General features: G+C 34.0%; 1 protein-coding gene across 2 annotated transcripts; it reads right to left on the bottom strand.

Annotated features, from left to right (window-relative positions):
* Positions 1 to 18,069: 18,069 nt before the first annotated feature.
* On the bottom strand, positions 18,070 to 43,115 carry TWD1 (FKBP-type peptidyl-prolyl cis-trans isomerase family protein). 2 transcript variants are annotated; one of them, XM_089793175.1, is made up of 8 exons: positions 42,798 to 43,115; positions 42,624 to 42,656; positions 35,154 to 35,330; positions 32,267 to 32,356; positions 19,807 to 19,991; positions 19,241 to 19,363; positions 18,979 to 19,131; positions 18,070 to 18,794 (listed from the first exon to the last, which is right to left on the bottom strand). In XM_089793175.1, exons 1-8 carry the CDS (start codon positions 42,817 to 42,819, stop codon positions 18,468 to 18,470), a joined length of 1,110 nt encoding a protein of 369 aa, XP_089649301.1. In that variant the 5' UTR covers positions 42,820 to 43,115; the 3' UTR covers positions 18,070 to 18,467. The 2 variants fall into 2 exon arrangements, with proteins under 2 accessions (XP_089649301.1, XP_089649300.1); XM_089793174.1 differs by having other exon boundaries at positions 42,979 to 43,076.
* Positions 43,116 to 72,089: the final 28,974 nt, after the last annotated feature.

A 72,089-nucleotide genomic window follows, 5' to 3' on the forward strand; every position in this document is an offset into this window, starting at 1 on the left:
TTAAAAAATAATAATCTTTGCTAAGGCAGGCAGGCCCAAGAAAGTGAAGTTTCGGAAAAAGGGGGTTAATCATTGGAAACCGTTGGACTAATAAATGAAAATTATTATTAAAATATGTTTCATTAACCTCTCTTGGACGTGAGTTACAGTTATTCCCTCTTTTAAGGGGTTTGGAGGCATTTTGGGCGGATGCCAGAACTTAATTTTTGCTCATTCTTTGTTATTCTTCAGAGGCTGCCAAACCTGTGGAGAAGGAGACCCAAGAACGGGAGTTTGCAGGTTTCCAGGGAGACCCAAGAATGGGAGTTTGCAGGTTTCTAGGAAGGCTAAGGATGGGAGTTTGAAGCCATTCCATGTGCATGCTCATACAGAGTTTGCCTTTGTGCTGAACAGTGCAGATTTGTGAGTTTTCGGGTGTGTTTTTGTATGAGTTTGGTGTTTACAGTTGAGTATTTCATATCAGTTTGGGTTGCTGCTGTATATCAGACTTTTAAATGTTAAAATAGAGCTGAATATATATATTGGGACGTGATTAAACTTCTGAGATAGATTATTAGTGTTTTTGTGGTGTTTCCAGGCATATTTTGTGCTATTTCGGGAGCCCGATGAGCATAGTTTTGGTCCTACATTTTCGAGCTGTTGTGTAAAGGCTATACGGATCTGGAAATGTCAATTTGTAGGCTTTTATGCTGCTTAAAGTTCTGTAAAAAATTCCATTTTCGGATTTATTAATAATTTGTGAAGTTGTGAAGCTTTTAGCACTATTTTCAGCATACCCGATTTGGGGTTTCTTGAGAAATTTGGTGGATCTTTGTGATATTATTTGTTTGATCTTGAAGATCTGATTAGAGGATTGAAATATCATAAAAAATCAGAAAAGGGGACATTTCAGTGGTATCAGAGCCATGATCTTGCCAACCTGAGGGTTTGTAGAAGTTTGCAGGTCAGTTTTGACAACTACCCAGATCTTGCATTTCAGTTTTGAGAACTACCCAAATCTTGCATGTCATAATTTATGATTGCATGTTGCTTCTAATCATTTGCATGTCAAAATGTATGGTTGCATGCTACTTCTAATCATTTTCATGTTAGTTCTTGGTGAATTTGGTGGTTGTAGAAGTTTGCATTTCAGTTTTGACAAGTACCCAGATCTTGCATGTCAGTTTTGACAACTACCCAGATCTTGCATGTCATAATTTGGTGGTTGCATGTTGCTTCTAATCAGTTGTATATCCAAATATATGGTTTCATGCTACTTCTAATCATTTTCATGTTAGTTCTTGTTGAATTTGGTGGTTGTAGAAGTTTGCATGTCAGTTTTGACAACTACCCAGATCTTGCATGTTAGTTTTGACAACTACCCAGATCTTGCATGTTGCTTCTAATCAGTTGCATGTCCAAATATATGGTTGCATGCTACTTCTAATCATTTGCATGTTAGTTCTTGGTGTTTGAAGAAGTTATATCCTATTGGGGTTACACTCTACTTTATCCAGAATGGACAGGTATAGTACAGAGTCTCAGAGGAAATGATCTTGGACAATTGATAGCCAGAGTCAAAATAGTAGAAAGGATGGTTATTTAGACATTCGAGATAAACTTATGAAAATAAGCCATGACATGTCTAAACAGTTGGTTGAGCACCACCGTATAATGAATGACATGTTATCTGACCCAGCTAAGGTGGATAAGTTGACTGGATTTCTATTTGGCAGATTTTCTCACAGGACAGATGACACAATTCCCAAGAACTTGCATGGGGAGTTTGAGAAACTAGCTGATAGCCAGGTAGAGATCTTGGATTCTACTCTACCATAGGAGGTGGTGGGAAAGGATATTACACAGATTGATAGTAACGGTCAACTTGATACTCAAATTGAGACAATTGTTTACAGGTTGTCAAAGGGTGATGCCACAGGTATTCAGGATGGTATAGTTACAACAGGTAGTGACTACAGTGTAGTGGGTTCAGATGATGATTATGAGGATGTTGTTGTGTAGGATGGTGAGATACCTGGTAGAGATGAGCAAACATTGAGCATTCATGACTTTGCTGAGAAAGAGTACCAGGCACAGTTAGATGCTTCATCACATGAGGTTGAGGCAGGTAGTACTTCACATGATTTATCCCGCCAGCTGAAGGTGAGTGAAGATAGTATTTTGACTTCATTATCTCATCATGATAGGTATGTGGAGTTAGTTGGTATTGGTCATATTACTCAAGTGAGGATTTTGCTTGAGTTACCAGCTGATTCTAGTTTATAGATATGGACTCAAGATTGTTATATTGGCATTTGGGATTCAGTTGACAGGAGATCTTTAACACTTTTTGGTAGCAGTGTTTGTTTGGATGCTATCATGGATTTGATTAGCAGATTGCACGGTGTTGTCTTTTCTTGTGCTAGCAGATTGTCCAATGTTGGTATTATTTTTTTTTTTAATACACCGATGTTGGGCTTTGTTCATATATCCAGTCGACCATACTTGCTAGAATGTGTTGATGATATTTCATATTTGGCAGTGTGTATAGATGAGTCCCAAGATCATATTGGCATTGATGACATCCAGGAGGATGCAGTGGGCAATTTTGAAGACTTAGTTTCCTTGGGTATAGAGGAGTTGGATAGCAATGCTAATGTTTTTGATACTCCGTATGTTGATATGAGTTTTAGATTTGATTCGTAGCATATGGATGGTAATACTCTAGAGACTAGTAACTTTGAGGATACTCCTTTAGACAGTGCATCAGAGGAGGTTTGTAGGAGACAGTCAAGCCAGTGCCATCATGTGTCTAATCAGTTGAGAGTTAGTGACCAAGACATTGCTATCACTTGCCAGCATTTCGATGCTGCTCGTCAGTTGTTAGCAGTTTATGGATGGGGTTCTCCTACTAGTAATGAGCAGGGAGGCAGTTATCTTTCCTTGACAGAGTTCCACTCTTTATGGGAGGCTATCCAGATTCTGAGACAGGATTATATGCAGTTGGTAGCCGACAGAGATTATCTTATGAAGTGGGGCAGTACAGCATATGATGCATTGTTGGCCAAGGAAGATGAGGTGAGTGAGCTTACTGAGCAGCTTGTGGTGACTTCTGAGATTCTTGAGAGTACACAGTTGGCTTTCAAGGAGTCACAGTTTCATTTGGCTAAGGTGACCATGGAGTTAGAGCGACTACAGTCTTCACCTGATTCTATACAGTCACAAGCAGTGGTGTTTGGTGATCCGAGGATGTCCATGGCCGAGATTGTCAGAGACAGTGGAGATGGGGATGCATCCATTCTTGATACTAACATTGGAATATCAGGTTCATTCCCACTAGAGTTAGGTTCAGTTGAGTTGGGTGTTGTAGCAGATTGTTGTATGCCTGACATGGTGGTGGCCTCTAGTATTGATGGCACAGAGACTAGAGATTTATCAAAGATCATGTGTGATGTTGGTGAGTCGGCAGTTGGCATGGTTCCTACTAGTAACACTACTCCCTTGGTGATATCTTCGAAGGTAGTAGTTAGTTCCAACATGGTTAATGATCAATTGCTGTTAGTTTCATCTGGATTACAGTCTGAGCCACTGACTGAGATTAGTGCATTCTATCAGCATTACACTGTGAGGTATGCTCATCAATTTACCTTTGATGACCATGTTGATGAGATAATGATACAGAGATGTACTTTGGTTCCTAGTGCTTATCATCAGTTATGGGACAATTTGATGCCTCAAGATGAGAGTTGTGATGGGCATGACATGGTGATAGGTTCTACAGTTGACAACTTGATAATACATGACTTAGAGCAGGAGTTTCAGAGTGATGCTTCAGCGGGTGTTGTTATTGGTTCTACTCCTTTGGCTATGACATCTCCTGACTTAGCTGGTGATCAGTCACAGTGGGTTGTATCACTTTTTCATGGTGAGTTGTTGACTAAGGTTGGTTTTTTTTATCAACATTATATTGCAACGTATGTACATCAGTTAGCATTTGAACCTTGTGTTGAGGAGTTGATGGCAGGAAGATTTGGTTTGGGTTCCAATTCTTGCTATTTATCTTGTGATGGCTTTTCACCATCAGGGGTGCATGGTAGTTATGGTTATGAGATAGTGGCTGGTGATTTGCAAAGTTGTGTTGACTGCAGGAGTTGTACAGTGTGTGGATTCTCCATACTTGGTACAGTTTCATTCGAGAGCATTCACCATTGTTGCAGAGTTGGATTGTGCATTCCGTATAGGCCAGTGGGATGCGTTGATGGTATTTACTGTGTTGGTAGTTTGATTTGTCCACTTTGCTTGGGTTCTGATGTTCTAAGAGTTTGTGCCTCATGGGTTTTTGATTGTGGTAGTGATGATTTCGGAGTTTGGTTGAGCTATAATTGTCAGTTTGATTATGGATTCCTCTTGGTCATATTGCAGAGGATATTGCAGGAGCCTGTGTTAATTGGTAGTAGTATAGTTCATGACTACATTTGGGATCTAGGTGGATTGATTGGTTTATTGTTCAACCATTGCTTGAGGACAAGAAACGTTTGGGAGGGGAGGACTTGTCATGTCCCCTTTTCAAATAATTAAAAAATAATAATCTTTGCTAAGGCAGGCAGGCCCAAGAAAGTGAAGTTTCGGAAAAAGGGGGTTAATCATTGGAAACCGTTGGACTAATAAATGAAAATTATTATTAAAATATGTTTCATTAACCTCTCTTGGACGTGAGTTACAGTTATTCCCTCTTTTAAGGGGTTTGGAGGCATTTTGGGCGGATGCCAGAACTTGATTTTTGTTCATTCTTTGTTATTCTTCAGAGGCTGCCAAACCTGTGGAGAAGGAGACCCAAGAACGGGAGTTTGCAGGTTTCCAGGGAGACCCAAGAATGGGAGTTTGCAGGTTTCCAGGAAGGCTAAGGACGGGATTTTGAAGCCATTCCATGTGCATGCTCATACAGAGTTTGCCTTTGTGCTGAACAGTGCAGATTTGTGAGTTTTCGGGTGTGTTTTTGTATGAGTTTGGTGTTTACAGTTGAGTATTTCATATCAGTTTGGGTTGCTGCTGTATATCAGACTTTTAAATGTTAAAATAGAGCTGAATATATATATTGGGACGTGATTAAACTTCTGAGATAGATTATTAGTGTTTTTGTGGTGTTTCCGGGCATATTTTGTGCTATTTCGGGAGCCCGATGAGCATAGTTTTGGCCCTACATTTTCGAGCTGTTGTGTAAAGGCTATACGGATCTGGAAATGTCAATTTGTAGGCTTTTATGCTGTTGAAAGTTCTATAAAAATTTCCATTTTCAGATTTATTAATAATTTGTGAAGTTGTGAAGCTTTTAGCACTATTTTCAGCATACCCGATTTGGGGTTTCTTGAGGAATTTGGTGGATCTTTGGGATATTAGTTGTTTGATTTTAAAGATCTGATTTGAGGCTTGAAATACCATGAAAAATTAGAAAAGGGACATTTCACCCATCTACACCCAACAATTCATAAAAAGCATTTGAGGTGAACCTAGAAATTGTTGAATATTTTTCTTAAGGGATTCCTATTATGTGTTTTGACTCTACTTGTCATTCACCAATCTAACTATAACTAGGATGCAATCATAATACTTGGTCCTAGAGGAAAGATTACTCCCTTTCTACAGATGGAATGAACCATTTAGAAAAGAATTCGTTAATATTAAACAAGCTTATATGTTTATTTGACCTAGGGTAATAAAATTGCTTCATTAATATTCTATTCACAATACTTATCCAATATTTTTCTACCCTCGCCCCAATACATCCTTCAAAGTAAGAGACTAGAGGGTTCGAAACATTAATAGAAAATAGAGCTAACTTCTCAATTGATATATCCTACCAAAATATTTATATTATCTCCATTTTCTAATCTTTATCTAACATAAAACTAGATTGTGATATTGCTATCAGGATTTAATTGTGTAGTTTTTTATTCAAACTCATTGACCCATGTTTCATGACTAGTGATTCAACACGAATCCATATCTCGTGAGAATAAATGAAACACTTGGCACTCATTGGATCTAGGTGTTGCTCACAAAGGTGAAGCACCGGGACTTCTCAAAAGGTCACCCATCCTAGTACTACTCTGTTTTGAGCACGCTTAACTGTTGAGTTTCCTCCATGGTTAAACTCACTCTATTTGCAACCCATTTGCAAAACCTTCAACAAGTATTGTGCCTTATGAACCATTTTTTAGATAGCCCCTTAAGTTCATGAATTGATAAGTAGGATTATCAAACTAGATATCTAACAAGAAGACATCATGAACTTTATCTGACATCAAACTATATATTTATCAAAGAGATCACGAAATTTTGTATTATTGATTCTAGGAGTGGTATTATCTCCTCCATAAAAATGTTCATTCCATTCCCCATAAAGTTTTCCTAAATAATACGATGCCATAATTTTTTCTTTTTCTTGTGAATTTTTCATGCCACCTTTTCCCTTCGATCTTTATTTATCCATCTATAATCTCTAAATCGCACCCCCCCCCTCTTGTTCACCGTGCCTACATCATCCCACTTCACGATATTTTATAGCAAAACTAAAGAGAGCATCTATATGCACATTCTCAATTATCTTGTCCGCTTTGTTAAAAAATTAGACCATAGACATGATTAGCCGATAGGCTTTTCCACTGGAGTTCACTCCAGCCGGAAGTTGTCTCACACCACATAATCCTTGCCGATAAATGGTTTTGAATTGCCAATAAATGGTTTGGTTTCAATTAGAAAAAGGTATGGGCGGAACAGTGGGCGAATGCATATCTGTTTCAATCTTGTTCACTGACAATATTTATTTCAAGATCTTAGATATATCTTCAATAGATTTGTAAGATCTGAAAATTAATTCATTGCAAAAATTAATTCACTGCAGATGTTTCTATAAATATTATCGTCGGAACCGGGCGAAGTAAGGACATGCTCCACTCCAACCCCAAGGTGAGCTCATTCATCTCTTCACAAGTGATGAAATTCTCAGAGTCGAAGGACACATAAACTACTGAACCCATCAGCCGGCCATCTAGCCAATCTAATTCGGGACAATCAAAAGAATGGCCCTTGCCAAAAAGAGGGATCAACGGCCACAGTGCCCTAACGGGCCCAGCGCAGTGGCTCTAAAATTGGTGTATATGATCTGATTCGAGCTCCTTGAATGTGTACAAGATTGTCGCCCAACTGCCCTTTTGTTTTATGGGGAACATATTTTTGAAAAAGAGGTACTTTGGGTGCGAGGCATCCACGTCAGTAAGCCTCGGAGTCATTTCAGAGGCAGAGAGGAATGTGGGATTTTTCCCCTATTCTGGCACAATGTATCGGCCTGAACCAGAGCGAGCCTGCAGGGGAGGATTTTCCAGAGGGATTTGACGAGATTCATGGTGAATGGGGGAGAACATTCGATGTTGATTCTAGGTATGCCAAATTTGGCAATGATTTCGACTATCCAAGGGAGGAAAAAGTCGGTGATCATGCAGAGAGGAGGGGGTAATCCGTCCAGGCCGCGGTCTTACAATTTTTCACATTGAGCAACTTGAGGACTCTGCTCTCTTAGGTTACAAGGCCCTAGAATGCATCAATTCTAGCAAGAAGATGGGACCCAAATCGAAATAACTCTCATTTTAGACAAACCCCTTCTAGGGACTCTCAATCATTTATTGCACCTTAATTAGCTAATAACAGTTTGTTAAGGAGCCCAAGATAATGCATGGCTTCAACATAATATTTGTGCTAGTACAGGGTAGGAGTCCAAAGCATTTTATAGATTGCGTTAAGAGGGGCGTTTAGTATTATGTCGTACCAAACCAAAGATTGGCTAGTGATATAAAGACCAGTAGCTCATGGGTAGAACACTCCATCAGCAAATGAAAGGTTTTAAATTTGAGACCAGTTAGCTCACAAGCAGAACAATCCAGTACCATAGTCTTGAGTAACATCTGACCTGTAATTCCTTCTTTTATTTCAATCCATTTTGTAATCAATTTAGTGAATAATTATAAAGCTTTTTTTATTTCAAAGACTTCAAGAAACTTTATTACATGTATTGTGCCAGTGTAATCAGTTCTTCTGGTCTGGCAAGATATAAAACAAAGTTCATTACACAGTCCATGAAATCAAGAACCATACTTGTATAGATGATGATTTTTCACATCGCTAGCTATTGGTGCTTTCATTAGTAGATCTTCATGAATTAATACTAAGTAGTGATTAGTTGAGGAGGAAAGAAGAAACAAGAGGTAATTCACTGGTAGTAGAAGCATGCTCTTATCCTAGAAGAGCTCCAACCAAACAGTCAGGATTGCTTTCTAAGACGTGTTAGATTTTTATTGAAATTTTTAAATAAGGTAAAGCTAATATTCTAGGTTATCACAAACCCAACTACCATTCAAACATTTTACAATTGAATGCATTAAAGCTTTCTTGAATAATTAAATTTGTGTTCCCATTGCTACATTTTAGTAGAGAATTAGATCGTCTCTGAGTCTTACGTTTCAATGTAGAGTTTTGCATTTCATGTGATACTTTCATGATGGCTTGCAAGTGTAATTTCAAACGTGAAATTTCTTCTCCATTTCATTTTCATCGGTAATAATTACAGGCCTTTAAATTTACGCAATGTTTTAGACGCTGAAGCCTTTTAAACTTGATTTAGCTTTGAAGAATTGTACATCTTAGATTTAAAGAACTATATATATTAGGTTTTTATCATTCTACATTATAGATATCTTAAATAAATCTATTTAAACAAATAGAATAGATATATTTATAAAATATTTGAAATTTAATTTATTACGTTCAAAACTATTTATATTTCATTCTATTTTTATTTTTATTTTAACCCATTTTAATTTTTTATTTAATTTTTTTATAAATAGTTGTTAAATTCAAGATAAAGATGTAACTATTAACATTAACACACATGCTCTACCCTTTCTTTATTGTAGAATGCTAACTATGTAATATAATACTATGTTAAATTTGAAAAGAGCATTTGATTACTAATATTATAATGAGTTATATATTATGAAATTTAGAGAATATAATAATAATATGAAGGAAAAGATATTTTATCATTTGTTTTAATTATTGGGGATATATTTTTCATGAAATGTACATCTTTAATCTTTTACATTAGGGAGTTAATTGTATTTTTTTTTAACACTACTATATAGTTTTATTTATTTATATTAATAAAGAGTTTTTCGTTGTATTAATAGAGAGTATAGTTGGGGTATAAAATATATCAAATTTACTTACCTCTTTTTTCATTTATTCAATAAATGATAAGAATAAGATTTTTAATAGTTTCTTTTTTCTTTCTTCATTTCCTCAATAAATACTTTTGCAAATATGGGGATAGGATTGTCTCTCTTTTTTCATTTATTCAATAAATGATAATAATAAGATTTTTAATAGTTTCTTTTCTCTTTCTTCATCTCCTCAATAAATACTTTTGCAAATATAGGGATAGGTTTGTCTTTGCACCCACTCACTCACAAATTGTGGTCCTTTTCGTGCATTAATGTGTATGTTTTTCACTTATTGAGATTTTTCTTATTGAAATACTATTATAAATGAAAATGGAATATTGTATGATTTAAACTTCTAAACTAAGGAAGATGAGTCATTAATTTTGATGGATGTGAGTGAAAATGGAATTATATAATCACAAATTTATCGAAGAAAGTAACAATAACATATATTTTGGAAGTTTTAAGATAACTTTTAATGAGATAAATTTTTAATTTGAAATAATATCATAAATGAAAATGTAATATTGTATGATTTAAACTTCTCAACTAAGGAAGATGAGTCATTAATTTTGATGAATGTGAATGAAAATGGAATTATATAATCATAAATTTATGGAAGAAAGTAACAATAAAATATATTTTGGAAGTTTTAAGATAACTTTTAATGAGATAGATTTTAAAATTAGTAATGTTTAATGAAGTCTCTGAATGCATAGAAAATTCAATCAATTTATCTTTAACAAAAAATATTTATGTAAATAATAATATACATTCAATAAACTTAAACAAACTTTTTTACTTTATGAATTTTCAAATATACAGAATTCCTCTATACTCATTTTTTCTTAGATGCTACTATTATGGTACACTACTAGACCTTTTCATTTTATGGTATTTTAATAGAATAAGATGATTTAAACTATGATACATTCTAAGAAGAAAGTTCTAATTGTTATAATTTTGAGCTACAAAACTTAAATTACAATGTTATGCTTCAAATTTTAAAATTTGTAATTGTTGGTTTTGTTTAGCATGTGTATTGGTTTATGACATTCTTAACTTCTATTTTTTGAGCCATGTACATAATACATACATACATACATATATTGTATATACTATTTTATTTTTCGTATGAATGAAAGATTTGGACCAAATTTGATCCTATTTTAATTTTTCTTTATTTACACTTATCTTACATTAAAAAGGATACTCATGCAAATTACTTATAATATATGGATAAAATTAACTACCATTAAATACTATCAATGTTCCTATTGGTTCTCTTTTTCATATTTAACATTTGTTTTGGTTTTTTAGGTCATGGCTAATCTTCCCCAACCTCACCACATAATAGACATGTCAAGCACTACATTAGAGGTCAATACTCCACAACCATCTATAGGATCTAATGGTTCTATCAATTGGAATGGGTATCCCCAAATTGAAATACAAAGTCTTGCAAATTGTGCTTCTCAAAATTGTGCTCAACTATATGCACAAATGAAAGTGGCAAGCACAAATACACGTGATGTTCAAGAATTTGAGATCATTAGGGTTGAGGAATTTTTGCAAGAAATCAATTTACAACAACTTGATTACTATCATTATTGCAATTATCTAAGGGAGATTCATGCTGACAAGTATTATAGACAAGGGAATGCACCTATTATTCGTCGTGCTTTTCAAGACTATCTTAATCATCCATAGAGCACGCTTCACTTGTGTTATCCCTTTTGGTGATTATTAGTGGTTACTCTAAAACAACTCTCCAAAAAATAGGGGTTTTTTATACTTCTCCTATTACTATAATACATGAGTCGGCCTTATGTTCCTCCTCTACTATGTCCTATGTTGATTGAAGTTTAATTTATACACACTCAGTTCTATTTTGAATACAACTATGCATTACATTTATCTCCAACAACTATTCACTTTTCTTCTTCCTTTATCCTTAACAGTTTACTTTTCTTAAAGAGATCCCACACTTGTTTGATAATAAAAAGTGAGTTATAATGTCTACGAAATAACTCATATATATTAAACTAGAATGATTTTTTTCATGGCACCATTGCTATGCGTGGACTACCCATTGGTGCCAATACGAAGTGGGAACAAAGTCGTAGTCACTTGTGAGATCCACACGGTGTCTTGTTCTCCTTCATGCAAATATGTGTCTTTGTGTGCTTCAGCTATTATATATTGAGCATATGCACTTGATTTTGCTTGCTTACTAAATAGGGACCACAAATATTCACCCTGAGTTCAAGATTTGAAAATGAGCAAAAGGTGAGAAATCTAAATATTGTTAGACATTTACTTGGCTTATCCACAAGGCAAAAATTGCATTTAGTTTCATGTTTAAGGAATTGTATGTTTTATTTTTTGATTCCTCTAATTAGTTTTCCCTTTTGCATTACATTTACTCAGTTTAATTCGCTCAAATTGATGCTCCTATGAGAGCAGCTTCAGCTAAATTTAAAATATAGCACTTATCATACATAAATCCCAAGGATTGACCAAATTCTACCATAACCTGATATCGACTTTAATAACCCCTATTTCTTTGCAAAATTTCTTGAACATGTGAAATGGCAAGCACTATGCCCATTCTCTGGAATACTATGATTCCACACCCCTTTTTTGTCATCTGACGAGTGACTGGGACAATGAGTTAGCCGTACAATGGGAGCCAAGCTATGAGGACAAGTAGAGAGAAGATTGAGAAGGAACTTGTCGGAATCTCAAAATTGTTGGACCCTAGCTTTTGGTTCATTGTTAAGGCTTGTTAGCCAATAGGCTTTCCTTCTGGAGTTGCCTCCAGTCAGAATTTGTCTCATGATGGAAAGTTATTATCGGTAAATGGTTACACAGTGTTGGTTACAAATCGTCAGTAAATGATTTCTGGATCTTACATATAGGTAAATGGTTTTGGCTTTATTGAAATGGATGTTTCTCAGCCGGCACTGGCCATGAAATACGACATTGATTAAATTGTTGCTGCCATGTTACAAGTCATATCTAGATTGTCGTTGAAAACTTGTGTGGTTGTTAACTTATTTATATGATCCTATTATGGATTAGGCTTGCAAGTTGTTCCGTAATTGCTTGTTGCTTTGGTTTTTGGCATTTCTCAATTTCTTGCAGTTTGTGCGAAGGTAGCAAAGGGGGTTTGAAATGGCAGGTGGAGGATTGCAAGGGTCATTCTATTTTGTGTAGATTTGAAGGTTCTTTGCATTCATTCTAAAGTGGGGGAGATTTAGGCTTGGCATTGGATTTGGAGTTGAATTTGTACCACTTGTGCAGAAGGGGGCAATGTCTTTTAGTTCTCATTTGAAGCTTGGATCACATTTGAATCAAGATGGCTTCCCTGCCACGCCGGGAAAGGTGAAGATAGACAAAAATGGTTATTTTGGCTGGTGAGCAACCACTAGAAATTTGCAAAATTATAAAATGAAAGAAATCAAAATTCTGCATTGACAGTGTCATGCGTAGCTGCTTAGATTTAGTGTTTGGAACATTTTTTAAAATTATAAATGTAGCTAAATTGTATAACATCAAATATAAGTAATTTATTATGTCCATACTAGTATAGATACTCATATTTCTAATATTTACCTTAAGATATGCAAGTTTGCACATCCCAAGATGCTTGAGTATGTTCCTAGACTGATTGGGATTTCCAAGAAAAGACTTTCAAACTCAATTCCTAACTCTATGCCATTTGCTTCTATTGGTGGAAGCCAACTTGATGCAAATTTATATGACATGTTCCTAAATTTATATATTTTAATACGTCCATTTTCTCAATTAATTAATTATAAATATTTGATTGAAGGAAAATAAAAAAATAATGGTTAAATTGAAAGAGTTCACTATGAAAAAAATTTTAGAAATTTACAAAAATTGTTATAAATGGATAAAGATTCCAATCACTCCAAATTTGCCAACTAAAATTTTGAATTTAAGCCCAAATGAAAGAATCTACATCAAGAATGTGTTCACATTAAGAATGATTCAGTATGCATTATAAAATTTTACATGCTTTTGTTAATTAGTTTGGAGTAAAGAACAATAAATTCTTAATTTAGAATGTATTAGTAAAAGATTTTTTAATTATTTTTGTTGAATTAATATGAATGACCTTAAAATAACACCAATTAAACCTTATTGTCAATTTATTTATATTCATAGATAAAACAATTTGTAAGATTCTTTTCTTTGTGAGGATGATTGATGTTTTTAGTATGCATCAGATTTAAGTAGTGCTCACATTAATTTAATTCAAAAAGTATTCATTTGATACATTTCTAAAATATCTCTCATAAAAAAGTTTACTATTAGAAATTGATGACAAAAGTTTGAATAACTATTTTTACCATTTAAATATTTGATTGGAGGAAAATAAATATACATATTACATAAATTAACAAATTTAATAAATTGAAAAAAAATGTTAGAAATAGAAGAAAGATTTCAATCATTCTCCAAACTTGATAACTAAAATTTTAAATTTAAGCTCAAAAGAGATAAGACTATGTTCCTTTTATAGATAAAAGTATGATTGATAGCCACAACAACAAAGACTAAGGCTCATCTCATTTTAGTGATGCTAGTGGGATGTATATTATATTCGATGGGAATAGTTATTAGTAATGAACATAGCATGGATATTACACAACTCTCAACCAAGATGAATCTTGTCAGTATTCTATTCAAGTTAAAAAGAATAACAAAAAAATAATATTCCTAGCTTTTAATAGGTCTTGTATTAATGCGAGAAGATCAATAAACTATTTTTAAAATACCATTTTTTTCCAACAAGATCTTAATTATATAATTTAGTGGAATATATGCTATCTCAATATCATACAACTAACATGTTTCAATGTGCATGTAAATCTTATTTGACTTTTATCTATGACATTCTCATGCTCATGGTTACATGTTACATACTCAACTTTATGTATTATTGAATATGTGACCTCATGGGAAGATTTGGCTTTGTTAGAATCACCTAAACTTTGAATAATTGCTTAAGTGTTCCATTCATTTTGATGATATATGGGTTCTTGTGAGGCACTACTCATGAAACATGGGTCAATCAACTCGACTCAAAAACTACATAGTTGAATCATATCTTTGAAGCTACTTCACAAAAATGCTATGGAAAAAATATCCTAATTATCAATTGAAAGAATATCCTATTTATTAGTTGATGAGATCAAGGAGCTTTATAATGAATCATTCCTAAGGAACAAAATTTGCTGAAGACCTTTCCTTTTATACACTTCCTTATGTAATATGAAGCTTCATTTATAATTTTCAATCTTTTTGTATATACAATTGAAAAATATTTCAACAAATGTACAATGTCTGAACCTTTAAAGAGGTTACTCGTGTATATACATCTCTATTTTATATAAAATATTAATTCAATGCTAACAATTTAAAAAAATCCCTTGAATTTGACATCTCTTCAATTTTTCTTTTCTAATAAAACCTATTGGCGTACCCCTTGCACCTCTTTCTGGTGCAAGTGCTAGTATATTGATGCACGGGCATTTGAGCTCATGCGCAAATCTGACATAAACCGAAAGGATACGGAGTTTTTCAATTTTGTTTACCTTTTTTATTTGTTCGCTTAGTTTTCTGAAATTTGCTTCCAAAATAATTTGAGATTAAAATTTGGCTATTTGAAAGCACTATACTGTATAGAAGCCTAATGGATCCATACGATTTCAATTAATCCCCGCAAAGTATAAACCGAACAAAACCATAAATAGATTAATAATTATTATAAAGCACCCACAAAATATTGAAGTTATAAGATACAGAGCGGAAGGAAAGGTAAACAAAGGCAGACAAGCACCCACTATATGCATATGGTTCATTGCCTCAATGAGGTGAGAAAACCTCAACTGGGTCAAAAACTACTTGGTGAGGACAAAATAAACCTTACAACAGGTTATCCAATCAACGGACTAAAACCTACAAACAAAAGCCAAATGGGGAGCATTTAACAATGCCAAGATCTGGACAATGAAATAGATAACAACACATCGATGAACAAGCGAACAACCTTCAAATTACATTATCACACAGTTCCGGTGAAGAGGTTGTGAATCTGATGTGTAGCCAAATATTCATTCGCGTCTAACGAAACAAACACCCTATAAGATGTGTAGACATTGTTGTGGGATGGTGAGATATGCGAGGTAGTGAATCATTCAGTGCTCGAATGCTTCGAAGGATGCTGCCAATCAAAACACGAGAAACTGGTAAGGATACATAATTAACGTGGTTGGCTAGGTGGAAAAGACCATATAGCACACACAAAATATGAAGAAGTGGATGTTGTGGGTGTCAGGATGTTGCTTGCCATGTGGTAAGTACCTGTGGCATGTCATGCAATGACCAAGAGTGGTCCAAACCCATGAGCAGTTGGCCGTTTATCTGTCACCACTTCCATGAAGCAACTTTGTACATATGGAAAATGCCAAATAGATTATTTTGGGAGGGTCCATTAAATATTTTGTTGAGGCAAATAATTTTTTTATAATTTTCAGTTGATGTGGCCCTCGAAGTTAAGCCCACTTCACTATGGGCCTCTCTCCCCTGTATATGGTTGAATGTGTCAAAGCGTGGTGTGTTTCTATTTCTGAAAATATTAAATGTGAACAAGTTTTACAAATAAGCCAATGTAGAATGACATTGTTTTTTATATTAATAGCAGCACGGGTGTTGTCCCTTGCAAAACTACAATCCGAGGGCATAAAATCCATAGACCAAAAGTCCACTTACAACGTCAATAGCAGACCATTAACAATACACTAGCAGCACAGCTAATAACCTACATTAAAAGCAGGTAGACAGCTCACCCAGAGAATGAAGAGAAGTGACAAAAGAGCAATTTTTTCTTCGCCAGCAAACAACCGTCCAGGTGATACTATCAGTAGGGTCCCTGCTGCATTTTTTTAGAATAACATTGTTTTGATTATGAACATTTGCATGTTTTCTTGCCTTCACTATCTGCTCTGATAAGCTGAGAGGTGGTTCATTCAACCCTCAATCACACCATCACAAGGCCCAATTTGCTATGGAAATTCACAGCACCACTTAAAGGAAAAAAATCCCTGACATCACATACCCAAATTGGCCTGCAAGATATGACCTAAAAAATCTACCGACTAGCCCTGGTTGACAGCAATGCTAGGTACACCCCCAACCTATTATGTTTTGCATTCAGGAATTCTCTGAATCTATAAGGAACCAGATTTTATCATTTCATTATATGACTGCAATTGAAGTAACAGTAGTTGGGCCACTATAAGAAGCATCCAAATAAATGCATCCAACCTTTTAGCCATAGATTTAAGTATCCAAAATTAATGCAAGTGAAACTTGAAATTTTATTCTCTTAGCCTTGAATGATTTTAAGCAATTCAATTGGTGGTTGAATTTCCCTCTGGGGCTAGAACTTTTTTAAGTATACTAGCCATAAAATTACTATATATAGGCAAAAATAAAGTAACGTCATGGTCTGCTTAAAATAAAGTAACGTCATGGTATTAGCATTTAAGTACAATGGACCAAAGATGTTAATTTAAACACCATTGGTTCTCCATAATATGATCTAAAACCCAAGAAAATTACATCCTGCCTTCAGTGGTACAAAGTTTAAGCGTACCAACATTAAGACAATATAAATCAGTTTGTAACAGGAAGAACAATGCTTACAGTATGCTTAGCCTTGAATGATTTTAAGCAATTCAATTGGTGGTTGAATTTCCCTCTGGGGCTAGAACTTTTTAAAGTATACTAGCCATAAAATTACTATATATAGGCAAAAATAAAGTAACGTCATGGTCTGCTTGAAGAATGGTATGAGCATTTAAGTACAATGGACCAAAGATGTTAATTTAAACACCATTGGTTCTCCATAATATGATCTAAAACCCAAGAAAATTACATCCTGCCTTCAGTGGTACAAAGTTTAAGCGTACCAACATTAAGACAATATAAATCAGTTTGTAACAGGAAGAACAATGCTTACAGTATGCTTAGCCTTGAATGATTTTAAGCAATTCAATTGGTGGTTGAATTTCCCTCTGGGGCTAGAAATTTTAAAGTATACTAGCCATAAAATTACTATATATAGGAAAAAATAAAGTCACGTCATGGTCTGCTTGAAGAATGGTATTAGCATTTAAGTACAATGGACCAAAGATGTTAATTTAAACACCATTGGTTCTCCATAATATGATCTAAAACCCAAGAAAATCACATCCTGCCTTCAGTGGTACAAAGTTTAAGCGTACCAACATTAAGACAATATAAATCAGTTTGTAACAGGAAGAACAATGCTTACAGTATGCTAAAATCATCAAGGTAATTACATATAATCAGCACCAAATGATACAAATTGAGCAGGAACCCGATTATAATGATGCCATTCTTGCAGCAGCAAAAGATATAAACTCTAAAAACCTCAAAAATGGAATACATATTCAGTATCTGAAATACCAAGAGTAGTTTGAATTACACATATGTGGCATTCCAATTCATTCATATATACAACCATTTCCATTTGGCATGCCAAATTTATCATCTTAAGAGAGATTATATACCAGGATATGCTAAGAACCACTCTTTGGACTAGCTAAATTAGTATTTGATCATAGCACAAAACATTGTAGTGACTATTAACATAGAACCAATCTGTTTGATTAGAAATATGCTCCACTTTAGCCCATGCAAATTTTAGATTCATCTTTGCTACATAAAGCTTACAGTCCAAAGCATCATTATGCCCATCTATATCAACATGAAGCAGATTTATAAAGGTATGTGAAAAAAAATGTTGAACGCAAGTTCAAACTAATGTATACAAAACCAATTCCATGCCCTAATTGCAGGCACGGATGCTTTTAAGATTTAACAAACAATGGAGCTGGATTCCAGCAAACATCTTCTTACTGGCTTGCAAACCAAATAGCATTATTCCAAACTCCTTTGTGCTACACAAGAAACTAAAGCATGTTAGAAAGTTTAATAAATTAAAGACATCAGATTTCCACAGTCCATAGTATTTAGCACTTGTAGTTTCTGGACTTGACTGTGTAAAGTTTTTCTTGCATCAAGATTGCAGATCACGCTCTGTGATCCATCATCAGAATAACCTCATAATAGGTCTATTAACTGAATTACCAACAATCAGTCATCTTTAGATCTCCTCACCCTAAAAACCATTCTGATTATGGATAAAAGCCACAGCCAAAACACAATGAACCAGTTTGATCTCTTAGGCTTTGGTTCTGGCCTTGGGCCAAACAGGCCCTTATAGAGCTCCTTCTGTTTCATATACATCTCCTTGTCATGTTGTGCAAGGAGATGCAGCTCTCGTACCACTGACTTATCTTCAGGAGAAAGTTTCTTAACCTTTTGGAAATCCTCTCTTGCATCATCTGTCTGCCCAAGAGCAGATTTTGCCTTCCCACGTCTGAATAAAGCCTTCACATTGTTCTCATCTTCAACTAACACCTGCAGATAAGGAAATTGAACATCACAGAGTTGACTCATTTCCTGATCTCTTCTACATATGGAGGTAAAAGGAGACCCACACTCGCAATTTATGGAATCCTTGGCCTCAAATTAGATTGGGTACAAAAGTATCACTAGTTTTATAAAAACAAAATGACTCGATACACCATTGCACAATGCATACCATGTTACACTGGCCAATGACATCTTCATAACGGTTCAGTTTCAACAAACATGCAGCCATGTTGAGATGGCATGGATTCTTAACAGCATTTGCCATGTCCTTATATTTTCCAAATAACTGGAACATAAAATCATCTCCCATGTACGCCAGGGCCTGCACAAAACCACATCGTGGAAAAGTCTGCTAGGTAGGCAAACTACCTGAACCTAGGTAATTTGGAATATAGTAAAAAGAAGAATCAGCAAAGGAACAGATATGTCACCATTTCATATTGCTGCATCGCCTCTGCTAGTTTTCCCTCTTTAAAAAATGCATTACCCTCTATACGTCTCATATCAGCTGCTTCAATCCGTTCCTCTACTGTCATGTCACTCCGTGCCTTACCCTGACAAATTTATAATAAATGAAAAGAAAATTATAATTTACAAATTGCAATGTAACTACACAACAAGACAATTGGTTCTGCAACTGTAGGCTGCCAAGATTGCTGGAATAAGTATCCAGTCTGATTTGCATTTGTTGAAGGGGTAGACTATCAGGAATTCGACCTAGGTCTATTGTGCAGCAAGCACTCAAAATTAACACTAGACAGAGCCTGCCTGTCATCTTACCGAAAGACATCAAGATTTAAGAATGATGCAAAATGAAATTAGCATTGACATATAACTGCATCCTTCACCCTTTCTGTCCCTAATACTAGCCATTCCAAAGGAAATTGGATCACAAAATGTGTAGCATTTAATATTTGAGCCTCTGCTAATCTTACACATTTAGTGCCTACATATATAGCTTGACCAATTAGTGTGAGAAGAGAAGAATTAGACTTACCTCCTTTGCTTCCTGAAAACCAATAAGCTCAACCTCATATATGAGATCAGCCTTAGGAGGAACATTTGGAAAAGAAAAGTTGCCTTCTTCCCCATATCCCAGTTGCCATCCCACATGAAGCAATGCACGTTCACCAGCTTGCATGCTTGCTACACCAATTGCCAAGCCACTTAAGACCTTTTTCTCTGCAGGAACAGTAAAAGTTACGTCAAACTTAAACCATGTTCATATATAGATACATTATGAATAAGAAACTGATTACGTTCTAGACAATATAAGAGTTCATCAATCTCGTAACAGAATACATTTGTTTTAATATAGCATATCAATAGAACTACCCAAACAATGCCAACCACAATTTCTGACAATAAATTATTCCTAGAGCTGTTTTTCATTTTAAAGAGTACAAGATTTCAACTAGAGATAGAATACACCATTCTTTTAAAAAAATAAATGTCACACTTGTAATTTTTATTGATAATTTGAGGATTATAATGGGGCCCCAACCCATTAAAGCTATTTAAAAACTATATGAAATACAAGAGCCAGATAAATCTGGACACCTGTAAGCCTCTGATGAATAACTGCAGACCAAATAAAAACTCATGTACCAAAACGATCAGGGTCTAAACTGCCTAATAACTGGCCCCGCAAAAAAATGGCATTATACCAAAATCCACCATTCTGAAGCTGGCACGCAAACAGATGTGTTTATATTGTGGAAACAGGGACCTAGCCATATATGCAATAAGCTGACAGCCCTGAGATTTGCCCAGTGAACACATATTTCACACAGCACCCAATTTCCTCCCCTATTCTCTTACCATCAGAACCAGTAGCAACCTGAACACTAGGCTCTTTAAAAGAGGGTTTTTAAAGCGCAAATCAAACCATCTTTTGAAATAACAGGAAGAATTAACAAAATTGGAAATTTCCAACACTCATTACAGAGAATTACCAGCAGTCCATCTACATCCATTGCAAGATCTCAACCCAAAAAAACTAGTTCTATTTCAGAATAAACCAGTTAAATCTCCCTGCACAAGGTTATGAGTTCCCCCACCAAGCTTTTAGCTGGTTACTCTGCCATGCCTGTACAATCTTCATTTGAACTATCAAATAAAATAATTACTCTGCTGTTCCCATACTACCTTCATTTGAACTATCATATAAAATAATATTTTCTGTAGAAAGGAAAACTACTTTTAAGACCCACTCTTGACAGCCAGACGATGAATGTAAGTATTAAGTTTACTCCCATCCTACCCTAGTATTACTATAAGCTTAATAATCTTTTAGGCATCAACATCAAGAATCATAATGGTATTTTGGAGCCGTCAATCTGAAACATCTCCACAGATCGGAGAATCCCAAGATGAAGAGCCATGTTCCATCATTTCTAAGAGAGCCAAAGCTTGAGAGCACACCACAAATATCTCAACAAAACATATCCTGCAAAGCACAACACAACAGAGGAAAAACTTATCTTCCACCATAGATATCCATCTACACATGCCAACCTGTAGGAGCACATACCATGCACTGCGATCGTTGGCACATCTTAAATAGAGCCATGTGGGACAAAGTCAACCTTACTGAATAATGATGATCCGTACATTTACATGATACACTTCTTGAGCTCAGGCAAAATGCATTCATCCTTGACAACTCAAACTATAATAAAACACTATCCTGAGAAGGGAACAAAAAACTGGCATATACTTGACAGGGAAATTAATACACAGAAAGAGCAGGAGGACTCTCCCATTTTTTAGTCTCATCGTTTATCGTTTAAATTGTCAAATCCCAGATCAGATTCCAATTTGGGTTTCCTGATTCAGTTCAACCCAATAATAAAATATCATAGTAGTAGGGAGACACATCTCCAACCACCTGTGATGCATCTTGGGGATGTGCATGCATTTCCAGTATCAAAAATACCAGCACAGACATCCCACCAATGTTTTACCTACTTCTTCACTAAAAAGAACACAAGTTTTCATATGAAAAAAATTAAACAAATCCAACACAATGGAAAATAATAAATATCATGATATTTAAGTTTTAATGTAGCAAATTTATAATTCATTAAATTATGATTGGTCTTCTCCACTCTGCAACTGCACTAATCCCTGCTTCGAGGACCCATACGAGGAACCGTACGCTCAGCCTGGGTGATGGCTGACCATCTCCCCTTTCACATTTATTACAAATTCCTTCCTTGTGGTTATTTGTATGGTACGTAACTACCTTGGAGATGGAAATAAACAAAACCACTCTGCAGAGCGAGGAGGCACCAAAGACTTTCAGCAACACAGTCAAGGCAACAAAGGACAAACCAATTGGTGTCAAGCTAATTCTGCAGGACCAGAGCTCTTCCCCAAACAATAATGAAGATGGAAGATGAGGTAGTACATCCTATACTCTGCCCCTCATTGTAAAGCCTAATCTCTAAATGGTCTCTGCAATTTCTAGTGAGAAAAATAGACTGAAAGAGATTGTGATTTTCTTAGCTTCTTTACATGTGAAAAAAATCCCTTCCAGATTCTGTTTAACTAACTGGCTGCAATATGTTTGGTCCAAAAAACTAGGATTTCATTTTCTGTTTTGTAGGATGATCCACAAAGGGTTATTCTCTTTTTTAATAGCCCTAATAGCTAGAAGGAGGTGCTTAAGAAACAATATTGATCTATTGGGGAGGGGTTTTTTAGGGCTCTTGGCTAGTCTCCGGACACCAACCATGAGGAAACTTTGGCTGTTCCCTGGAATGCATTACAATCAAGAACAACCCTCCATATCTATGGAATTTCATCCCTCGATCACTTGAACACTTGGGGAATGTGCACTCTCCTTCCCTTTTACCGTATTTAGATGCCAAGCTATTGATCTCGAAAAACCTTGGGCTTCATTTACCCCAAGAACTAAGAATTGAACTGGATTATGGCCCCCTAGTCTAACCTGTGGAGTTTTGGGGGGATATTAATACTTGTTTTCTTTGTCGAAGTTAAGGACACTTGAGGAAAGCTTGCCCTCTATTGAGGAATTCAAAGAGATGCCCTAAGTTTTGAGGGGAAAGTGTTATCTCCTCTGAATCTTGTGTCATGGATGATGCCCCTTCTCCCCCCTTAGCTCCCCATGCCTATTTTGTTCCCCCCCAAAGTGCTCCTTCTATGGTCGCTATTTCACCTTTGGCTCCCTCTCAATGTCTCTTATGGCCACTCCAGACCCTCCTCCCCCACTCCCCAATGTCACTCCCTCCCTCACTCAGGCAAAGGTTATCCCTCTCAATTCCTTGCCCCAATCCTTGATCCTTGCCAATTGCAAGCCTAACACTCAACAGATTGTCATGGATAAACCGAGGTGCTATTATGCAGTTCAGGAAAGAATTGAGTATTAGATTAACTTTGGGGTTCCCGAAAAGGTGGGACTTGAAAACAAGTTCTCCAAACAAACTCAGGTTGAATGTTCTATTAAGAACCTTATTAGTGCATTGGAGAAAGAGGATATTCACCCTAGCAGTGGATTTGAGAAGTCTGATGGAGGGGATAGGAGCGTCACCCCTATTGCTCTGAATACTTCCTTTATGAGAGGGGATTCTGGTAAGAGCCTTTTCATCATCAAGCAGGCCTATGATTCCAAAATTCCTCCAATTGATATTCAAATAGCCTCAGATCCTCCTTCTACCCCACCTTTCAGTCCCTCTCTAAGAGCTATTGGGACAAACATCCTCTCCACCCAAATCACTAACCAAGTGGTAAATAGAGGAAGCAGGAATAATGGTGATGAGGTCATTTCAGAACAATCTGATCCAATTGATACAAAATAGAATAAGTCAAGTGAGTAGTCCATTGTCCCATACAAAAAGCCCCTAAATAAGGACATTGTGGAGGAATGTGCATTTGGAAGTTGGAGAACCAAAAGCTAAGAACAAGAACATTGCTAGGAAGACAAAAGAAGGGGATAATAAGCATTAGAAAACTAATGCCTCATAGCTTGGAGCTGACCAAGTCTTTGAATAAAAATGGAAAAGGAGATCAGCAGGTCTGAGGCTAGCAAATAAGGGAAGTGTACCACAAAAGGACAGCTTCCCAAATGCTACGATAGCTTCAAGACCCCTATGGACACAACCCCGTAAGGAGTGATGGTGTTAAATTGTGTATCCTAGAATTTGGGACTTGAATCTCCAAATAGAAAATATGTGGTCAGAAGGTTCCTTCAAATGAAGAAGAATACGGATATACTCCTCCAAGAATTGAAGGTTTTCCACTTTCACTTGGACATAGATCTGAAATGCATTTGGAGAGACTCATAACACTTTCACACTAATCATTCCAAGGGTAAAGGGGGTGTTGGCTATTCTTGTTGGTCACAAATGGAGCAAGTTTGTTCACAATTGGGGACGTTCACTATGCAACAGAGTGGTATGGATTATATTACAGGTTAAAGAGAATTGACCAAATCTTCGAATTTAAATGGAAAAGAGGTAGACCCATGGAATCTAGGGCTGGAAAACAAGGGAAGTGTGCCCCAAAAGGACAGCTTCCCAAATGCTACAATAGCTTCAAGGCCCCTATGGACACAGTCCTATAGGGAGTGATGGAGTTGAATTGTGCATCCTGGAATATTAGGGAACTTGAATCCTCAAATGGAAAATATGTGGCCAAAAGGTTCCTTAGAATGAAGAAGAATATGGATATACTCCAAGAACTGAGGGCTGTCCAACTTCACTTGGACATAAATCTGAAATGCATTTGCAGAGACTCAGAACACTTTACCATCAATCATTCCAAGGGTGAATTGGGTGTGGCTATTCTTGTTGGTCACAAATTGTTCACAATTGAGGATGTTCGTCGTGTAACAAAGTGGTATGGATTATATTGCAGGTTAAAGAGAATAGGGTGGGTATTTGTCCAATGCATGCCCCTAATGAGCCTAAAGATAGAATAGAACTCTAGAAATGGATGACCTGGCTTCAGGAGATTCCATGGATAGTGGGTGGAGATTTTAACATGGTTGAATCACCACAAGATAAGGATGGAGGTATAGGTTTGACTAGATGGCTGATGAGAAGTTTTATTGGCATAGAATGATCAACAAAGATTGTTTGACCCTCTGGCAAGATGAAGCAAGAATTCAATGATGTTTGGTTTACTTGGTGCAATTTTAAATAGGGGGAGATAAGAATATCTATAGTAGGATAGATAGGCATATGTCATTAAGTTCAATAATAACGATAAAGGATGCAATGTTAGGGTATTCCTATATACCCTATCTGATCATCATCTAATACATGATGTGGTCTCTATGTAACTCTCCCCCTGCACCTCAGGTATATGGAGACTTATTTGCCCTTAATACAAAGTTGTTTCAAGATGAGGATGTTAGGTATGCAGTATATCGTTAGATAGTTCAACTCATGTGATGCAAGAGCATCCTGGGTTGCATTGCTATCCCGCATGTTTTCTTGTTTTCCTTGTTGTTGAGTTCTCTGTTACTACCGAGCTCTTAGTTGTTGTCGAGTTCTCTGTTTCTGCCGAGCTCTTAGTTGTTGCCGAGTTCTATGTTACTGTCGAGTTGGTAATTGATGTCGAGTTTGTGGTTGATGCCGAGTTTGTGTATGTGTCGAGCGTTGCCAAGTGCCAGTGTTTGCCTTGGTCCTTCTTCGACCGAGCTGTTTGTGTCTAGTTCCAATTTGAGCCGACCTTGCACGTATTTAATTTTATATTTGCATTTAATATTTGTTGAGAGCCGACTTGTGGCTTGGTTATGCATTTAATGTAAGGGTTTACTTAGTTGGTAATTTGTAACAAGCTGACTTGTGGCCATGCAAGTATTTATAGGGTTCTTGGGTAGAGTCTTAGGGGTAGTTCGACTAGAAAGAATAAGGAGGGTTAGAATGCGAAGATCATCATTTAAAGATCAAAGATTTAATTGTAATATTGGCCATAGCCCGAAAGGCCTCATAGTCTGGCATGTCTGTTGATGATTTGATAAATCAATAAGTGTTTTGCTCTTCTATCTCCTTTGGTTGTTGTTCTCCTTGTTGTTTTTCTGCTATGTTTACTCTTGCAGGTGAGTTTGGTAGCTGGGTGTGCCTTTCGCCCTAGTTTCCTTTGTCCTCCCTGTGTCAGGTGGTATCAGAGCTTTAGGTTGGTCCTTGTGGAGATTGGATTGTGTAGAACCCTGAGTTGATTTGGGTGTAGGGTAGCAAATCTAAAGATTTGACCTACAATTTGTGGAGGGTTACGATCTTGTAGGAACTTTATTGTAAAGATGGTTCAAGGTAGACGAAATGTTGATAATGTCGTATTTGATACATAAAGACAAATTGCAACCAGATTAGATGCTGTAGAGACAGCCCAGATGAGAGGAGTGCATCTTGATGATGTGAGTGATGATGAAGCAGTAGCACCAAACCCTAATCCAAAACCTAAAGAAGATCAAGATGAGGCAAGATTGTTGAGAGCTAGGGCAAATTCAAAGCCTACTATGGAAATTGTTCCTTATGATGGAAAATTGGACAGCAATGCAGTGTGGATTGGATCTCTGATATGGAGAAGTTCTTTGAGTACGAAAACACTCTTGATAATAGAAAGGTGAAAATTGTAGTTACTAGGTTGAAATGTCATGCCTCACTATGGTGGAAGCATTTGCAAACTGATAGACAAAGGAGAGGAAAGGAAAAGATCAAGACTTGGCCGAAAATGGTGAACAAAGTGAACAATAAGTTCCTCCCTGCTGATTACCAAGTTAGCTTGTTGAGAAAGATGCAAAATTGAGACAAAGAGACATGACTGTGAAGGAGTATACTGAGGAATTTTATGGATTGGACATCAAATCTGGACATGTGGATGATGATGTGGATAAAATTGCAATGTACATAAATGGATTGAGATCTGGGATTCAAGATGAAATAAGTTTTGTGAAATTGGAAAGTGTGGAGGAAGCATATCAATATGCCTTGAAAGTTGAGGAGATCTTGACAAAGAAGCATGAACAAAGACAAAGAGATAGAGGTGGTAGATTCCAGCAAGGCAGAGGTAGATCTTATGGAGAAGGTGGCAGATTTGACAATTTTGTGCAAGATAAGGGAAAATCTAAATGGAAGAATGATGACAAAGGCAAGACCGAGTGGAAAGGTGGTGATTCTTACCGAGGAAGTACTAGTTCTTACCGAGAAAGAGGTAATTTCTTATTCTAGAGGTGGTTTTCATGGTAATTGGTTTAGATGTGGTAAAGAAGGGCATAGATCCTTTGAGTGTAGATCCTCTAAAAGTAGGCAAGGTAACAAAAATGTTGTGGTTCAAGGAGACATTAAGGGTTCACCAAGTGGACCTGACGCTGGAGAAAATCTAATGGTGAGAAGAACCTTATATAATAAGGGAAGTGATGAGGAACCTATCCTAAGGAGAAGTCTTTTCAAGACCAGATGTAAGATCGCTGGAAAATGTTGCAAGGTGATCATTGACAGTGGAAGTTCAACAAATTCGGCATCAAAAGAGTTGGTTAAAAAGTTGCAGTTGCAGAGGCTGAAGCATCCTAAACCCTATCATGTTTCATGGATCAAGGATGAGCATAAGATTTTGGTAAGTGAACAAAGTATTGTGATGTTCAAGATAGGACATAATTTTGATGAAGTTCTGTGTGATATTATGCCTATGGATTGTTGTCATATTTTTTTGGGTAGACCTTGGCAATATGATAGATATGCTATAAATTATGAAAGATTGAATCAATATACTCTTTGGGTGAATGGGAGAAAGCAAATATTGTTGCCTCTGATTGAAAGTCTAGATGAGGTTAATTGTACTACTATGAGAATTTGCATGATTAATGGAAAGCAAATTGAAAAAGAAATGAAGAATTAAGTCTATTTTGCTATAATTCCTAGGAGGCTGAGTTGTACCAATAGCAGCCGAATGACAGAAAATAGCAGTGACAAAGTAACAGCTAGTAATGATCAAGCAGTAGAAACTGGTAGAAGCTGAGTACCAACAAAAATTGAAAATTTGTTGAATGAGTACAAAGAAATTGTTGCAAAGGATATTCCTGTTGGTTTACCACCAGTAAGAAGTATAAGTCATTGTATGAATCTGATTCCTGGAGCTAGTTTTCCAAATAAAGCACCATATAGATTGACACTTACAAAGAATGAAAAACTTAACAGACAAGTGCATGAGTTGTTGCAGAAAGGTTTGATCAGAGAAAGTTTGAGTCCATGTGTTGTATATGTTGTATTAGCACCTAAGAAGAATGGAGAATTGTACTGATTCCAGCGCAATTAACAAGATCACAGTGAAATATAGGTTTCCTATTCTGAGGATGGATGACATAACGGATTGTTTGATTGGAACAAAGTGTTTACCAAGATTGATTTGAAGAGTGGTTATTATCAAATCAAAATCAAAGAAGGTGATGAATAGAAGACTGCTTTCAAGACAAAAGATGGTTTGTATGAATGGTTGGTAATGCCTTTTGGTTTGACTAATGCACCTAGTACTTTCATAAGGTTGATGAATGAAGTTCTCAAGAGATTTTTGGATAAGTTTGTGATTGTTTATTTAGATGATATTCTGATATTCAGTAAGACTAAGGAAGAATATCTTGAGCATGTTAAACAAGTATTGCAGAGATTGAAAAAGGAGAGGTTGATGATTTCAATAAGGCATTTCAAGTTGAATGTGAAGCAAGTGGTAGTGCAATAGGAACTGAATTGAGTCAAGAAGGTAAACTTGTTACTTTCTTTAGTGAGAAGTTGAATGATGCTAAAAGGAAGTATTTTGTGTATGATCAAGAGTTTTATGCAATTGTTCAAGCCTTGAAGAAGTGGAGACATTATTTGATTCCTAAGGGGTTTGTGTTGTATACTAATCATAAAGCTTTATAGTACTTGGGAAGTCAACATAAATTAAATCAGAGACATATGAAGTGGGTTGAGTACTTGTAGAGTTTCACATTTGTGATAAGCATAAGAGTGGAGTCACTAACCGAGTTGCTGATACATTGGGCAAAAGACGTTCTTTGTTGACCGAGATTAAGGTTGAAGTTCTTGGTTTTGATGAGATGAAAGTGTTGTATGATACTGACCCTGATTTTTCTGAGGCGTGGAGAGAATGCGGAACACTAAATCTATCAGATCACATGAGTAAGTATGATGAGTATTTCATTCAAGAAGGTATGTTGTTCAAAGGAATTCAGTTATGTATCCCTAGAAGTGCTATGAGAGTTAATTTGATTAAGGAAAAGCATAGTGGTGGATTGGCTAGACATTTTAAAACAATTATTAAATTATATATTTCAAAAATAAAATCTCCAAGCACCCCCCTCTTACTTTTCAAAAATAGGTGTACCACTACCAAAATCATTACCCATCTCCTAGAAACCATGCAAAATGTACATACTTCCTAACATTTTTAACATATGGAAATATTTAAGAACCTTATACAGTATTAATTAAGTTTATATACACGCCAACCAACCCCACATTCCCCTTTAAAGCACCATCAAAACTAAGCTTAATTAAACCCACAGAGTGGCTTCTAAACAGTCACTAATATTATTTATATTGGTTTTAATTTTGTTGCACCATATTATTTATATTGGTTTTAAATGTTGTGTCAGTCTTTTGTATTCGAGAATAAGCCACATAAGCATGCAATATGTCCATAGGGGGCACCTTGCCAAGGCAAGAATTGCTAATAATAAGCCTCATTAATGCAATAGGATAGCTTTTGATTTCAACTACGTATGTTTTTACACAATGTTTTGGATCACACTCAACAAAGGTTTCACAAATTGGAAAATCAAAAACCAAAAAAGAGTATCCTGCTTGATTATATACTTCCAGTGGATTATTGGTGGAGAAAGATATAGGCAAATAAAAAAATTCTAAGGTCCTGTCTACAAATATTAAATAAAGAGACCCTCTTCATCATAAGTTCTTTTTAATTTCTGCAATTCTAAAAATTCGAGTGCCTAAACTTTCTATCAAAAGGATTGTTTCAAGAATATGAAAACTAAGTTACAGAACAGGTAGGATCAATAAATTTTGAATTATATATAGCTACTATTGGTCCTTGTTAAGGTGATCATTCAGAGAGCTCAACTTGATCATAAAAAATCCATTTAGCAAAGACGTTAGTAACATATTCAAAGCTAAAGGCTGTTCTTTTAAGCTGTGGCCAAGCCAACCATTGATTTGGTTTATGAGACCTCTATAGTGGTTTTTTCTAATAGATTTTTCAAATTTTGTACCAGTAGGTTTTGACAACATGACTAGCCTGGGCTTAAACCAGACCTTGCCAAACCACCTAGCACGAAACTGGTAGACGCATAAAAAATAATTGCAGACAAGCACATAGCAGTGAGAAAACATTTCCTGGGCACTACAAAGATGAATTAATCTTCGACAACGTTGATGATTAAGAAAAATGCTTTATTTTGGAAGAACAGCTTATTACATCAACTAGCAACGCTATCTTTAGAGTATCACCTGATAAGGTGTATGCTGTACTTCAAACATTTTAAGTGGAAATTTACAATGATAAAGTACATTACAGGTGCAGTTCCCGACTTTGTTGTATGATTTTGTATATGTAGTACAATGGAGACAATAGACTGTGCATTGAGCATTGCTTAGAAATAAAGAGTACTGTTGGTCCTAAGGCTACAACATGGTTTGGTGGTAAGCATTACTGAAAAATACCATATGGTCTGAAATGTGAAGAACTGTTAGCACTTCAATGTGAAGAAAGCGACAAATTCCCAAGAAAAAATGGAGAAAGGGACAATTCCCAAGACTTCTAAAATGGAAGTTTACATAAAAAAATAGGGCACTGTAATAGGCTTCTAAAAGAAAGATTTGTAATATACGAGAAATAGAATGCAGAACATTAAAATTTGCAATTCATTAAGTACTCTCAACCCTATAATACTTAGGCTAGGTTTCTTATCTACACTTCAAAAGGTTCTGCACATTTACTGTCAGACAAAATTTTAACATGTATGTTATGCAAAAGAGAATTCCTGGACTTGCCAAGTCCCAAGCTGAGACAAGCCGTCCAAGGCCTATACATTTGACCGAGTCTAATCAGATTTCCACTTGGGTCAGTGGGACTCAAGATCAAACTTCGATATATAAATAACCTTAAAATTAAAACTAAAACTAAATCGCATGAATGTTTATACCCTGAAAAATCAAAAAAACATGGTTAGGGCACAATTAGCACTCTATGGCTTTGAGATACATTTTTTGAAGGATTTGGAATCTGGACTCTTCAAACTTACGTAAAAACATTATAAATATTATAAATGGTAGACACTATGACAATCACTGTGCTCTCAAAGGCCTTCGTTTGCAACTGATAGTGAGGACTCCATCCTGCAACCCTACCCTACACAACAGAGAGCACACCTGGGAAGCTGCAACTACACTTCACAATGAGCAGAGTCCCTTTGACCCTGCTGTGAACAGCAGACCCCTACTCTTAACTTTTCAAAAGTATATAATAAAAATCAATTTGGTCCAGGCTGGATGAAAAAGCAACATTTTTTTATTATTAATTTTTCCCAAAATTAAACCCTACATAATTAAAATATATTTATACTTTGGTTTTCCAATTCAATCCCAAACTCAAGTAATGCTACTGTGGCTGCATCAGCATTGCAAACTTGTCTGACATGAGTGGATGACTCCACATCCACATAGGACTAGTGATGTTGGGCCAAGTTACACTGAATCATCTCTGCCATAGTTCATAACTCCATGTGTTTTTTTTGTTTTCGATGCCATGGGTACCATAATACATAAGGTTTTTACACCTGAAACACTCAAAAATAATTTTTCACATTTAAAAATGTCATTTTCTTCAACTCAAATACACTTCTGTATTCATTTGATCAATGTATATCCCTGTATGTTATCAAAGTAGCTTCCAATTGATTATTTTATTGGATCTTGAAAGTTGATCTAGAGAAGGGTGCATAGTAAAACCTTTTATTCCTTGCAAAATCTCTATACTTCATGGTGTTAATTTATAAAGTCTTTGTTGAATCTGAATGTGAAGTTTGAGTCTTGCAGCTATGTTAACAAGAACATGTTATTCTGTTTTCTTCTAGACCATGGATATAAGGAAATGTTAAGAGATGTATACTACAAGAACATTATTGAGAATAAGTGTGGGTTTCATTGTGGAATCCTATGAGATCTATTCAAGTTATTAAAAATAACAACTGTCCTTTTTCCCAGGTACTACAATTCCCATTAAGAAGTCTCTAATTAAATTAAAACATCTCCTGATACAATCCGTCCAGCAGATTTCAAACATTTAACTGAAAAGTGTTCAAAGGCAAAATTAGACACTCAGTTTTGCTTGGACAAGGAAACGCTGCAAAAAAAACATTTGAAAAAAACTATGGTATTCAACATAATAAGGACTACAAACATTGTAACGAAAAATACCTCTTCCCAGAACTAGTTCAAGTGGTTGTTGTTCTTGCCAAGTATCCTCAAACTTATGCACGGTGCTTTCAGTCCATGATCTATAGTGCACTGCCACAGACAAGATGATTATGGACAATCATTATTAGTCTTTACTGAGAACCTATAAACAAGTAACTATTTTATTGCTAGATTCAAAGTAAAACTTAAGGTAGCTTAAATTAGCATCCATGGAAGGAGAAATGCCTTCATAGTACAGTTATTCACACTGTTGATGGGGATAGGTCAAATTTCATATGGAACTTATTTACAACAATGCTTTTAGCTCTTAGAATAGCTGCTAGAAGTACCAGAAACAGTCATTAGCTAGCTTCAGCTAAAGAAGAAAACATTTCAGCAAACATGACAAAAAAAAAATTCCTATGTAATAACTAAATCTAACCATAACTGTGGCTGCAACTTCCTCATTTGTTGGTGAGACTTTGTCAAAACTACTGGAAGGTATGGATCGTTATTACTGAGCCTAAGTTGACTGAAATCCAGCTGACTAGTTGGTGGCAAAAAGTTTTGTTGGGCAGGGGGAATCTACAGCTTAAAGAAACAGTGTCGCAAGCTATGCCCATTACATGTTTTCTATTATCCTTGCCCTCACAAAAATAATGGAAGTTCTTAACCATATACAACATAATTATTCCTTGAAGGAGCCAAAGACAAAAAAAAAAATCCTGCTGCTTACAAGAGACATGGTGACAAAGACCAAAAGAATCGGAATGTGAATCTTTTCTGCAGAACTAAGCTAATCTGGAGAATTATTAAGGAATGTAACGAATTGTGGAGCCACATCTGATGTCCCAAACACTAAGTGATGAGCCAACTAGACTTTATACAACTACCACTCTCCATCTACACTCTCTAATATGAAAATTTATAGTGTAGAAAAGGTGTCCTAACAACTGAAATCACCTGGAATATGAAAATGGCACGGAATGCAGCTTTCTGGAAGGATGTTGATTTAAACAAAGTCTGTCACACAATTATAAGACCTTTGCTAGCTTCATGAGGTGCAAGAAGCCACCCTAAGGGAGAAAGTGGTGAGTTACTAAATTAGAAAGCAAGTGAATATATCACAGGGATACATGTGACACAAGCGTTTCTACCTCATCAACCAACCATCTTCCATGATGGCCAAGCTTCAAAATAGGCTAGATATATGCACACCAGAGATAGAAGAGGCACATATGCATTTAGTTTGGAGTGGCTACTCCATTACTAATTATTCAATTAAGAATTTAGTAGTGGCTACCTGAGTTTAAAAATTCCTAGTTACTGGATTCACGCATCCGCCCCGAACCGGATCCAGGTCTGGATTTGCAAATTGGTTCATGCCGGATTCACAGAGGGTCCGGATTTGACCTTGTGGATCGTGAATCTGGACTAATCCACAGGGTCAAATGCAGGCCATGCGCGAAGCCATCACGAATCCACGTGGACCCACACGAATCCGTGACAAACCCAAGGGAATCTGTCACGAATCCCCAAGGACCCACAGGCCAAACTTGGAATATATATATATATATATATATATATATATATATATATATATATATATGTGTGTGTGTGTGTGTATTTTTTTATTCACGATTCATAATGGGAAAAATAAAAAATCAAGAATCCAGGAATCGGATTCTTGAACCTGAACTCGACCCTGAACCTGAATCAGCATATAAGTTTATAAAATTTCTACAAAATCAGACATACAAGAATTTAGCAAATTCATTTGGATTAAAGAGGAATCGCCAAAACCAAAATGTGCCCCTGGTTGAGACACCAAGGGGGAAAAAATCTTTCATTGGATCGGCTCTAGAGGCACATTTCCAGGTTATATCATAAGCTGGGTTTAAAAAGGAAAATGTTAAAAACAATAAATTTATAACTTAATAAGAACACTAGTGGCAGTAGAAGAAAATTTAAGTTAAGCTCAAAAAGTCTCATATTTTTCTAGCTTTTCAGAAAAAGCAAGACTCACAATATCGTTAGATACTTGGACATAGCCAGGCCCAATATTATATTACAAAAGAATTATAGTTATAAGTAACTCAGAGCATGTTGAATAGTTAAATACAATCCACACCACAATCATCACAAGGAAACACAAGAGGCTTAATGCTTTGCAATGTTAATAATATTAAACTTCATCGTCCATAGCCATACATAAATATTGTTTACTGTTAAATGAATATAGTTTAAACAACTATTTATTGTAAAGTAAATTGATTATATACACGACTGACTTATGCAAGAGTTGCACAGTAATTCAGCAGAGTTACCAAATGACATCACAATTGCTTTATTTAATCATAAATGCTCTTTTATACAAAATTTTGGATTAAGGAAAGAATCCAACATGCAATCTTTTCCCTTGAGTGCAAAGTTTCTATAGATGGTTGCCAAGTAGCTACGATGGTAGAACCATTAACAACTACTAAAAAGTTAAAACTATTTATTGTAACTACCACAAGCCAATAAGGTATCATCATATGGATAACCATTGGTGATAAGCAAAACAAAACTAATACAAATTATACTATCTAAAAATATGATACTTCAGTGCTCCCAGAATTTATTTGTTCAAGCATAAAAGAAATATTCGACATAACAAAAAAAGTTTTAAAAAATGAATATTGCACAAGGCCCCAAATATGTTTCAAGACCAATCATTTAAAACAATATGTTTTATAGATCAAATCGTCTCGTGTAAATAGCTAATCCAAGAATCAAAAACATATGCCTTTGCTGATAACTTAAACAAATTATCTGAAACCTTAAAATTGTAGCCAGCATTAAGAGGAAATTCTTACAACAACAATATTTTATGAATAAGCTCCTTAGAGTTGATAAGAAACTTTACAGAAGCATGTTGAATTCTGTGAAGGCTTGTTTCCCTTTCCGGACTTGATAATTTGTTTGGTGACATTCTCATGAAGAACTTCCAATTCTGATTCAACTTTTGGGGGGAAATTATCATCTCGCTCAGCAGTTTTCGAAGCATTTTCTTCACCATTGATTGTCTGATCTTCAGATGAGCCTGAAAAATGGAGTACACGTCACTTTATCATCATTAGAAAGACAGAAAAATTAATTGAACTCCAAGTTTCTTGAATATGAAAAAATAAGATTTGAAAATTTACAATTCTAACTTCTATTTCAGATCTTTACAATATGAAGAAATTTTAAAATAAATGTGGATATAAACACACAGAAATGAAAGCAGTATCTTATTCATACCATTCCCAATCCTTAAGCAACTGTTTGAAAAACATGAATTAGTATCTTTACAATCCACAAAAAGTTTCATTTAGAAAATAGCAGCAAAAATCATTTAGGGAAAAAATAGGAGACCAAAAGATATTTTGAAAAAAAGGGTTTGCAAAAAAGGTAAGAAAATTGTAGAAAAAAACTGCACTTTCAACTTTTTAGGGCATTTCCAAAACATAGCACTGTAGAAAATAGAGAGTTTAACCCAAGAATTGTAGAAAATAGAATTTCATTGCTTCTATTCAAATTGTTAATTGCATTGCATTGGACAAGGCATACTTCATAGTGCATAAATAATAACTAGATGGTTACAGTTGACCAAATTACAAATACAATATAGTTTGTACAAAGTCAACCTATAAACTAAATTCCAAAAAATCTAATGGAGCCAATGACTTGCTATACATAGAGCTATGCTAGAGGCCTGTAGGTCTCGATGGTGAAGCCCCTGGTTCAGAGCCTCACCTAAGTAGTTCAACCCAATTACTATCCAAGTTGGTCTCCAAGGTCTCAAAATCCTCAAGCTCAAGAAAATCATTAAAAAGACAGTTTTCCTTTGCTGAGTAGACATCATAATTACAAGATGTGAATCAACTGGTTCATATTTGCGATTTAATAGTACTTGCAATTTGTAGAACAATGTGAAAGAGAACTCTATAAGAGTGTGAAAGGGAAATCATATGACAAAAGAAGCAATTGTATAGTTCAACTTGATAGATTTTTAATCAAATAGAATACAAGAAGAGTAATAGAAAATGCTCTTGAACAAAATCTTACATCTCAAAAGACCATAAATGATATTAAAATGTTCTCAACGATAACTAACTTAACAAAATTGTAAAATCATAAAGGGAATGTTCAGAATTTTCTGTTAGATAATAAAGACCATCTAGTACAAAGGAAGAGAGTGGGCCACAATTTTAGCATTTATTATTCAAATATATTTTCCTTGATTTTTGTGTCTAAGTGAATGATGAAGTCCAGAATATTGATGGTATTTTAGCTGACAACTCAAGAGATTATAGCTACAAAGTTTCAATCAAAGTACAAGGAACAATCACTTTCAATGGGAGAGTTGTTGTCGAAATCTATTTGGATCAATAGGACCTGCTTTGGGAGGGATTATGATTAGCCCACAAGACCAGGGCATGACATCAAGACAAGTATTAGTTTGTTTGATACCTATTTAACGTGCATGGAATATTAAACATACTCCGTGCGGGCCTTCTGAACCTCCGTGTATATGATGAGCCTAAATGAAATCTGGTTCTCTACCAATTGCCGGGCATGTATTCAAGCGATGAGCTTTGCCATTCAACGAAGCATTAACCCTATAGAATATATAGAAAATTTAACTATAACCAAAGCAATCCTTCATTTAATATAAAATATTATTATAGTTCGTTATTTTCAGCACACAAGCTGACTTTTATTCTTCTGATAGGAATCATTCTTCTTTTATTTCCATGATGTCAATAAACTATTAAGTATATACTTTTGCTTCCCACTTGATTATATAATTGTCACTACAGTACCTGCTTTTCATTGAAACTTGATGGCCAGTGTCAAATTGAAGCTCCAAATTATCACACTTCATTAACAACAGAAAAGGAAATTTATCCCAACCTAACATTGATAATCTTAACAACACAGCTTGGTATTATTGTTGACAATTGAAATATTAAAATTCTTTTGAATAGTGAAGATCACAAGAATTCCAAGAAAAACAAACCTCTTTAGAATGATATCAAGCCAATAAGATTTTGTTTCAGTCCTGGTTTTCTATATTTAGTTTTCACAAGTACATATGTAAGGTTCATTACGTTTAAAAATAAAAAATAAAAGCCTTGTTGTATTTACAATATTTTCTACTATTTCCCACCAAATTGTGTTTTTCAATTCATCTACATAGAAAGCTTACTACGAGCCTAAGGCAAATGACAGAAGTGTAGAACACTGAGGAAAAATACATCTCTGAACCATTCCATGTTGTGTCCTCACCATCAAACACAGAAGCATAACAAAGAACATATCTCTATTTTAATGTCATTAACACCTATTCGAAATATACATCTATTCAAGGTCACCTACCTACAGAAATATGGTGATATCTTTGATGGTGAGCCACATCCTAGTGAAAAGCACTCAATTTTGTGCTAAAAATCAACAAAATTCCCTGACTTAATAGAGATTCTTCTGGTTATGGTATCACAATAGATTGGTCGGCTCTATCGGTTTTGTTTCGTGTTCCAGAGCATACAAACACCCCCAATACCTTAAGGAAAATGGCTACACTCAGAGAAGAGCAAGTATTTCTTGCCAAATGTTTTTTTTTGTGATCTGAACCTTAATTATCATTGAAAATCACAACTGATTAAATTGCCATATTTTGTAAAAAAAAACATTCAGGCCAAGTATATTTTTTAAATCATGAAAAAGAGAACTTCTTGAATAAGTTACCAATTCGGATGCGGATTCCAAAGCGGATGATTTTTTTTTTTTGGGGGGTGGGGGATGCAGATGCGTATGGAATCATGGATATATATATATATATATATTGCAAAGAAATCAGATAAGTAATTTCAGTCTTGTATTCTTACCTTCAAGATCAAAAGATGATCTACATTGTTTCTTTCAAGCATTTTGTTTAGATGCAAAACCCCTAGAAAGTTATTTGTACAAGGTACATAATCTGCAATTGGTTTACTTGTTTCAGATTTTAGGCATAAATTTATTTTTTTTTAAATCCTGTCCCATAATTTGAAGAGAGAATTTCCTCTCATTATTTGTCACAAAAATGGCAACTTAAAATGCTCTCAATCTTGAAAAGGTTTGCAAAATGCATTTCCATATAAGCTCAGCTAGACAGCAGCCCAAAAGAAACCCTTGCAAAGAAACCTATTGCAATTCAAAAGGAGCTGTGGAATCAGTTTTGTAAGTCATTTTTAAGCACTAAGCATATAGAATTATTTGGTTGAAGTTTTCACCCACGAAGAGTTTCTCTAAGGCATCAATGTCTCATTGCTGTTCAAATCTATCGTATCACTCTTATCTTTCATTACATTTGTTTAATTATTTTACTTATTTTACTCATGATTTAAGCCTTATAGAACCACACCACATGTTAAAAAAATATTAAAAAATGTTTGTCTTTCTTTTCTGGGCGAGGAAGCCTGTGGATGCTCCCGGGTGCCCTGTGGGTGCCACCCGGATGCCACTCACCTACAGCACACCTGTCCGCATCTGCTTCTGCATCCAGCCTCCAGGAGGCCGAATCGGTAACTTAGGTCCAATTTATGGTTTTACGCAACTCTAGAACATCAGGTAATGCCAGAGAAAAAGCATAACTTTTCAAGATCTGCACTCAAGATCTCTCAGAAATTGTAACCAGAGGCACCAAATTTAATGTCATACTATATAACAGTTGGCTATGGAGATAGCCACCCAAAATTTTAAGGCCTAATGGAAAGCGCAGTAAAACGAGAAGATCACAAAGACAAGAATAAGTTGTATTATTATCAATGGGTGCAAATTTACAGTGATGAATGGATGCAAATATACAATGATGATCAAATCTATAATGAATTGAGATTATGAAGAGAACCACTTGGTCATATAGGCCAAGGTGAGACATAGGATATCATAAGATTATGACAAGTGTCTTAATCTTATGATATGAGGCATAAAGTGATATGTAACCAATGTTCACCAAACTTTGAGTAATAAGGTGTGAAGAGGACCTATAGTGAAACTAGCTAGGTAATGCCTCTATTTACACCACAAATTTGGCCTCATTCATAGAGGCACAGTGTGATGTCACATTGTTTAATAATCATTCGAAAACCCAATTTGATATGTGGCCTTCACCTTTCTCCTCAAAATAAGTCAGAGGAATGCACACTAGTGATCACAGGATAGAACACAGTAAACCTAAGCCAAAACAAAATAGCTAGACAGTTACAAAGATCTGCAATATGACTTCATCTATGAATAGGATACACTCTAGGACCATTGTAGACAGAAATAAGAATCAATAATATTATTTACTGATCGGGAAGATGAGTTGTCAAACACATTTGTTCCATGCTTGTGGAACTGAAACAAAGAGTTCAATATCTTCCATTTTACTAGCTTTTATTTTGGAAGTGGACTGTTGATGTTGAAAAGATGGCATGAAGAGGGTGAGGAATAAATCTACACATCAAACTGTTGAAACTTGAGACACAGTACACAAAGAGGTAACAAATGTAAAGTAGACAATGGAAATTAATTCCAAGGGAGGGATTGTTCCTTTAGAGAAATGAAAATTAGAAGTTCTTGTGAATGTTGAAAAAAGTGCAAAAGTTCCACTAACATAAATGACCATGCTTCTTGCATTGTGAAAGTAATGTGGTGATCTTGAAGAAGGTAAAAGTTCCTTCCTCGAAGACTAAAACGTGAGTCTCTTGTACAGAAGTAGAGACAATTTCTCCAACTACCATTCTAATAATTGAGTGGATAGGCTAATAATTTCAGCTTATTGCATATAACTTTTCACTAGAGAAAAATTCATGGAAAAAAGTCATCAAAATCTGCAGACCTGGGATGGAGTATGGTATGTGTAAAGAAATCGTGAGATTCTTCACAAAAAAATGTGAGCCAAAACATCCAATATCCATTGCTAGTATAATATCCAGGAACTCCAAAAAGTTGGGTTGACAGACCAAGGAAAAGGAATAGTTGAATTTGGACAAGATATTGAGAGTGACCAAGAAACAGAGAGCTAGGAAGAAAAGCATCAAGAACTGATCCCGAAAGCTTAAAGGGCAGACGTGGATGATAAAGAAAAAGGAGTAGACAGGCACATCAAAACCTCAATTCTACAAACTAAAGAGGCAAGCAGATCATAACGATAACATGTCACATCAGCACCCTCTATTTGAAGGAAAGATGTTTCTCTCTAATAGACAAGAAAACAAGAGGTTCTATTCAAAATAATAAACCATGAGATCTTTTAATTGCAACCAGACACCTCCTTTTAGTGATAGTCAAACCCACATTGTCAACTTTAACATCGGTGAGACTGCAAACCAAGAACCTTTAAATCAAGCTCATAAAATAAAATTCCATCTTTCATATGATCTACAATAATAACTTGTTGCCATCTGATATAAGAGTTAAACTTTCCAAACAAGGTAGGATCTACTAGAGCATTGTGACATACTAGATTCATATTGATCCAGAAAAGATTAACATCAACATGAATCATGAAAATCCTAGAAGAAAAACATAAAAACAAATGGTCAAATGAACCTTTCTTCCCAATATGGGACCAAATATATCAAAATATATTGGCGTTTGTAATGTTCCTCTCTCAAGATTAGTCAGTTAGCCTACTTTTTGAGTTTCTGTAGGCTAATTGGTAAGGAAAGGGTATTCCAAAGGTCTAAGAAAGCACAAGTTCTGTTGTTCGGGACTACTTTTCTGGCAATGAGCTCACTTAGCAGTATGGATCAGTTGCTTTCAGAAGTAAATTCCCACATTTGGTGGCTCTCCAAACTTCTGGGAGAAGCATTTCATCTTTAATAAGTCAGCCAGTTTTCTCCAATCATCGTCCTACATCTTCAGTGTCATCTCAATGGGATCAAAATTTTATTTCTGATACAGTTTTAGTGCTTTCAGTAACTTGGGTAAAATAATTTAAGAGTACGGTTATGTTTCTAATGCTATATTTTAAATGACAGCTTAAGTGAGATATCTTATCGAACAGATAAAAAGGTGAACTCCAAGGTAAAAAGGTGAACTCCAAGGTGGACAGCTAAGAGAGATTGCCTTTACAGGTGAAATGTTTTTAATATTTCAAGAGAGCCTTTGCTTCATATTCATCATCGAGAAGGCATGATGATATTCATCTAATCATATTCATATTCATGTTAAAAATAGTTTTTAATTTCACAGCCATTATTTGAAGAGAGCCTTTGCTTCATATTCATCTAATCCACATTCCAATCTGACAAGGACAGTAGTGAGATCGTCTTAACTGCATAATCTTCTTTTGACTCAAAACTATTTTTGATCCTTCATTGCTCTAACAATATTTCTACTTCTGCAGTGGCATAGAAGAAATTAATGAATCTGTCTTATTTTGCAAGAAAAGTCACCAAAGAATTGGGATTAAAATGTAAGTTTCCAAATCATGCTATCTTGTAGTTTAAAAAAGCGTCAGGTGTAAAGCAAGACTTGACAACCTTAAACCGGGCCTTTCCAGATTCTTACAAACGTGGATCTTGAGAGTATCCAAAGATCTCGTTAAAAGTAGATGAAAGAGAATTCTTTCTAACGTGGTTGTACTTGTCACTAAACTAAAGACATGCCCGCAAATAACAAAGGCAAAGATATTTCTATTGACTATTTATGCATCTGCTACATGAGAAAAATACGGAAGGTTAATAACAATTTAACAAAAGGTCTCAAAAATCTGTGCTCTTATAGACTGCAAACAGAAAGTTTATTGATGATGATGCTCCATAGCAAGTACAGCGCTAACTCTGTCGTGTGTGATTACCAAAGTACTGAGCATCTTATATAAGCCACCTTACTTTTTCTATCCAAAACTTCTTTTTTTTAATAACCTGGCAATATATTGATATGAAATCCAGAAGACTATTTCACTGTTATATATTTTGATCTAAACTCTTTTCATACATTACACATCTTAATTAAATGACAATGGAATTACTGGTATTAACACTCATATCATTTCTATTCACAAGACAAAAAGCACTAATGTGGAGTAGAACTCAACTAATTGTTTGGACAAAATCCTGTATTTAGCTTCAAATGAGCAAGCTATTGAAAAATTAAAATCTTGTTTACCCTAGGTCACCTTTCAAAAGGCAAAATAATAATCGCAAAGTTTTCAGAGATCACTATATAAGCTAATTTCCTGTAATTGTGCCGCAGATCACTCACGTTGAAAACTATGATAGATATCAATCTTGGATCAGAGCCTCTAGGCATTGACTAAAGTTAAAATCCATAGTAAGCTTGTTACTAGAAACAGATGTGGGAATCAAAAACAAACCTTTATCAGACTCTTGAATAATCTCCTGATTCTCTGCACACGCAGACAATCGACCTTAGCATAACAATCAATTAAAAAGGAAAAGCCAAAACTAATTCTTCAAAGCTACTATAAGGGTTTTTTTTTTTAAATGCCAATTTGAGATGAATTGGGTGCCGCTATATAGGAGCTTACGTTGTTCATGAATCGCCTCCATGTCCAAATAAAATTGGAGCTACAATTTTTCTCAGTATTTGGTCAATATCTTCAATATCACTTATTTTAATGTCTTACCCACTCAATTCAATTTTAATCAATGAAACTGACCAACCAGCATTTAAAAGTAGGAATCTCCCAGTACTAAATAAATGGGCACCTGACGATTGTCTTGGCATGTTTTCAGGAAGAACTGTTCCCGGCCCGTTTGTGCTTATAGGCATTCATCCCTTTAAATTTTCATGGGGTTTTTATTCTTGGAATTGTTAAGATGTCTTAATATAGAAAAAGAACACTAAAAAGGGGTTTGAACGTTTCCGGGCGTAAATACGAAATATAGGAGAACATGTGCATCGACGGTGGATTATTATTAGTCTAATGGTTTGTTTTTACCTCCCCTCCCTATTAATTTTTGACAACAATTATTCTATTTCTAAAATTATTCTTAAAGTTCAACAAACTTTCTATTTTAAAATTAATTTATGTCAATTTATTACTTTTTTCTAATTGGTCCATTACATTTTTGGTGGAGTTTATTTTATTTTTCGAATTCAAAAAATACAATATTTTCTAACATGCATTAATGAATTCATTAATTGCACTCTATCTTTTACATATTTGTGACAACTTCATTATTAATTACAACTTTATCTTTTGTATATTTGTCACAAGTTCATTAGAGTCATAAAATAATTAAAACTTTATCTTTTAAATATTTGTCACAAGTTGATTAGATTTATTAATAAAAAATCATGTTTTTATCTTTCACAACAAAAATAATGTCTTATCAATATTAATATCACAATTTTTAGTTTTGAATATAGTATTTAAAAATGTTAATATATTTTATATTATTTTAAAAATTGGTTTTATATAAATCAATAATTACTAAATTTGATTTTTTATTAAAATATATTATTGCTATTAAGAATTGTATTGCTTTATATATATAAATTTTACTATATATCAATTAAAAAAAATTAAAAACAATTAATCTCAAAATTTAACTTATGTAATAAAATTTTAAAAATCTTAAATTTCTTAGTTAAAACTCTATTCATTCAAATCTCGCAATTTTACAATACATTACATTGTGTTGTATATTTTTAGACAATGGGTAGTCGCCACATTATTCTATAAAATTAAAATTTAAAATATTAACTAAAAATCTAAAGTAAATTTGCTAAAATTTATAACTTCTCTTTTCAAAACCATAATTTTAACAAATATTACGTCCAATTTGTTTCCCTATAGACAGGGACTCCAGCTCTCAAAGAGCTCTTGTTTCATTGGTTCAAATCTTGGAGTTCATGCCATTTTTTGATGAATAGTGTCCTTTAATAAAATATACTCAGATTACAATTCAAAAAAAAAAGGTCGGAGGATACAAGATCACTCCGCGAATGAGTTCACACAGCCACAATTGGAAACAAAAACTATTCATGAAAAAAAACTATATAAGGCAACCTCAGGTTGCCAAAGTAATGCCAGTGAATGGTGGGGATCATCTTTGTCTTGAAAACTCCAATCATCTTTAGGATTGGGGGGCGGGCTGGGAATAGTCCAGCCATCATCAGCAGCAGCAGTAACAGTGGCAGCTTCCGCATCTTTAACCTCTGGCCGCAAAGGAGAGATCACCAGGCGAGGTCACTTCCTAGAATGCGCACGATGAGTACCAAGAGAGTTCATGCTACTTTTAGTGGATGATGACTTATCTTTCAGATTTAGTTGTATTTTTGTTCTAATTATTTTTTTCATAATTTTATATAATTGTTTTAAGAGTTTAGCAGTAAATTACTTAAATCTAAGATTTCAAGTTGTTATTATATATATATATATATATATATATATATATATATATATATATATATATATATATATATATATATATATATATCATTGGTTCAAATTTGGAATTCGTGCTACTTTTACTGGATGATGATTTATCTTTCAGATTTAGTTGTATTTTTTTCTAATTATTTTTTTCATAATTTTATATAATTGTTTTAAGAGTTTACTATTAAATTACTTAAATCTATGATTTATATAAGTATCAAAACATCACTTTTAACTTCTTATTTATCGTTTTGAATTAGCACACCGTGTCATCACTTCTACTTGTATCATTTATTGAATGTATTTTTTTAAAATATTGAATACATGAACTCCTGAACAAAGCAAACAAGATTATAAATTTGAATTATTAACAAGAGATGCAAAGCGTCAAAGTTCTTGCAAAGTTAGGTGGAATAATAAGATCAAAGCATTGTCAATTTATATATTTTCGCTTTAAACTTAAATAATTAAAGTTTAAAAATCTCAATAACTAGAAGAATTCAATTATAAAAGAAGAGTTAACCACAATAAGCCGCATAAACCAAATAACAAACATTTTGGATAAGTCATAAACATAGTCATGGTTAGTCAATCACTAAGACTATTCCACGTCAAAATTCTCATCTCATAAATAAGATAATTATAATATTTTGGTCCTATTTGTCAAATAACATCTAAATATGCAAAGGTAAAATAAGTGAGTCGACCATTATTTCGAATATATAAGTTTCACATTTACAAAACGAGTAAAAAAATATATAAGGGATGTTGACAATCTCATTGTGCATCATACATCATGAATGTACAAACACATTAGGTATATAACTAAAAGGTCAAAATGGAATAAGATATCAACATATGTCATTAGACTATATATCATCCATCTACATGATCTAGTCTCTTAAGCCATTGGACATTTGTGTATCCACAAATCTTGAGATGGGAGTGCGATCAAAGTGTTTTATTCACCCAACCACAAAGTGGTTAGCTCCCTTGGGGTTCATCCTGAAATGAGAGCACATCAATCTTGCACGAGAAACTTAGCAACTTGGCACTAGTGGATCTGAAGAAATCTAGTGCAAGTTGTGAACTAACTACTTTATAAGTAGAAAAAACACGTATATGACAGAGAGAAAGTACAATTAACCAACGCCTAAACATTTCATCATAGACTTATATTGGTAGGTAGATGAAATTGAATATCTACCCTTCTCTATTTACACATATTCAACACACTTCCCCATTCATATCTATTTTTTTAAAATTAAAAAGGAAAGAAAATATCTTAAGCATTATACAATCATAACTTATCATTATTTTAAAATACATAAAGTAGGAAAATAACTCTTTCCAAAATTTTGCTTTTAATTGAAATACATAGCTAATGGCCCTTTTAAGTTAATCATAACCCAATAATATTAAAGAAAAAAAATCTTTTCATAAGTAAATTAAAGTACGAAAGAAGCATTTAGTCTTGCAACTAATAGTGTATAATGTGTATTTAAAAGAGTATAAATCTTTAATCTACTTTAAAACTACAAAATTTTCTATCCCCAATTTCAATAATTTTGCAATAGTATCCACTCTAGTAACTTCATAATACTAAGGAATTTTACACAAATAATTTATCTTTCAAATTTAGTTGTATTTTTTTTCTAATTATTTTTTTCATAATTTTATATAATTGTTTTAAGAGTTTACCATTAAATTTCTTAAATCTAAGATTTCAAGTTGTTATTATCAAATACACACACAAACACACACACACACATGTATTTATCTTGAGATGGGAGTGTGATCAAAGTGTTTTATTCACCCAACCATGGAGTGGTTAGCTCCCTTGGGGTTCATCTTTAAATGAGAATGCACCAATCTTGCATGAGAAACTTAGCAAATTGGCACTAGTGGATCAGAAGGAATCTAGTGTAAGTTGTGAACTAACTACTTTCTTTATAAGTCTAAGTAGAAAAAACACATATATGACAGAAAGAAAGTACAATTAACCAACGCCTAAGCATTTCATCATAGACTTCTAATGGCAGGTAGATGAAAGTGAATATCTACCCTTCTCTATTTACACATATTCAGCACACTTCCCCATTGATATCTTTTTTTAAAAAATTAAATGGGAAAGAAAATATCTTAAGCCTTATACAATCATAACCTGTCATTATTTAAAAATACATAAAGTAGGAAAATAACTCTTTTCAAAATTTTGCTTTTAATTGAAATACACAACTAATGGCCCATTTAAGTTAATCATAACCCAATAATATTAAAGAGAAAAAATGTGTTCATAAGTAAATTAAAGTACGAAAGAAGCATTTAGTCTTGCAACTAATAGTGTATAATGTGTATTTAAAAGAACATAAATCTTTAATCGACTTTAAAGCTACAAAATTTTCTATCCCCAATTTCAATAATTTTGCACTAGTATCCACTCTATTAACTTCATAATACTAAGGAATTTTACACAATTAGTACCATATTGGATTTTGTTAGAGAGTAACAGAATATTTCAAAAGACTTTTAAGGTAGAGGGAATCAATTCAGACAAAATTATAGGCCATAGAAATAATAATTTACCTCTCAAAATTTAACTAGTAAACTTTGTTTATCAACTTTACATTCTCATATATATATATATATATATATGAAATTTGGAGTTAATTTTTAAAAAAATCTTTTAATTTTATACTCTCTTCAATGATTCGAAATGTTTTGAATTTAAACACTTATTAGACAACTTTTAAGTTTAGAAAAATTGAAGATATTACAAACAAGTGATAAGCAAAAGACAAAGTGATTATCAAGATACACATGGAATATAGTAGAGATTTAAAACTAGTGCTTGCACCAAGACAAGGTGCAAGTGTATAGTCGATAGGTTTGGGGTTGCATTAATTTTGCATATTATTTAATGTGCTAAACATGTTTCTAAGCTTTTCAATTTTTTTATGTTTAAGTTCCACATTGGTCCAACAATTGTCATTATAAACTTTGCCAGGTGTTTTAAAATCATCAGTGAAATTGACAATAAGTTAGCTAACGACATAAAAACAACTCTTTTAGCACAACTCAGTTGTATGAAAAAAAATGTTCAAGCTATCACATAAGATGGCATAATAGTTACATACATTTTCCATTTACAACATTATCAAATTATTTTGATTATTATACATAGTGAAATCTTGCAAAATTTAAAGTGATAATGAGATGATTTGGTAATTGAAGATGATGCATTTATACATATATATTGCTCCTATTTATATAGGAAAAAATTCCCGAAGTGGATCAAATATATCTTGTATGAAACAATAAACATGCACATAAATAACTGAAAATATACATGTTGCACTATATAGATAGTGCATTTGCTTTAGTAAACATTTTACTAATACATAATACATGGCAATGGCAACATAGAAAACACCATCACAGCCATCAAAGGCAACATCAATGCTCCTTTCATCATCCAAATTGGATTTCCAAATTGACAATCTCTCACTGGCTTGTGGAAGATCCAACAAATGCTTGATCTTAACTGGATTCCCTCTAAATCAAAGAAGAAAACATGCAATTATCAACATTAGCCACATCTAGCATATGGAAAAGCTCAATTCCTTTGGGCCATGACTCAAGCCTTTACACAAGCAATTGGAGAGAAGTGATGATGGGGTGATCTAAACTTCCTTGGCACACTAAGAGTCTTTAGCCATAATGAAAAATTGAGTCTACAATAGAGAGTGTCTAGGAATCAAGTTTCTTCTAGTCATTGAATGGCCAATAAGAACTAACAAAGAACACATTTTTTTTTTAAATTAAATTTCTTATCATTTATAAAACAAAATTAATTATTAATACATTCAAAATCATTAAATTAGAGATAATTAATCTTGTTCATAAATAAGCATAATCTACATAACTACAATATATTTTATCACACTATTCTATTTAATAAATTTGAAAGTAAACCTACAAAACTAAGAAGTTCAATGAAAAGACTAATTTGTATCTTTCATTTCTTTGTCTAGTCCGCTAACTCCATTAACACTATTCTAACCTTGATCATGTCCAAAGGATTGAAAATAATGGCGGATAGAACAACATCCCTACCATCAGCCAGAACTCGTTGCCTCCATCCAACATCGCTATGCATCAATGTTTTTTTCACTTCATCATACGCGTGTAGAGAATGAAGGTGATTCTGCTCTAATTTAGAGTGTGCCAGTTATAGAGAATAACTTGTGTTCTTTCCTTCTTTCGTTGAAGAGACCACCAAAACTAAGATAAACCATGATATCACCATCCACTTCAGACAAATGAATACAATGAAAACAGAAAACCATGCCCATATGACCAGAGTGTCAACATGTTGAGTAGCAAGGAAGAAATACATCCTGGAGAGGAGGGTGGAGTACTCTAGGAAAACAAATTTTCATCATGCTTAACAATTATTCCTCTGTAATGCTCTGGTAAGATAACAAGATGACGACACTAATGAGAAAAATAAGCATAGCGGCCGATACACATAAGATCGATGTGGATAATCGAATGTTCTTGCACTTTTACTTCAAACTCGTCGACAACGTGCTCAAACAGGTAAGTTTACATAAACCCCCTTTGAATTCTAAAAATTAGAGGGCATGCTTTTACAACTCAATTAATCGTCCAATTCTCACTAATGAAATGAGACTCAGAGATTTATAAAGACTGTAGCTTTGTTTCTATAATTTTATTTTCTTACGAGCTGAACTTTTAAAAGATTGTTTCTGGGATCAATGATAACGATATACAGTTGATTCCAGAAACAATTTTTTGAGAATTCTCCATGGCCAACAGGTTGATTTTATTCTAGTGCTCTGCCCATGGTAGAGAATTAGAGATCATCTTTACTGAACATCATAATATCCAAAACCTTGTTTTGGCATAGTTTGACTTGAAGTATCAACCTCTTGACAATAATAAAATGTAACACTAGCTAGTGAGTATAATAGGAACAATTCTTTTTGGGCATTGTGTGCCTCAAGTTTTAGCTATGTTATCGCATACAATAATTGCAAAACTCTCTTGTTAATTTAACTTGTCTACATGAAACTCAAATACTACTTAATTTATTATTGCATCAAAGTATTATCTTTATTGTGAGGAACATGGAGCTCAAAAGGCACTAAAATAATCACTAATTTATATATGGTAGAAGTATTAAATTAGTATACTGAGATAATTATAGGATACTGTGTGCTATAATATGCAAGGATGTTCAAATATGGACATAAAATTCAAGTGTTACAATTTTAGCCCTTTCTAATACATGGTTCGAACAACATTTCAAAGAAACTACCATCCTAACGCCCGTCAATCAAAATCCACACATACTTTTTTTGTTGATATAGGCAATCTTGAGCAGCATGGATCTCTAGAATTTGGGGAAATTTAAACACATGGTTTCCATACCATGCCAAAAATCTTACAAGTGCATCTTCATAGCTAATGGTCACGTACTTTATAACAATGGCTTTTTCTAAGAATGTAAAATCAAATAAAAAATGAAAGGTTGATCAATAGAAAAACACTAGAAAACCCAAGGAAGATGGTTTTATTCTTAACACGCAAGCCAAATGTTGAATCAAATTCATATTAAAATTACTTACAAAACTAACAGATGTAGATGATATGCCTTTAGAGTTATAATAATTGCTATGTATCTCAAAAAAAGAAGAACTATAACATCATTACTCAAAGGATCATTTATATTATGTTTCTTTCATCTTCAATTCGTTAATTATTCTTTTTTTCACAGCTTAGAATTTATTAATGAAAAGAAGTATAAATTTTTGGAACCTAGAAAAATATATATGAATTTCAAAGATGCTTTGATCTTCACAATCATTAAAAAAATACTTGACAACCCCTACTGCCCTCTATGTGTTCATCCTTTTCATTTTCACTTAGTGTAGTGGGGAATGTGAATAAAGGAAACTAACTCTAAGTTCAACACACAACTACACACACCTAAAAAGGATTAAATCCAAGGAAAGAAATTATTTCTAACCAACCCTCAAAGGTTCCAAATCTTACTAGGTTAATGCAATCCAAGTGATAAAGGAGTGTCAACTCAAGCTAAGATCTAACGATTATGAAGGTAGGAAAAGAATGACACTTGCCCTTGAGATTTGAACCAATTACTTCTAAATATAAGCAAGATATGAAATTTAAAGTAGATAAGTGCTAAAATGAAATGTTAAATTGACAAAGAGGGATAAAGGTGCTTATCTTGAGATTTTGAACCTTTATTTTTTTGTGATATGTTGCTGCTAGTAGTGAACCTAATTGTATCAAGGCCTGAAACTAAGAGATGAACAAAACCAAAAAATATTTTGGCAATCTGTCAGGGGCAAATTGGATCTTCAAGGGAAAAATGATGTATCAGGGGTGCAATGTGCCCCTGATGAAAGGTGTGTGATGTTGATTCTGATTTTGCAATTCTGTTAAACAATGAAAAGGCTACTTTGATTTGCAACTCCTTTTCCTTTCTGAGATCCAATGATATCTAAATTGTGGGATATTGGGTGGCTATGTAGGGGTTTTCCTTATTTAATCCCCTATATTGGTGATTTCCACCTCCACATATAGTCAATTTGAAATGTAGCGTGTGTGATGCTCATGTAAGAGCTTTGAATGTGCAAATGCAAGGATCCAAATCCTTATATTTGAAACCCTAACATGAAGTATTGGGCTTGAATGTGGATGAAATAGCAATGCATAGACCTGAGGATAACATAGAAAGCATACCAAGCCCCCAAGGATAAAGTACTCTAGGCAATACTCATGATCTGTATTTACTACTCCAGAATTGAATCTTGAATGCTTGAATTGAATGTGAAGAGGAAGATAAAGAACTCTCTTTCTTTGAAGGGTGTTTCCAAGCCTCCGTGTTTTCACCTTGTAAATGTACTAAGATAAATTGGGATGTCCAAATGATAAATGCTTGTTTGATCTTGGTAGAGCATAAGTATGCTTGCTTGCTTGATAGTCCACACACATGTAATATGTCAAATGAAGCAATTGAGGGTGTTTATATAGGATTTAGATTAATTTCCACCTACAAGCCGATCGGGCTCAAAGACCTAATTTTGGACCAAACCCCAAGAATTTTCCAATTGTTAGGACCCAATTAGGGGCACATTATGCCCCTAAAGGGGCCATCAGGGTCGTACTACACCCTTCACTAATCAAGGGTGTTCTATGCCCCCAATAATTAGGTGCATAAGTCCCCAGGACTATCTTGGGACTCTAAAATAGGTCCCAGAATCTAGAGATCAGGTCTAGATTCTGAGGAAATCTAGTTTCAGTGCGAGAAGGATTTATGTTGATCAAAGAGAAAGGAAACATGAGGACCTAGATAAATAGATCCTACCTTGGTTTTTCATTGTAGAAAAGAAATACCAAGGAATTATTAGGTCCTACCTAGATCCCATTTAAGAGGAGGATAGGTGGGAGACTTAAATACAATTTTATCATTAAATCATATTGAATAGGTGCTAAATGATCATAAATTGAAGTGCTTCCAATTTAGGATGGTACATTTAGCCCCCACTTTAGCTAAATATGAAAAAATATGAATATGCAAGCTAAAGTGAAGAAAACTTTTTAAAAGGAAAAATGATATAGCAAAGTCTAAGAGCCTTGAATCTTGCAAGAAAGTGTTAGTACCTACATCCTTCAAAACATGTATTAGTGAAAATTCAAAATCACCTAGATCTTACTAAGAATGATTCTGTGAGGTTCATAGGTGCCCACATGTCCCCTTTGTTTTGACTTTCTCTTTTCGGGAAGGTGAAACATGGTGATATAGCTAACTCTAGGAATCGATAATGTAGATTGATAAAGAAAACCTTCAAAATTAGTGAAGAAATTATCTAAATGTATCTCAACCAACTTTAAAGGGAAGATAACTGAATCACAATTCCAATGCTTCTAATGGCAAGAAAATTGAAGTTATCTAGCTCAAGTTATGATGAAAAAAGTAAATGCCTAATGCAAATGCACATGAAGGAAACTCTAATTGTGGCCCTAATTTTATGTTAAAAAACACTATAAGTAGGGGTCTTACCATTCATTTGTTACCTTTGCAGTTTGAAGAATTGAACGAATGCTAAAGATGAAGGAGCTTAAGCCCATAAGGATGGAGGTTCTGAGAGAAGTTGTCATAGCTAGGGATCCGCTTCCTAAGGTGAGTGCTAGCGTAGAGTGGTTTATGAGTATTTGATGCATATTTTGAGTTTTTTGAGGTGAGTCTAATTTACATTTTGGGTAGGAGATTGACCCTAACTAACCAAGTTGATCCTGATTCAAGGGAGGTCGACCCTAATTAGGGAGGTTGACCCTGAATCAAGGGAGGTCGACCCTAATCAGGGGATGTCAACCCTGAATCAAGGGAAGTCGACCTTGATGAGAGGGAAGTTGACGCTAACCAAAATGATCAGAATAACTCCCAATATGATATTGATGTTGATTTTGATGTGTCTTGCAAGTGCCAGTATCTCTTCGGGAGCATTAGATGTCACATGCGATGTGATTCGTATAGGATATCCTACAAAAGATGAGCATGGAAAACATTCGACTTCTAAAAGATGTACGCATCTGCCAATTCCATACTTGAGATTCTACCGATGCATGATCTTAACATCAATAAAGCGATGGGATGAGGATACATATTCATTCCATCTTCCAATTGAGGAGATCACTGTAACACTAGAGGATGTTTACCGCATACAGTCTCTTCCAATCAGAGGGCTTCTAGTGAGGCCTCATTTGGGGAGGAGTATAGAGTAGATATTTGAGGATAATCAGTATTGCATGGGTTGAAGATAATTGATGAGATCCATAGCCAATCAGATGGATCTGCATAATATCATTCTAGGTGGACTCCTTTAGTGAGATGATGGATATGCTATCTACTAAGCTATGTCATGACTTGTAATGGTAAGGGGGCAATCTTCCTATCACCCTTTTATTCATTTGATATGAGCAGCGAAGAGAGGTCAAATAGTATTTACATAGAGTTGAAGTATATTGGCTACTCTATATTCAAAGCTGAGCTGACTCACCAGGTACCAAATATAGAGTTTGACAATATGTACACTCTTATAGGTGTGGTTGTTTGAGCATTTTACATGTACTAGGCTAGTAGGAGTTCTTGTAGTGCTAGATCAAAGCCTTCTAAGAGTGTATGCATATCCCCTACTTGAATTATGGTAGTTCAGAGACTTATTGTACTAGAGAGTGAGATTTGATCGCATGCAAGGTGATGAGATAGTGTGGAGACCATACCTCTGGATGGTAGAGTGGCTTGATACTAAACACTAGATGAGGTTTTCATAGAGGAGGAGATTGCTAGAGGGATGAAAGAGTCATGTGATCATGTCGTACTATAATGATCGAGTACTAAGATAGTTTGGATTAGAGTAGGGGGTAGCAAAAGTAGTGTCATAGTATGTCTACCCTCAGATATATATTCAAAGACCTAGAGCTAGATGCCAACCTATAGTAGCCAATATCTCCTCTAGTGATTTGAAGGATTAAGAGGATGCTCCTGCCATAGAAAACCTATATGCAAGTTGTACAAAGGAGTACATCCAGTACTAGATTAGTGATGGAGTGAGACCCATCTTCCCACTAGACTACCCCAAAGGAGATATGAGTCCCTTCTACAGAGCTCAAAGAGGAGTTGTCAGAGATGAAGACGAGGCCATGAGAGAGGGTGAGGAGATGGAGGATGAGGATCCTCCACCACCAGAGATATAGTATGAGGAGATCCCAAAGCCTGATGTGAGAGAAGATAAGCGATAGGAGCCACCAATATAGGAGCCTTCTAGAGACGAGAGAGTAGAGGAGAGAAGAAAAGAGAGCAGAAGAGATGGCCCCACTAGATCATGTGATGGATGAGGAGCTTGCTTTCACTGTGCATGCTATACCATTGCAATCACAATACCCATGATCCCAGAGTGACACTGGGCTTTGATGACCTAGTTAGCAAGAGCATGGAGAGAGCAGTTGATCCATGCCCCCACCCTCAGCATTAGAGTGAGATAGAGAGTGACTTGAGGGGATGTCAGGTAGGGTTTGATTTTATGGATTAGAATTTAATTTAAAGAAAGAAAAATATAATACTGACAAGATTCTATGATTATAGGTAGAGAGAGAGAGAGAGAGAGAGAGAGAGAGAGAGGAGGAGGATCTTTGTGAGTGAGGTCCTGAAGGACCTAACTATAGCTTTGAGAGTACCTTCCACTCACAGTCACGAGGTCAAAAGACAAAGGGATTTGAGCATACATGTTGATATCTTTGTATTTGCTGCTCTAGAGCTGAGATTGAGATAGGAGAATGAGGAGAGGCTTCTATGTCACATAGTAGAGTTAGAGATCAAGCTACGAGTGATATGAGAGTGCATGATGGAGCATAGCTCTACTAGGAGCCATGCTCCCAACACTGCATCTTAGAGACCATCTTCCTCACACCATGGATGAGAGAGATCAAGGAACCATCACCTTATGGAGTACTGAGATATATTGATATATAGATGATATCTATAAAGGCATATTTTATATAATGCCTTCCATGTATACCAACTTTTGATGATATATATAAAAAAAGAAACTGTTATTTCTATGGTTAATGTTTGTAATTAATTGCATTAAAGTAACAAGGATTGAAAAATAAAAATGTTTCAAAAGTAATATTTTGAGGTTCTAAATATTACACATTAATAAAATATAATGAGAATTTTATTAGTCTTGGGGGCTTATGCTATATCAATTTAGCAAGAATGTCATTTACATAATCTTCAAGAATCTTATGTATATAATTATTCAAAATATCAAAGTTGTAGCACATTGATAGGTTGTACCTACATTCTTTAATCCAAAAGGCATCATAACCCAACAAAAGGTTCCCCAAGGTGTTATAAATGTAGTCTAATATTGATCTTTGAGAGGAATAAAAACCTGATTATAACCAAAAAACCCATCCATAAAAGACAACAAAGCATGTCCAGCAATTGAATCCACTATTGTGTCATTGTTAGGCAAAGGCAAATCATCTTTCAAAGAAGCTTTGTTCAAATCTCAAAGTGAACATACAAATCTTATTTTCTCCCTTAGAAACAAAACCAATGTTGGATATTTGAAGAGAGTAATCAATAGAGTGAATGGAACCAACATCTAATGATTTTTCAATCTCTTTTTTGACTAGAAGAGTGATTCTTGGATTCATCTTTCAAATTTTCTGTTTAATAGGCTTAGCATTAGTTTGAAGAAGAATGTTATGTGTCACAATATTAGGATCAATGACAGACATATCAACATAAGACCATGCAAAAATATATTTAAATTCCTCTAATAAGTCACTCAATTCTTTGTGTTCATCAAGGGTCAAGCACTGTACGATTTTAATCACTTTTCTAGAATCCATAGAGTCCATTTAAACATCAATGGTTTATGTTATCAAAAAATTACTTTTCATAGGATCCTCAAGAGGAAAGTTTTCATCATAGGTGTTCTAATGATTCGTGTCTTCTCCAAAATAACCATCAATGTTTAAACAATATGGCTTATTACATGCATATTGCTTTAGAAAAGTATATCCAATACCATAACAGTCAACCATGTTTTTAGGAGTTAATAGTGCTTCATAAGTTTTTATATCATAATATTCAAGCTTAATAGTTTCTTCAATAGAAGCATGGACAAATGTATTTTTTAATTCACCCGTAAGCAAAGTGTAGTTCCCACCCATGGTACTTACTCCATACTTGCATGCGTATAGTGTACATGTTTGTTTTACTTTGACGTGTTTTATGTGGTTAAGGGAGGGAGTTGTAGTCACCTACTAGTTGGGATCTACACGATGTACCACTCCCTGCCATTGCTTGTTTAGTTTATATGTTTATATGTTTTTATATATAGCTATATATATGTATATATGTATGTATGTATGTATGTATGTATGTATATATGCACATGTACATACTTGCTTTTATGCAGGATGCACGCTTTTATGCAGGATGTAGGTACCGGGCATTGACTTGCCTAAATTGCTAGGATGATCATGCCCTATCACAATAACTCAATTTTAAGAATGGAAAGATAATAATAAGGTCCAATCCCAGCCATAGCCTAAATACTTGTCTTGCAAGGAGGACTCGTAATTGACTGTTTACCCTTTTCAAACCCGTGAGTCTTTCTGTGTGTGTGTTGTTTGACTTTCACTTTGGTTGATTTCCTTATGCATTTCATGCGGTTTGACTTTGTGATTTTCTTGGTAGAATGCTTATTTATGACATTTGGATTAATCATTGATATTTAAATTATTAAATGTTATTTAATTATAAAGAGAAAAAAATTAAAATAAGTCAATTTTTCATTGGTTGTAATTATTGAAATATTTGGCTAAATTAGAAGAGTTAAATTAAAGTTCTAATTTTAAAAATTAAATTAAAAGAATTTAAACATTAAATATTAAATGTTGTCTTAGTAAAAGTATTTAATTAATATTGATTTAATTAGAGTTATATTTAAAGAATGCACTTTAATTATCTTTATTGATTAAAATAAAAATAAAAAATATTTTTAATGTGTTCGCATTAAATAATAAATTGGGAAATAAAATAAAAGAATACTTCAAATTAAAAAGTGAGTGAATATACATGAAAAGATAATAAAATAAAATAAAATATATTTTAGGGCTTTTATAGACAAAAACCCTAAAGAGGAGCTAGGGCTCTATATTAGAGGATTTCAGTTCATTATTTCATATATAGGATTTGGTGAGCAAATTTTTGGGATTTTGAGCAAAAAGATTTTTTGGAAGCTTTGAAGGGTTTTGGTTTAGTAAGGGTTTCACCAGATTGTTAGCATCAGCATAAGGTAGGGTCTGAAACCCATAATAGTATTTGTCATTTGAAAATATCTTTTTTCTCTATGTCTTCTGGGTGCTCAAAATTTGATTTGTCAGTTTATTTCATTAGTTTTGGATATGTGTTATCAAAATGAAACTTCATATCTTGATTAGAGAAATTGGAAAAACTTGTGATTATTAAACCCTTGATTTAAATCCCACAGAAGAAAATTGTAGAGGAAATGAATTAAATTGATTAGGGTTTGATTGAAAACAAAAAGCTATGTTAATTAAATCTACAAATTATTTATATTTTTCTTTTAAAAAATAAATTAAGATTTTATTTTTTTTATATAATTGATGATTTGTATATATTAGAGTTGATTTTACATTAAAATATATACTTCCATATATGTCCTTTAGAAGAAAATATAACTATATTATTTACATATAAAGATATAAATATACATGCTAGTAAAAATAAATAAATAAATAAAAATTGGTTGTTGGTAATGTACAGAAAAAAAAAAAACTAGTAAAAAATAATAAATTTAAATTACATACATACATATATATATTAATGGACACGCATGATTCCCCAACCCACCCCTTTTGTCCACAATCCCCACCAAATAATTTGCAAAGAAAAAAAAAACTTAAAAAAAAACATCCATAAATTTTTAAAAGCGGACGATTTAATAATCATACCCCACTTCTACGGATGTCACGGGGTTAGAGTGCACCCCGTGTGGTATTGCCTTTGTGACTGTCAGACGATCAAGATCACCTCAGCCTCAAAACAGACTACACGTTCCCAAAAAGATATGCAAAAATACTCAACCTAGATTCAATAATTCATAAACCAAATTGTCATTAAAATTAGTGATAACAAGCATTCAAAGATATAAACATGCATTCAAGATAAGACATAAGCAACAAGTGGGCAAACTCAGATTCTATATTCATAAATTGCCTCAGACACCTTGCCAAGATCCACAATTGAACCTTGCAAGTCGCCTACTTGATTTTCTTTAGCACAATCCCAAACTACAATAATGCAAATAGACACTATATAAGTAGAGATATCCTATCACAATTCCAAGATCCCATAAATTGCCTCAGAACTCTTCATGTCCAAATCACCAAACAATCTGAGACTAAGTAGATGAGTTGAGCTACCTAAGAAGATCTTCCAGAGATTTGATTTGTTTGATGAAAACTAGCAACTAGGCTTGCGATCCATGGCTAGATGTCCTCACCAATAGTCGTCCAGCTTGGCTATCAATTGAGCCGCACATCTCGGTTCAACTGAATTTGTTTCTTCCAAACCAACTTGTACCCTTCGATTCTGATACATGCCTAGTGATTTGATCTACAACTTCTTTATATCGTCTGATTCGATCTGATTCTTGTGTTTTCTGATGGATTATTGTGCCTCCAAAGAAGCACACTAATTCGTCAAGCTCAATAGGAGTTTTAGAAGATGTAATGCCTTTTGCTTTCATATTGCATCAAACAGGATACCTGATTTCATGTTATACCTCGGCTTCATTTCGAGAGCACTACAATGGAGGTCTCTCTCCAAATAATTATGATTCTCATGATAATATGAGTAAACATAGAAAGGAGGAGTAGGCCACGCAACTCCTACCAAAAGAAGTAATTTGTAAAAGGGAACTTTAATTAATAGTTTTTATTTATTTTTATTCATGCAAGTATATGTATTTATTAGATTATTTATTTAAAATTAGTTTGTTATTAGTAAATTCACATACATATGTGTTAGAAATGCTTTTAGAATAACTGAGAGGGGAGGGTGAATCAGTTATTCAAGGTCCAAATGTCCTATTCAAACTTTTTGTATATGAGAAATATGTTAGCAAGTAATAGTAATCTATCAAGAAAACAAAGCATTAACTAGCATAAAAGACATAACATATATGAGAGACAAAGTGAAACCCTCAAATGAGAATATGAGCCATGGAATGGCTCTCCCAATGAGGATGGTCAATTGATTTAGGGATGAGTCTATTTGATAGGATTTGGGATGTATGCTCAAGCTTCAAACTAGCTTCAATGGAGATTTTTGGGATTTTTGGTGTGGATGCATGCAAAAGTATGGGTTTGGCTTCAAAATGGCATTATAACTTTACTTGATGGATTGTGATTGAAAAGGCTTGGGAGGGGATCCAATTTATAGGCTAAGGGCTTGAGGGATGGAGGGCTAAGATGGAAGGAAAGATGAAAGCTTAAGGAGGGCTATGATGCACTCAAAAGGGAGCACATGGATTGTGCTTGTTTAGCACCAATCAGGGAGTGACACATGTCACAAGGTGAGTGGATGGAGAAAAGGGGAAGGATGAGTCAACAAAGGAGGCTCAAAGGATAATATCTTCATAAAGACCCTTCATTATGGCTTGTAAGAGCTTGTAAGAGTCTTTATAGCTTTTGTAAGAGCATTCATTGTTGGGTGGTTGGGATATTTTGAGGGGAGTTGAGATTGTTGACTTTCTTTGGCTTAAGAAAGTCTTAAGCCTGTTTAGGGAATGTGACAACATTAGGGGATTGATTAGGCTTGGGTTTAGGATTAGATTAGGGATGTTAGAGATTTGCAAGTGGATGGCATTCATGAGGGTGGGTGAGTTAGTGGCTAAGCTTGGTTAGTATGGGTGGATGGGGTGGATTAGGCTAAAAAGAGGGTTTAGGAATAAGTTAGGAGCTTTTAGATTTGAGGGTTTTATTTATCAAATAGATTTATTTAATAAATGGGGATTTTGGAATTAGATAGAAGAATAGGATTTAATTGATAAATAATAGGTTATTTGATTTATCAATTAGGACTATAGATGATTAATTAAATTAATCAGCTAGGGGATGGCAAAGGATTAATTAAATAGGAATTTAATTAATGATGCCTTTAGAGATAACTAAATAGGATTACCAAAGCAATGTAATCAAATTTAGGTGTTTACACTTTTCACTAAGTATAGTGAACCCATTCATTCATTTATTCATCCAAGCTTTAACTTTTCTAACTAGCAAGTTACTGTAAATCAACATGCAAGCATAACACATAGAAGATCGACACATAACATAGTGATTTACATGGAAACCCAATTTGGGAAAAACCACTAGTAACATGCTACTCAATTCTTACTCTTCTGAAGTGATGCCCTGTGAAAGGCATGCCTTGTTAAAAGCTTACAACACACTGTTAAATGTGACCTTGCTAGAGGATTTAACCACCCTATTAGAAGTGGGTCTGGTTAGAGGACTTTAGAACATTCACTTGGAATGCCACCCTGTCAAAGGATTTAACAATGGCTGTTAGGCCAACCTAAGTCCATAAGATTTTCATATCCAATACAATTGCTAGAGAGTATTAGAAAATATTTGACCTGAGTACAACATACAACTTAACTTGCAGATCTCAGATCACTTCTCAGCTCATACCATTGCTTGCCCTTCAATCTCTACAACTCTGATAGCTTGCCCTCCTTTCAAGCTTAGTCTCCTTGAGTCTTCATGCTCAATGTACCAGTGCAATCATCTCTTCATGTCCACCTATAGAAGTAAAGCCTCTGTGCTCTTCCTTCTCCTAGATGTCTTCTCCTTGACACCCTTCTAACCACTTCGCAATTTGGCTCTTTGGCAGCAACAACATCAACAACATTTGCTTCTTGGTCTATCACTCCTTAAATAGAAGTCTTGGAGTTCCTTTTCCTACTTGATTCCTCCATTCTTTAATTTCAATTCATATGGATTAGGTAGGATTCATTGCATCTAACCCATATTTTGTTTCCTCTAGAAACTTCTTGAATAATCCTCTTGAATTCACTCAAAAATGGTTTACATAGAATTTTGTGCCACTAGCTCATTATCCTTATCTTCCAACTTGTTCACAAAATTCAAGGTAGCCACTTTGTCAGCTCAGATTTGGTGAATCTTCATCATTTGAAATAATGCAATAGCTCGGCACTATTGAAATACTAGTGCTCGGCACATACTGTGTTACTTGGCATCAACTGTGTTTTTCCTAATGCTCGGCACCTGAAGATCACTCGGTACCAACTAAGATTTTTCAAATGCTCTGCACTTGAACTTCACTCGGCACACACTAGAATTTCCTATTACTCGACTCCAACTAAGAATTTGCTCAGCTTCAACTAACTTTCTTGACACTCACTAATGATCTTAGTTTAAGCTTTGCAGTCAACCTTGTTACAACTTCTTCCTCCAATGTTTCTAAGTGTGACCAACCTTTGTATCTTTGAGTATGTTATCAATACATCATTTAACCATTGTCTTAACTGATCCTTGCACTTCATTATAACATCATAACTCAACCTTTCCCTTAGGTACTCTTGTTACATCTTGTTGATCAAATCCTCTTCACCAATCAACTAAGTGATAGTACTTGGATCTTATAAGAAAATGCCATTCCTACAAATAGCAATTTTGACATCAATGACAAAACAATGATTGAAAACATTCTTCCTTCTTTGCAAAAATCTCCCTCTTTGATCTTCAACAATGAGCTTTTCAATCAGATTTCCAACAATCTCCCTCTTTGGCATTTATGGCAAACCAAATTAATCAACCATTAGACTAAACTATTTAACCAAATGCTAACTAGGTTAAAATAGTAAGTCAAATGCCAAAAAGTAAATTGTATTACCATCGATTTTCACATCTCCTTCTATGACTTTGATTGCTTCATTTCTGCTTCTCCCTCTTAGCCCCTGTATCCTTGTTCTTTATTTTTCTCCCTCTGTATTGCTCATCTTCTACTATTCTGATCAATGTTTGATTATTTTTGTAAACTTCTCCCTTTATCTTCATTTGATCAGTATCTTCCTCATACTTTTGATTTCATGTGATCAATTTCTTACAACTTCTTCTATTGATTAGTTTCTCACATCTTGTCCCTCTTTGACAACAATGCCAAAGACATATTAGCATCTTAGTATGCAAGTGTAGCTTTTGCAGGTTCATTCAATTTCTCCCTCTATCACCTTGCTTGTGACTAATTTGGAACTTCAATACTTCTACTACTTTAGGCATGAATCCCAAAGTAAGCATCCTTTGCATCAATGTATAAAATCTTCAACAATCAGCTCATTTGATGCAAGGCAATCTTGCTTTTGCTTCAAGTAGCCATAGCTAGGGGAATCACCCCTAACTTACCTCTAAGATACTCAAAAGCATCTTTAGGTAGTGCTTTTGTGAAGTAGCAATCTATTCCTTTGAACTTACATATTCCATCTTCATTTGTTTGTCTTCCACCAACTCTCTTACATAGTGATACTTGATTGCAATGTGCTTGGTTTTAGCATGCATTACAAGGTTCTTTGATATATTGAAAGCACTTGTATTATCACAATACAGTATCATAGGTTCAGTTACCTTTTCCTTCATACCTTGCAGCAAATGTTTGATCCATACAATATTGGTACAATTCATAGCAGTTGCAACATATTTAGCTTCAACAGTGGACTGTGAGGTACAACTTTACTTTTTTCTAGTCCATGTAATCAACCTTTTTCCCAAGAAAAGTGCTCCTCAACTAGTGCTTTTTCTATCATCAATGTTTCCTCCCAAATCTGCATTAGTGTAGGCTTTCAGTTCAAATTTTTCTCTCCTCTTGTAGTACGAACCAAAGTCATCAGTTCCTTTCAGGTACCTCAGTATTCTCTTTACTGCCATTAAGTGATTTTCTCTTGGATTTGCAGAAAATCATGCCACTACTCCAACATCTAATGCAATGTCTATCCTACTATGTATAACATATTGCAGTTTTCCAATCATTGATCTATACAATGTCTAATTTACTTCAACTAATTCATCATTTTTGGATAGCTTATGTCCAATTGCCATAGGTGTGCTAACTGGTTTTGAATCTTCTAATCCAAATGTTTTGAGTATCTCCTTAATGTATTTGGATTGGGTCACAAATATTCCATGTTTCAATTGATGTACTTGTAATTCAACAAAGAATTTGATTTCTCCAAACATTGACATCTCAAATTCATGCTTCATTTGATTAGCGAAATCTTTGCAAAGAACATCTTTTCCTCCAAATATTATATCATCAACAAAGATTTCTGATGTCAAAATATCTTTACCTTTTTTAGTTTTGATGTACAATTTGTTGTCGTCATTTGTTCTTTCAAATCCTATCTTCAGGTCAATGCAAGAAGTTGGGTCTCACTTTTGGCCAAAAAGTGGAAGTGTTTTTCCTATTTTTGAAATTTTTTGTCAATTGATGTCAAAATTTGAGGCATTTACATATTGAATATAAAAAAACTCCAGAAATAAAAAATTTAGTGTTCGAAATCTAGTTTTGAATATGTAATTTATTTGTGTACCCATATGATAGATTTTTTTTTCGTATGGATCTTTAAAAATCACTTTTTCAAAATGCATGTTTTAAGACCATACCATGCTCGTGTATGGACACCATAATTTGACACAAATAAATGAATTTTCGCAAATCCTTTTAAAGGGAGTTACCTAATACACCTAAGATTGATGACAATGTTTTTTCTTAATTTTTTATTGAATAATTTTTTTATTATTAATTATTAATTGGCTATAAAGGTTAATTTTAAAACCTCTCATGTACAGACCACATAATTTGATCAAAATCTCACTTTTTTCAAAAAAAAAAAAAAAAAAAAAACCTTAAAAGAATTATATGTAGATTGATGACATATACATTAATTTAAGAAAAATTATAAAATAAAAAAGTTATTAAAGTTTTAGTGAATGTCACTTTTTAACATTTAGTAGATAGTTTCGATTAATAAATAATGGTAAAATAGCAAGTAAACTAATAACACTATAAAATTTACATTTTTGAAATCAAAATAGTAAGACCTATAATGGATTTTTGTTTCATCAAAAAAATCAATGGGGACGACTATAAAAGAATTACGTCAATACCAGGAATTGTCGATTAAATGCCTTAGAAAAAAATGGATCATAAAGGCATGGCTTGGTGGGACCAAGCCTATGCCATGTCTTTCCCCAAGGTAAAACCCCATGCAAAAGTAAGGTGCCATACCAAATTCCTACTCATGTCTCAAGAATCGGGCACCCGATTTGTAATTCAAAAATTGGGTGCCCGATTGCTTTCAACCGTTGTATCCGATTATTTAAAAATTAGGTACCCAATTCTTTTTAAAATTGGGTACCCAATTTTTAAAGAATCAAGTACCCAATTTTTAAGCAATTGGGTAACCGTTTCTAATGTACCCATTGGGCCCCAAAAGTTGTCCCACAGACCAACTTTCAATGATTGAAATGATTGAATAATAGTTTCAATCTGCAACAATGAATTCTATCATAGTTATTCTATTTTCTTGTCCTTTATTACAATTTGCAAGCTACTGATTCAAATTCAAAATTGGTGCAAACATGGGATCAAAAAAACAAAGAAAGAAGAAAGCAAAAGTTTTGACAGATGAGGAGATTGCAGCAAATAAAGAGAATGAAGCACGACGTCAACGAGAGAGAAGACAGAGAATTAGAGACTTGAACAATGTTTCAAAAGAGAAAGAGATTGAGGATACCATGATGGATGAAGAGGTCAAAGAAGAGAACCCAATACAAGAAAATTCAGGTGCACATTCTAATCATGCATTTAATACAAGTATGTCTCCAAACCCTCGAATTTTCTCTTGTGATGAAATTGGTGATTTTTTAGAAGTAGGTTCTGATTTAAACGATTTAGATTTTCTTCATGAGAAGCAATTTTCAAACGATCATGCACAAAAAACTCCGATTAACATGCATGCCCTGAAAGAAATACCAAGAAAAATTGAAAATGAGATTCAAATCCCAAATAACAGTGAAAATGAAATGTCAATTGAAAATAAAAATTGCATGAATGTAGACATAGAAACACCAACTACTGAACAATCATGTCAAAATGATAGTAAAGTGTCTAAACATAATTTTCATATTCCTAATGATGTGTTAGATAATCTTGAGAGATTGGTTTCGTAGAGACAAATTAGGACACATGCTAATAGATTGTATAGGCATTTTTTTATAATAAGAAATTTGGGTTTCAATGTTAGTTAATCTTGCAATTAATTAAAATGTCTAAAATGCGAAAAGTAATAAGAAGGTTGGGAATGTATGCAAAACCCAAGAATAAAAATGAGTCTTTAAAACAAGTTGTATCCATTGTTGCTAGTGCCTTTGATGTTATCGAAAAGAGAAGTCAGTCTAAAGATAAGAATGCAACATGACGAGCAATAACAACAGCTTTAGTTAACAAATCAACATCTGACAAAAGATTGATTAGCAACATAAGTGGATATCTTAATGTGAATCATAAGAATTTAGAAAGAGCTATAAAGAGAAGGGTTAACTTTGAATGTGATCCAGCAAATATTTTATGGACTTCTAGTGGTAGACTCCCGAGATGTGATATGAAACTTACTAGTGAAGTCAAAAGTTTGATTGAAATTTTTTGGCATGATAATACAAGTGTATCACCTAATTCAAGAGATGTTCTTAAATTGAGAATTGGGTCAAAAATACGTGATCCACATCCTAAACACCTTTTGGACATGACTCAAATTGAATTATTTAAATTTTTTGTAGATGGTAAGTTATTAAATATTACCATTAGTCAAATACCTTTTGAAAAGTGTAAACCATGGTATGTAAGGATTAACAAGGAAAGAATCACATGTTTTTGTAAAACTCATATTCAATTTTGTTACCATTATGATGTATTTCGATCTATACATGGTACCATGCATAGTAAAGAAATGTTGCAGGAATGTGGTATAAAAATACGACCTCAAACTATAAAAGATTTCATATCAGGTTTGTTTTGTAAGCCACCTAATGGTCAATACTTTCTTTTCAATGCATGTCTTTCTGGTACATGTGATATGTGTGGCAATATTTCTTTGTTAGATGAATGTTTGCACAAAAATGCTTTGACTACTTTTGGACAACAATTAGTTGAGGTAAAAATATTCAAAACTATTGAATATCCATTGATGGATAGGAAGATTGGAAGATGGTGCGATCTAGTTATAGATAAAGTTAGTTGTCATGCATTTATGGATGAGTTTAAGAGTGTGATCATACCAAAATATGTTAAACACTCTCAGTATTCTAGATGGCTAGATGGACAATTTTGCGTATGTAAGAATACATTTCCAATTGGTACTATACTTTTAGTTGTTGACTTTGCAGAGAACTACACACTTGCACTGTAAGAAGAGGTACAACCACAATATTACAATTCAGTGCAAGTAACAATTTATGTTCATATAGTTTATTGGCATGCACCTGATAGTACAAAGAAAGATCGAAAAATATTGAGAGAGTACCATTTTTATATGAGTGATAATAAACTCCATTCATCTGAGTTTGTCCAATATTGTTTCAAGATCTTTTATGATAATTTAAATGAGAGACAAATTCATATGACACAACATTGGATATGGTCAGATAATTGTAAAGGATAATTCAAGAATGCTAGAATGTTCTATTGGTTGAGTAGGACACATAGGCAAACTAACATCCAACATGTGTGGAGTTTTTTTGAGGTTAGACATGGTAAAGGAGAACATGATGGTGCTGGTGCATGCATGAAGAGAGCCCTTAGTAGAGAGCAATTAAAATTTGAGGAAAAAGCTAAATTCAAAAATGCACATGAGATTGTTGAATGGTGTAACAAATATTTATACACAAGATCAAGTTAGAACTCTACAATCAAACATTTCTTCTACCTAGTTGAAGAAAAGAATATCCTTTCAAGATATGATAGTGATACAATTAGTGGGTCAACTAAATGGCATTCATTTAGGAGTTTAGATTCTAACACTTGGACTATATGGACTAGGGAGCTTGCTTGTTTTTGTCAATTTTATCTTGCAGGTGAATGAGAAGAATGTGAGAATACAGAATGGGTTGAAGATTGGCAACAAAGATCATTAGCACCTAATGACACACATTTTGAAGATGATATAGTAAATGAAGGCCAAAATGTTACTTTTGCATCAGAAGACTATGATCATATTTCAAACCTCATAGAACCTCATATGCACAATTTAATTAGATTTTGTTGTGATCTCATGCTTCAATTTATATAATCTGCATAAACACTCATGTGATTAAAGTGTTTCTGTACTTTATCTTATCTTGTAGGACATGTTTATGCTATTATTGTGCCTAGTGATAATGATGAACAAACTAAGTATTGGCTAGCTATATGTGTGGAACCTAAGAAAAAATTGACATGTCATCAAGTAGACGATGATGGTTTTGAGTATCCAATTGGGTCTATCATTGTAGTTGGCACCTGGCTATGTAGATAGCTAACAAGAAGAAATGGTTTGCTAGCATTTGAAGACTACCAAACTGAAAATAAGATTTTACACTATTCTCATTTGGTTGTGGCAACAAATATCAAATTAGAAAGATACAAAGGGAGACCCACCAATAAGGTATTATGGACAATTTTAATGGATGAGCACGAGACAATCATAGATGCATTGCAAAAGAGAGAGGCTGCAAATGGTACAGTGGGATGACTACATTTAAATCAAACACATGTAAGTTTTTTCTTTATTGTATATATATATATATATATATATATATATATATATATATATATATATATATATATATATATATATATATATATATATATATATATATATATATATATATATATATATATATATATATATATATATATATATATATATATATATGTACTTATATAATTAAATTACATGTATGTTTGTGTTGTCAATACCAATTTAGAGAACTTGTATATACCTCTTATTTAGGTTTCAATTACAATTTATGCAAATTTAAATGTTAAAGTGGATTGAACATCAAAATCTTGTGCAATTTCACATAGTAAGTACATACAAATTACACATATATTTACATAGTTCAAATACCTCATACTAATTTATGTGTTTATTAACATATGTTTTTGTTTTACAATTTTATTTTACAGGGCCTCATTTGAAGAGATGTTTTGAAGCAATTTTATATTTTGAGTTCACTTCTATAAATATATCATTGACATTATCTTACATATATTGTGAAATATGTTGTACAAACTAATTTAAAAATAAGAGTTTACTTCTATTTGAAAGTTAAAGGTATGCACTTGATAAATTATAAATTAATTATCAATTTAAGTAATGACCTCCTATTTTGTTCCATTACTTTTACATTCAAGCATGTTTAAATTAATGTTTGTTTGAAGTTTCAAATTACTATTGATTGTAATATTAAAAACAAGTCACTTGTACATGATAATTTAAAGATCATTACTCATTGTATTGATTATATGTTATTGTTATGTTGATAATTAACATGTATGTTTAACCATGTTAACCATGTTAAGTGAGAGGGAGGGAAGGATGAAGAGAGTGAGAGAGTCCAAGAGGTTTTGATGGATTATAAGGGTTCTTAACAGGTCTTAAAGGGAGATAGGGAGTCCTACCAAGCCATAATGTGTGTTATAGGTTAAATAATAGGTCTTAATATCTCTTAGTAGGGTGAAAAGGCCTTATTATGTAATAATGAGTCTTACATTACCAAATGACACATAAGGACCTCTTACGATACATTTCTAGGTATTTTTATCCATATATATGTTAAGGGGACCTAGGGAGTCCTACTAGTTCAATATGTCTGTTATAGGTTATAATAGGTATTGATATAATTACTAGCATATAATAGGTATTTTTAGTTAATAATGAGTCTTACATTACCAAACAACACATTAAGATCACTTATGATACATTTTTAGGTACGTTATCCATACATGTGTGTCTTAAGGGGACATAGGAGTCCTAATAGGTCATTATGTCTATTATAGGTTATGATAGGTATTGATATGTTTACTAGAACATAATAGGTATTGTTAGGTAATAATGAGTCTTACATTACCAAACAACACATTAAGATCACTTATGATACATTTTTAGGTACATTATCCATACATGTGTGTCTTAAGGGGACATAGAAGTCCTAATAGGTCATTATGTCTATTATAGGTTATGATAGGTATTGATATGTTTACTAGCACATAATAGGTATTGTTAGGTAATAATGAGTCTTACATTACCAAACAACACATTAAGATCACTTATGATACATTTTTAGGTACGTTATCCATACATTTTTTAATCTAGTAGGTCAATTTTATTTGTATGAATCTCAATGCATAAATTTGATGTGATATTTATCCAATAATCTTTTTTATATCAGTACTAATGCTCTATAAATAGTTAAAATTATTGTTCATCTAGCATATATGCTTACAAAATGTGTCATATGTTCATGAATAAAATATGTCAGAATAAAGAAAATGGTTTGAATACTTAAAACATGATGAAACATAATAATATATACTACATACACAAGTATGATAAGAAGTCGTAAAAAAATAGTACATGGTCTAACATACATCATAACATGATCTATGAAGTATATATATATATATATATACATATATATATATATATATACATATATATATATATATATATATATATACATATATATATATATATATACATATATGTATATATATATACATATATATATATATACATATATGTATATATATATACATATATGTATATACATACATATATATATATATACATACATATACATACATATACATACATATACATACATATATATACATACATATATATATATGTATGTATATATATGTATGTATATATGTATGTATATATATATATGTATATATATGTATGTATATATATGTATATATATGTATGTATATATATGTATATACATATATCTACATACATATATATACATATATACATACATATATATACATATATATACACACATACACACACACACACACACACACACACACACACACACATATATATGTATGTATATATAATATAGTTTTAACTTTCCTAACACAAAGTGTATACATCATACACAATCTACAGGTGCCAACAAGACCTAATCTATTTGATCAAATGTCCTCTTTACTCCATGCAAAGAGGACTCAGATGAATCATCATGTGTAATATGAGTTGTCTCGTCATGTGGTACACCTTGTGAGGTAGATAGATCACCCTATGTAACATGAGGCACGTCTCATCATGTACATGCTTAATTGAAATGGGTTTCAAAATCTAGCTTGCAAATAAATTAAATATTCACTACATAATAAAATAAATACCACATGAGATGGGGGTCCCTCAGTAATAGGAGGAGGTACACTGTGAAAACTACCAAATGCAACAGTGGTGAAGTCCTTTAATTTACAATTCATACATTTTTAAAATTTGATTTTAGAGCATAATGAACTATACATTATGTACATAAATCACAATACTGACCTCAAAGATGTAGGTACCTCCATCTGGCTAAGTCCTGTGCTCTCAACAACACTCATGGTAACATAGTCCTAAAATTATGGATACATAAATATTTAGTCAAAATTATATATACATGAATAATTACAAAGTACGCAAACTAAAAAGTACATAATTTGTACACTACATTTTTTATAGACTATAAATTTAACATGTATATATATCATACATAAGTAGTAGCCAATGTCACAGATGTGTCTACAAGTATGCTAGCATGATGATCATAAGATGGAGTTGAAAATAGACCATATTGAGGTTTGTATGGATGAGTACAATATGGCTCCTATTTGTAAAATCAAAACACATAATATATATATGTACATGTGAGTCAAAATTGTTCAGATTATAAGTTAATAACAATGTACCACCTCTCTTGCTGTTCTGATTAATGGAGCCCCCTCTGAGTTCTTTAAACCTTCTAGAGGTCTTAGGTAGGGAGACCCCCTATCACCTATCCTCTTCATTATTTTAGCTGACTACATTGGGAGGCTTATTGAACGTAAAAAGTCTGATGAAAGTCTTATAGGGATTAAGCCTTCTTTGAGAAATGACCCCTTCACTCACCAACAATTTGTGGATGACACTATAATGGGGGGGGGGGGGGGGGGGGGGGAAGCTTTTGTGAAAGAAGCTAAGACTTTGAAAGAAGTTCTTGATACTTACTCTAGAGGGACTGGTCAACTGATTAACTGGAACAAAAGCTCGACCTTCTTTGTTAACACCCCTGAAGTAAGACAAAGGAAAATTGCCAGAATCCTTGGTTGTGGGGTGGGATCTCTCCCTTCATCCTATCTAGGACTCCCCTTGGGATCTTCTCCCCCTGACTCTTTCTGGAATGGTATTCTGGATAGATTCAAAAAGAAGATGGTTGGATGGAAAGGTGCCTCTCTCAGCCGGGTTGGGAAATGTCTACTGGTCAAATCCACTCTTCAGAACCTTCCCATTTATGCTCTGAGCCTTTTTGGAATTCCTGTGAAATTTGTAGACAAAATGGAGAAAATCCAAAGAGACTTTCTATGGACCGAACTGGAAGGAAAGAAAAGGTACCCTCTTGTTGCCTGGGAGAAGGTCTACCTCCCCAAGAGGTATGGAGGTCTGGGCATTA

This window comes from Cupressus sempervirens, chromosome 7, assembly GCF_028749045.1.
Source record: "Cupressus sempervirens isolate cs-2001-9-10 chromosome 7, ASM2874904v1, whole genome shotgun sequence".
NCBI lineage: Eukaryota > Viridiplantae > Streptophyta > Pinopsida > Cupressales > Cupressaceae > Cupressus > Cupressus sempervirens.

Bases quoted from the DNA above. Each gene is read 5' to 3' on its own strand.
- TWD1 (XM_089793174.1), bottom strand. From the start codon at position 43,042: ATGCCTATAAGCACAAACGGGCCGGGAACAGTTCTTCCTGAAAACATG. The intron at 32,357-35,153 runs GTAAAGTTTCTT...TGTCTGTGGCAG, and splicing joins ACAGAATTCAACATGCTTCT to TGCACTATAGATCATGGACT. The intron at 19,364-19,806 runs GTAAGTCTAATT...TAAATTTGTCAG, and splicing joins GTTTTCAGGAAGCAAAGGAG to GGTAAGGCACGGAGTGACAT.